The 72089-nt window shown below is 40.1% G+C and overlaps 1 non-coding gene across 1 annotated transcript; it reads left to right on the top strand.

The window, feature by feature from the left end:
* The first annotated feature begins 46696 nt into the window (after positions 1-46696).
* On the top strand, positions 46697-46800 carry LOC127690235 (U6 spliceosomal RNA). Its single transcript, XR_007978976.1, has one exon. It is a non-coding gene; the product is annotated as a U6 spliceosomal RNA (small nuclear RNA).
* The last annotated feature ends 25289 nt before the right edge of the window (positions 46801-72089 follow it).

The raw sequence follows: 72089 nt of genomic DNA on the forward strand, positions 1-72089 counted from the left end.
CCTTCTATTTCTTTAGGCTTTATGGGACTGTTTAGATGGTCTAGTTGGTCCTGATTTAATTTTGGTATTTGGTATCTGTCAAGGAAATTGTCCATTTCCTCCAGATTCTCCAGTTGTGTTGAGTACAGGCTCTTGTAGTAGGATCTGATGATTTTTTGGATTTCCTCAGTTTCCGTTGTTATGTCTCCCTTTTCATTTCTAAGTTTGTTAATTTGGATACTTTCTCTGTGCCCTTTGGTCAGTCTGGCTAAGGGTTTATCTATCTTGTTGATTTTCTCAAAGAACCAGCTCCTAGTTTTGTTGATTTTTTGTATGGTTCTCTTTGTTTCTACTTGATTGATTTCGGCCCTGAGTTTGATGATTTCCTGCCTTCTACTCCTCCTGGGTGAAATAGCTTCTTTTTGTTCTAGGGCTTTCAGGTGTGTCATTAAGTTGGTAATGTATGCTCTCTCCATTTTCTTTTTGGAGGCACTCAGGGCTATGAGTTTTCCTCTTAGCACTGCTTTCATTGTGTCCCATAGATTTGGGTATGTTGTGTTTTCATTTTCATTGTGTTCTAAAAAGTCTTTAATTTCTTTCTTTATTTCTTCCTTGACCAAGGTGTCATTGAGTAGAGTATTGTTCAATCTCCACGTGTTTGTGGGTTTTCTGTTGTTTCTGTTGTTATTGAAGACCACTTTTATTCCGTAGTGATCAGATAGGAGGCATGGGATTAGTTCTATCTTTTTATATTTGTTGAGGTCTGTCTTGTGACCAATTATATGGTCGATTTTGGAGAAGGTACCATGAGGTGCTGAAAAAAAGGTATATTCTTTTGTTTTAGGATAGAATGTTCTATATATATCAGTTAAATCTAATTGGTCCAAAGCTTCAATTAGTTTCATTGTGTCCTTGTTTAGTTTCTGTTTTCCTGATCGGTCCATTGAGGAAAGTGCAGTGTTGAAGTCACCAACAATTATTGTGTTAGGTGCAATGTGTGCTTTGAGTTTTAATAAAGTTTCTTTTATGAAAGAGGGTGCCCTTGCATTTGGAGCATAGATGTTCAGGATTGAGAGTTCTTCTTGTTGTATTTTTCCTTTGACCAGCAAGAAGTGTCCCTCAGAGTCTCTTTTGATGACTTTGGGTTGAAAGTCAATTTTATCTGATATTAAAATGGCTACTCCAGCTTGTTTCCTGAGACCATTTGCTTGTAAAATTGTCTTCCAGCCTTTTACTCTAAGGTAGTGTTTGTCTTTGACCCTTAGGTGTGTTTCCTGTAAGCAGCAAAATGTAGGGTCCTGTTTACGTATCCAGTCAGTTAGTCTGTGTCTTTTTATTGGGGCATTGAGTCCATTGATGTTAAGAGATATTAAGGAATAGTGATTGTTACTTCCTATCATTTTTGACGTTATTTTTTAAATTTGATTGCTTAACTTATTTGGGTTTGATGAAAGGTTACTATCTTGCTTTTTTCAGGGTGGAGTTTCCCTCCTTGTATTGGTGTTGTCCTCCTATTATCCTTTTTAGGGCTGGGTTTGTGGATAGATATTGGGTGAACTTGGTTTTGTCGTGAAATATCTTAGTTTCTCCATCTATGGTGATTGAGAGTTTTGCTGGATATAGTAGTTTTGGTTGGCATTTGTGTTCTCTTAGAGTCTGCATGAGATCTGCCCAGGACCTTCTAGCCTTCATAGTCTCAGGTGAAAAGTCTGCTGTGATTCTGATAGGTCTTCCTTTATATGTTACTTGGCCTTTTTCTCTTACTGCCTTTAGTATTCTTTCTTTGTTTAGAACATTTGGTGTTTTTATTATTATGTGACGGGAAGTATTTCTGTTCTGGTCCAGTCTGTTTGGAGTTCTGTAGGCTTCTTGTATATTCATGGGCATCTCTCTCTTTAGGTTAGGGAAGTTTTCTTCCATAATTTTATTGAAGATATTTGCTGGCCCTTTAAGTTGTAAATCTTCACTCTCATCTATGCCTATAATCCTTAGGTTTGGTCTTCTCATTGTGTCCTGGATTTCCTGGATATTTTGGGTTACAAGCTTTTTGCACTTTGCATTTTCTTTAACTGTTGAGTCCATGGTTTCTATGGAATCTTCAGCATCTGAGATTCTTTCTTCTATCTCTTGTATTCTGTTGTTGATATTTGCATCTCTGTCCCCTGATTTCTTCCCAAGGCTTTCTATCTCCAAAGTTGTCTCCCTTTGAGTTTTCTTAGTTGTTTCTACTTCTGATTTTAGATCCTGGATGGTTTTGCTTAGCTCCTTCCCTTGCATGTTTGTGTTTTCCTGTAATTCTTTAAGAGATTTTTGTGTTTCCTCTTTCATGAGCTCAGCCTGTTGACCAAAGTTCTCCTGTATTTCTTTAAGAGATTTTTGTGTTTCGTCTTTCATGACCTCAGCCTGTTGAGCAAAGTTCTCCTGTATTTCTTTAAGTGTTTTTTGCATTTCCTCCTTGTTGGCTTTTGTATTCTCCTGGATTTCTTTCAATGATTTTTGTGTTTCCCTTGCAAGGGCTTCTAACTTTTGATCCATTTTCTCCTCAATGACCTTCATGTGTTCCTGTACCAGCATCATGACCAGTGATTTTAAATCCAAATCTTGTTTTACTGGTGTGATGGGGTATCCAGGACTTGCTGGTAGAGGAGAATTTGGTTCAGATGTTGCCATATTGCCTTGATTTCTGTTAGTGACGTTTCTGCGTTTGCCTTTTGCCATCTAGCTCTCACTGGTGTTACTTGGTCTTGTCAGTGCTGGACTCACCGGTGCAAGCTGCCCCTTCCCCGTTGGCCTCTGGTGCACAGCTTACACTCTGCACTGCCTATAGACAGGGTGCTGTTTTCCAGGCTGTTCAGATCCCAAAGCAGGCACCTGAAGGCTCCCGCTGGGGCCCGCAGGATTTATCGGAGCACACCGACTTTTCCCAGCTGGCCGCCCGGAAGCCCCCACTAGCCTCTTGAGGGACCTGGAGATGTGGCGGCCACCCAGGCTGATCTGAAGCGGAGAGATTTGAGCTGGGGGCTTCTGCCTGAGGCCTTGCCCCAGATTGTGTCTGTGGACCAGGTGGAACCCGTGTGCACCCCCAGGGAGCTCCGAAGGTGAATGTTGCTGTGACCTCCCCTGTGCTCCGCTCACTCCGCTGGGCAGCCGATTTCCCCAACCGGGCTGGCGCACACTAGGTTAGCCTTGTCGCCTGGGCCCTGAGTCCAGGCAAACGCCTGGGAGGCCAAGGTCCGAGCAAAGTTCCCCTAGGGCTATGTCTGTTATTTGGGTCCGCCAGGTGACCCGGATGGCGGGCGTGCGCGTCCGCGCTCCGCGAAAGCACCGGGAGAGTCTGTTGTGCTAATAACCTCCTGGGCTGGTTGACACACAGATGGCCCACCAAGCCGCCCAGTTCTTGGGGTCAGTCCTGTGCCTTTTGGGGCCTAGACCCCCGTTTTGTTAGCCTCAGGCTACGCTTGTTAGCAGTCTCTGCCCTCCCGAGCACTCTGGCTCCTGTAGGCAAAATGGCGGCGCGTGCACCGGCCGGGGCAAAAAAAAAAAAAAAAAAAAACTCCTGGCTGGGTTGGCGCCCCGATGGCCACTCGAACAGCCCAGGGCCTGGGTGCAGGCCAACGCCCGTCTGGCTCAGACCCCTGCGGTGTTGGGCCTAGGATTATGTTTGTGTACCTCAGTCTGACCGATCTCTGGAGCCCGGGATCAAGATGGCGGTGAGTCTCTCCTGACTGGCGGGCAGCCGAGTTCTGAAGTGGCTTCCGTGCAGCGAAAGGCTCCGCAGAACCGCAGTTGCTTGCCGCCCGGCTGGTCAGCGAAGGTCAGTGGTCGTGGGCGCAGGGCCTAACTGGACCCTGTGTCGCCTTGGTTCCACTGCTGATGGCCCTTCAGCTGGAGCAGCCACTGCTACCGCCGCCGCCGCCGCCGCCGCCGCCTGTCTCCTATTGATTTTTTTTTAAGAAATGAAGTTGAGAGGAAAATGTATCAGAAGACACTAAGAAAAGCTGGATGGAGGTAGTAAGTATATCTGTGGCCAAACTATGGTGTATATGTGTATGACTTAAAGAGAGAGATGCCTATGAATATACAAGAAGCCTACAGAACTCCAAAAAGACTGGATCTGAGCAGAAATACCTCTTGCCACATAATAATTAAAACCCCAAATGCATTAAACAAAGAAAGAATATTAAAGGCAGTAAGAGAAAAAGGCCAAGTAACATATAAAGGAAGACCTATCAGAATCACACCAGACTTCTAACCAGAGACCATGAAAGCTAGAAGATCCTGGGCAGATCTCATGCAGACTCTAAGAGAACACAAATGTCAGCCAAGACTACTATACCCAGCAAAACTCTCAATCACAATAGATGGAGAAACCAAGACATTCCATGACAAAACCAAATTTACACAATATCTTTCCACAAACTCAGCTCTACAAAGAATAATAGGAGGAAAACTCCAATACAAGGAGGGAAACTACACCCTGGAAAAAGTAATATAGTAACCTTCCTTCATCAAACCCAAAAGAAGATAATCACTCAAATATAAAAATAACATCAAAAATGACAGGAAGTAATAATCTCTATTCCTTAATATCTCTTAACATCAATGGACTCAATTCCCCAATAAAAAGACATAGACTAACAGACTGAATAAGGAAACAAGACCCTATATTTCGCTGCATACAGGAAATACACCTAAATGTCAAAGACAAAAACTATACATACGTACCTACATGCAGGCCAAATAGTTGTATATATAAAATGAAATAATCAAAACATTTTAAGCATCATTATGGCAGGGGATAAAAAGAGTGGTCAGTTGCTCAGGCCTCACACTCAGTGTTCTTCCTCCAAGTTCATAAGTCACTGGATTTCTCCCTAACTTTACAGTGTGAAGAGTCTAAATTGATGTTATAAGTATATTTTACCTTATAGAATTTAAAATGAAGCAATTATATCCAAGCTTTCCCTGGAATCAGATGTGTAATTAATCCTGAAGTTGACTTTATAATAAGAAAGATTACCTTCCATAAGTCATAACTTATAGGTCATTTAAAGTCTGTTCTTCAGATACAAAGAGAAACAGATGGCTGAATACTATCTTTCACAACAAATAAATGTCAGGAACATTCTTCAGCTGTACTTGATACCTATGGGAATTTGGAGAGTACAGCGTGTAATGCACTCTTAATCCATATGCATGTGAGCCACCACCTTTGCCAAAGTCACTGCTATATTTACATTTGGTGAATTGCAACAAGGCACTATGTCACCCTGAAAGCTCCTAATGCTATGTTGAACCACAAAATAAAACACTGTCTGTGCTTTACAGAATGAAACTTAGCTTTATAAAAAAATATTCAAAGTAAAGGTATAATCTCAGAACAAAATCGAGTTACTCATTGCAAAGCATTGTGCATGTCTTGACTTCTTATCCAAACTACTCAGATAGACAGACAGATAGACAGAAAGATGGATAAACGGATAAATGGATGGATAGATAGATAGATAGATAGATAGATAGATAGATAGACAGGCAGATAGACAGATGGATAAATGAATAGATGGATAATAAATGGATGGATAGATAGATAGACAGACAGATAGACAGACAGATGGATAAATGAATGGATAGATAGATAGATAGATAGATAGATAGATAATAGACATGAATGGATAGATAGATGGCTTGATGATAGATAGATAGATAGATAGATAGATAGATAGATAGATAGATAGATAGATAGAAATTAGACAGATAGACAGCTATATACCTAGCTCTGGGACCCAGCATAGAAGTTAAGAAAGGAACAACCAACTAGGAAGTAGTCAGTTGAATTTAAAGTTTTAATGCCTAGGACCAACTAACTTAACTAGGGAGAAAAATGAAGAAGAGAAAGGGTCAAAGACTCAATGAACTTTCTCTGGTATCTGAAGATGACAAAATTGAGAAGGTTCCCACAAATGCAACTCAAGGAGAATAGCTAACAAGAGAAGATGGAGAGAAGCCTATGGTGGAAGGTTCTGCTATAGACTAAGGAAGCATTTCAAATCCCAAATATCCAGTTCTGTCACACTTCTAGTGACACGTGAAAAGGGCCCACTACATCAGATTCTGTGGAAATCACTCCCAACATTGAAGAAAAGTACTGGAGACAAAATAATCAGGATAAGTTCAAGAGAAAACTGTCTACATTAGCACTATGTCAAATTTTATCTACACTGGAGATTTATACTTAAACTAAGGTTGACGACTACTTCACCCTCTTTACCCAACCCTAATCTCTGTCTGCACTGCCTCAGTAATTTCCTAGGTGGTCACACCACACCCATTTTTATCCCCTTCTGGTTAAAAACTGGAACCACTTTTACCATCCTACTGCTTAGAATTTTTCTGTTTCTAGCAATTTGGGAATAAAGTTTATAATTCTTTTTTTTGGGGGGGGGGGTTGGCTGGTTGTATTATTTAGTTTTGTTTTATTGTTTTTGTTTTTGTTTTTTGAGACAGTGTTTCTCTGTGTAACCATAGCCATTCTAGTACTCACATAGTCGAGGCTGACCTCAAATTTAGAAATCTATCTGCCTCTGCCTCTGCTTCTGCCTCCTGAGTACTGGTATTAAAGTAGCACCACTACTACCCAGCATGCTTACAATTCTTAAATTAACTTCCTGTGGGGGACCTGTTCGATCTCTAGAATTTTTTTTCTAATATCCATGCCTAGTTCATATCGTCTGATCCTTACACAATTCTTTTCCCACAGGATTTTGAAGTTGGATAAGAAAACATAATCAGGGGCCAGGCGTGGTGGCGCACGCCTGTAATCCCAGCACTCTGGGAGGCAGAGGCAGGTGGATTTCTGAGTTCGAGGCCAGCCTGGTCTACAGAGTGAGTTCCAGGACAGCCAGGGTTATACAGAGAAACCCTGTCTCGAAAAAACCAAATAGAAAGAAAGAAAGAAAGAAAGAAAGAAAGAAAGAAAGAAAGAAAGAAAGAAAGAAAGAAAGAAAGAAAGAAAGAAAGAAAGAAAGAAAGAAAGAAAGAAAGAAAGAAAGAAAGAAAGAAGGGAGGGAGGGAGGGAGGGAGGGAGGGAGGGAGGGAGGGAGGGAGGGAGGGAGGGAAGGAAGGAAGGAAGGAAGGAGGAAGGAAGGAAGAAAGAAAGAAAGAAAGAAAGAAAGAAAGAAAGAAAGAAAGAAAGAAAGAAAGAAAGAAAGAAAGAAAGAAAGAAAAGAAAAGAAAAGAAAAGAAAGAAAACATAATCAGTCTACTCAATAAAAACAGCCCTAAACCAGAGGCAACCCTAATATTTACATGGCTTAGGGTAAAAAAATCATAAATGTCTACATTAGCACTATATTAAATCTTATCTACACTGGAGATTTATACATAAACTAAGATTGATGACTTCTTCAGCCTCTTCACCCAATCCCTAATCTCTGTCTGCACTGCCTCAGTAATTTCCTAGGTGGCCCCACCACACTCATTCTTGTCCCCTCCTGGTACATTAAAAAATGGCTTAGGGTAAAAACCATACAGCAAATGTCAAAATGTTGAGGAGTTACTTAAGCTTGCAACCCATTAAATAAAATATATTCTGTCCTTCATACTGAGATGAAGGTCAAGGCTAATCTTAGGTCTTGCATATTCCCTTTCCATATCCTGGCTCCATCTGACTCTGTAAGGACCCTGTAGGCATGTTGGCACACCCCCTTTACCTGATCACTACTCATTCACTGCTAAATAATGGAGCAAGTGCCTTCAGAGTATTAGAAAACAAACCTCCCTTCACCCTACATTGCTTATCCCCCCTGCTCCCAATCAGAAGCCCCTGAGATGGCTATTTCAGCTTCACCTGTGGTGAATGTTTTATTATTAGGAAATAAAAGAGAACTACCCAAATCCCTAAAGAACTTAAAGGGCTATTAGGGTAGGAGAGTCTGAATCCTCCAAGAACTCAAACACAGCTTATATCAAACCTTCTTAAAGTACAGTTCTGGCAGTCCAGTAACTGAATATGGACATCACAAGCAAGAAATATGACACTGAAAGACATCTGAGCCAGTCTCCATCTGCACCCTGGAGCTGGGGCTGTTGCTCATCCCTCTGTGCAGGGGTCCCACCAGGAGAGAGCTGGGTTCACAGGAGCTTTTTCTCTTCTGGGCTCAGAGGTGAGATCTCCACTTTCCCTCCAATAATTGTCTGGAGCAGACCAGCTAAGAGCACACAAGACCCAGGAACAGAAGAGCACCTGGGACAGGATCCTTCTGGTTGCCATCTGCACCCCGGAGCTGGGGCTGTTCCACAGCCTCTGTGCATGGGTCCTGCCAGGAGAGAGCTGGGCTCCAAGAAGTGCTGACCCAGGGTGACAAGCAAATAGGAAGGACAAGGTCCAGCTAGAGACAACAAGACCAACTATCACCAGAGATAACCAGATGGTAAAAGGCAAGTGCAATAATCATACCAACAGAAACCGATCCTAATTGGCATCATCAGAACCCAGTTCCCCCACCACAGCAAGTCCTGGATACCCCAACACACCAGAAAAGCAAGATTTGGACTTAAAATCACATCTTATTGATGCTGATAGAGAACTTTAAGAAGGACATAAATAACTCCTTTAAAGAAATACAGGAGAACACAGGTAAACAGGTAGAAGTCCTTAAAGAGGAAACACAAAAATCCCTAAAAGAATTACAGGAAAACACAACCAAACATGTGAAGGAATTGAACAAATTCATCTAGGTACTAAAAATGGAACTAGAAACAAAAAAGAAATCACAACGAGAGACAACCCTGGAGATGGAAAGCCTAGGAAAGAGATCAGGAGTCATAGATGCAAGCATCAACAACAGAATACTATAGATAGAAGAGAGAATCTCAAGTGCAGAAGATACCACAGAAAACATCAACACAACATGGAAAGAAAAGGCAAAAGGCAAAAAGCTCCTGACACAAATATCCAGGAAATCCTGGAAACAATGAGAAGACCAAACCTAAGGATAATAGGTATAGAAGAGAGTGAAGACTCTCAACTTAAAGAGCCAGTAAATATCTTCAACAAAATTATAGAAGAAAACTTCCCTAACCTAAAGAAAGAGATACCAATGAACATATGAGAAGCCTACAGAACTCCAAATAGACTGCACCAGAACAGGAATTCCTCATGTCACATAATAGCCAAAACACCAAATGCACAAAACAATGAAAGAATACTAAAAGCAGTAAGAGAAAAAGGTCAAGTAACATAAAAAGGAAGACCTATCAAAATTACACCAGACTTCTCGCCAGAGACTATAAAAGCCAGAAGATCCAGGGCAGATGTCATACAGGCACTAAGAGAACTCAAATGCCAGCCCAGGCTACTATATCCAGCAAAAATCTTAGATGGAGAAACCAAGATGTTCCATGGCAAAAATCAAACTTATATAATATCTTTCCACAAATCCAGCCCTTCAAAGGATAATAAATGAAAAACTCCAAAACTAGGAGGGAAACTACACCTTAGAAAAAGCAAGAAAATAATCGTCTATTAACAAACTAAAAAGAAGATAACCACATAAACATAATTTTACAATTACAAACAAAAAAGTGATAGTTGCTAACCAAAAAAACCAGGAAGCAACAATCACTTTTTCTTATTATCCCTAAATATCAATGGACTCAGTTCCCCAATAAAAAGACATAGACTAACAGACTGGATATGTAAACAGGACCCAATATTTTGCTGCATACCCAAAAACCACCTCAGTGACAAAGACAGACACTACCTCAAGTTAAAAATTTTCCAAGCAAATGGTCCCAATAAACAAGCTGGGATAGTCATTCTAAGATCAAATAAAATCAATGTTCAACCTAAAGTTATCAAAAAAGATAAGGAAGGATACTTCATAATCATCAAAGGAAAAATCTACAAAGAAAAACACTCAATTCTGAACATCTATGCTCCAAATGCAAGGGCACCCACATTCATAAAAGAAACTTTACTAAAGCCCAAAATACACATTTCACCTCACACAATAATAGTGGGAGACTTCAACACTCCACTCTCATTAATGAACAGATCATGGAAACAGAAACTAAACAGAGAAACAGTAAAACTAATAGAAGTTATAAACCAAATGAATTTAACAGATATCTATAGAACATTTTATCCTAAAATAAAAGAATATACCTTCTGCTCAGCACATCACAGTACCTTCTCCAAAACTGACCATATAATTGGACCAAAAAAAAAAAAAAAAAAAAAAAACAGGCCTCAACAGACACAAGAAGATTGAAATAATCCCATTCATCCTATCAGATCACCACGGATTAAGGATGATCATCAATAACAACAAAAACAATAGAAAGCTGACATACACCAAGAAGCTGAACAACACTCTATTCAATGATAACTTGGTCAAGGAAGAAATGAAGAAAGAAATTAAATGTGTTTTAGAATTTAATGAAAATGAAGCCACAACATACACAAACTTATGGAACACAATGAAAGCAGTCCTAGGAGGAAAACTCATAGGTGTGAGTGCCTCCAAAAAGAAACTGGAGAGAGCATACACTACCAGATTGGCACCACAACTGAAAGCTCTAGAACAAAAAGAAGCAAATAAATCCAAGAGGAGTAGACAGCAGGAAATGATCAAATTTCAGCAGGACTGAAATTAACCAAGTAGAAACATAAAGAACTATACAAAGAATCAGCCAAACCAGGAGCTAGCTCTTTGGGAAAGTTGACAAGATAGATAAATCCTTAGCCAAACTAACCAGAGGGCCCAGAGATAGTATCCAAATTAACAAAATCAGAAATGAAAAGGGAGATATAACAACAAAAACAGAAGAAATCCAAAAAATCATTAGATCCCACTACAAAAGCCATTACTCACAAAACTGGAAAATCTGGAAGAAATCTACAATATTATAGACAGATACCAGTACAAAAGTCAAATCAGGATCAGATAAATGATCTAAACAGTCCCATAACCCCCCCCCAAAAAAGAAGCAGTCATTAATAGTCTCCCAACCAAAAACAGCCAAGGACCAGATGGGTTTCATGCAGAGTTCTATCAGACCTTCAAAGAAGACCTAATACAAATACTCTTCAAACTATTCCACACAATAAAAACAGAAGGAACAATATCCAATTTATTCTATGAAGCCACAATTACTCTGATACCTAAACCACACAAAGACCCAACAAAAGAGAATTTCAGACCAATTTCCCTTATTAATGGTGATGCAAAATTTCTCAATAAAAATCTTGCAAACAGATTCCGGTGGCACAGAGCTTAGGCTTCAGTCCTGAGGCCTCTGGCGGTAACCCTCAGACCTCTCCGCTTTCGGAACCAGATCAGCCTGAGCAGCAGCACCGCATCTCCAGGTCCTGAAAGAGGCAAGTGGGGCTTCCGGGCAGCCAGCAGGAGAAGTCGGTGTGCTATGGTGAATCCAGCGGGCCCCAGCAGGAGCCTTCAGGTGCCTGCTTTGGGATCTGAACAGCCTGGAACACAGCACTCAGTCTCCAGGAAGTGGAGGAGACCTGGTATGCACCCAGAGGCAGTCTGGAAGCTCACAGCACAGCTCATTCCTGTGGCACAGAGCTTAGGCTTCAGTCCTGAGGCCTCTGGCAGTAGCCCTCAGACCTCTCCGCTTCCAGATCCAGATCAGCCTGAGCTGCAACACCACATCTCCAGGTCCTGAAGGAGGCAAGTGGGGCTTCCAGGCGGCCAGCAGGGAGAGGTCGGTGTGCTCCGGTGAATCCAGTGGGCCCCAGCAGGAGCCTTCAGGTGTCTGCTTCGGGGGTCTGAACAGCCTGGACAACAACACCCTGTCTCCAGGCAGTGCAGGAGGTAAGCTGTGCACCAGAGGCCACCTGGGAAGGGGCAGCTTGCACTGGTGAGTCCAGCATTGACAACACCAACTAACACCAGTGAGAACTAGATGGCAAAAGGCAGACTCAGGAACATCACTAACAGAAATCAAGGGACTTTCTGGGAGTGGGGGGGCTAGGAAAGGGGAAATCATTTGAAATGTAAATAAAAATATATCGAATAAAAAAAAAAGAAAAAAAATCTTGCAAACAGAATCCAAGAACACATCAAAATGATCATCCATCATGATCAAGTAGGCTTCATGCCAGGGATGCAGGGATGGTTCAATATGAGAAAATCCATCAATATAATCCACTATATAAACGAACTCAATGAAAAAAAAAAAACACATAATCACTTCATTGGATACCGAGAAAGCATTTGACAAAAATCCAATACCTCTTCATAATAAAAGTCTTGAAAAGATCAGGAATTCAAGGCCCATACCTAAACATAGTAAAAGCAATATACAGCAAACCAGTAGCCAATATCAAACTAAATAGAGAGAAACTTGAAGGAATCCCACTAAAGTCAGGGACTAGACAAAGATGCCCACTCTCTCCATACCTATTAAATATAGTACTTGAAGTCCTAACCAGAGCAATTAGACAACAAAATGAGGTCAAAGGGATATAAATTGGAAAGGAAGAAACTATCACAATTTGAAATGATATGAAAGTATACTTAAGTGACCCCACAAATTCTACCAGAGAACTCCTAAACCTGATAAACAACTTCAACAAAGTGACTGGATATAAAATTAACTCAAACAAATCAGTAGCCTTCCTATACTCAAAGGATAAAGAGGCCAAAAAATAAATTAGGGAAATGACACCCTTCACAATAGTCACAAATAATATTACATACCTTGGAGTGACTCCAACCAAACAAGTGAAAGATCTGTATAATAAGAACTTCAAATCTCTGAAGAAAGAAATCAAAGAAGATCTCAGAAGATGGAAATATCTCTCATGCTCATGGATTGACTGGATTAATATAATAAAAATGGCCATCTTGACTAAAGCAATCTACAGATTCAATGCAATCCCCATCAAAATTCCAACTCAATTCTTCATAGAGTTAGGAAGAGCAATTTCCAACTTTATCTAGAATAACAAAAAAAACCCAAGATATCAAAAAATATTCTAAAAAATAAAAGAACCTCTGGCAGAATCACCATCCATGACCTCAAGCTATACTGCAGAGAAATAGTGATAAAACTGCATGGTATTGGTACAGAGACAGGCAGGTAGATCAATGGAATAGAATTGAAGACCCAGAAATGAACCCTCACACCTATGGTCCCTTGATTTTGACAAAGGACATAAAGCCATCCAGTGCAAAAAAGACAGCATTTTCAACACATGGTGCTGGCTCAACTGGTGGTTAGCATGCAGAAGAATGTAAATTGATCTATTCTTATCTCCTTGTGCAAAACTCAAGTTCAAGTTGATCAAGGACCTCCACATAAAACCAGATGCACTGGAACTAATAGAAAAGAAAGTGTGGAAGACTTTTGAGCACAGGGGCACAGGGAAAATTTTCCTGAACAGAATACCAATAGCTTATGCTCTAAGATCAAGAATTGACAAATGGGACTTCATAAAATTGCAAAGCTTTCTTTAAGGCAAAGGATACGGTCAATTGGACAAAATGCAACCAACAGATCGAGAAAAGATCTTTACCAATCCTACATCCAATAGAAAACTAATATCCAATATATACAACAAATTCAAGAAGTTAGACTCCATAGAACCAAATGACCCTATTAAAAGCTGAGGTACAGAGCTAAACAAAGAATTCTCAACTGAGGAATACCGAATGGCTGAGAAGCACATAAAAAACTTTCAACATCCTTAGTCATCAGGGAAATACAAATCAAAATCACCTTGAGATTCAACCTCACATTAGTCAGAATGGCTAAGACCAAAACTCAGGTGACAGCAGATGCTGGCAAGGATGGGGAAGAAGAACAGTCCTCGATTGTTGGTGGGATTGCAAGCTGATAAAACCAGTCTGGAAATCAGTTTGGGGGTTCCTCAGAAAACTGGACATAGCACTAACTGAGGACCCAGCTATACCACTCCTGGGCATATACCCAGAAGATGCTCCAACATGTAATAAGGACACATGCTCCATTATGTTCATAGCAGCCTTATTTATAATAGCCAGAACCTAGAAAGAACCCAGATGTCCCTCAATGGAGAAATGGATACAGAAAATTTGGTATATTTACACAATGGAATACTACTCAGCAATTAAAAACAATGAATTCATGAAATTCATTGGCAAATGGTTGGAACTGGAAAATATCATACTAAGTGAGGTAACTCATTCACAAAAGAACACACATGGAATGCAATCACTGATAAGTGGATATTAGTCCAGAAGCTCAGATTACCCAAAACACAACCCACATATCAAATCATCCCCAAGAAGAAGAAAGGAGAGGCCTGGGTCCTGGAAAGGCTTGATGCAGCATTGTAGGGGATTGTCAGGACAGAGGAGTGGGAGGGGGTTGATTGGGGAACTGGCGAGGAAAAAGGACTTATGGGATTTAGAGGGAGGGGGGAACCAGGAAAGGGAAAATCATTTGGATTTTCCAAATGTAAACAAAGAATATAGAAAATTTTTAAAAATTGCATTTCTTTGCTGGCTAAGGATGCTGAACATTTTTTTAAATGTTTCGTGGGCATTTGAAATTCCTTTGTTGAGAAGACCCTGTTTAGATCTATACCCCATTTTTAAGTCAGATTAGTTTGTTGATATCTAACTTCTTGGGTTCCTTATATATTTTGGATATTAGCCCTCTGTCTGATGTGGAATTGGGATGATCTTTTCCCATTTTGTAGGCTGACAATTTGTCTTATTGATGGTATCCTTTGCCTTACAGACGATTTTCAGTTTCATGAGGTCCTGTTCATTAGCTGTTGATCCTAGTGCCTAGTGTTCTGTTCAAGAAATTGTCTTTCATGTCAGTGAATTCAAAACCATTCCTCACTGAGAAAGAATCTTTATTGCTAAGATAATGAACCAGACCAGTGTCAAGAGGGAGCTGCTGGGGTCAGGTTTAAAAGCTAGGTTCAGAGTTCAACTTCTAGGCGAAAGGCTTTACACGATATGAGGCAGAAAATGGATAGCCTGGTAAAGTTCCATCTGAGTGAACCAGTGGACAGTCAGGCAGTTGAATAGCCTGCACCAATAGCATTGGAGTGTGACCTGAGAGCTGTAAGCTAAAACAAGCCCTTTCCTCCCAAAGTTGTTTCTGCTCATGGTGTTTTATCATAGCAATAGAAACACTGAGAAAGACACCTCATTTTTATTGTTATTACACATATATGTATATATACATATACAAATATATATGTATACATGCACACATGTAGTTTTTGTCAGAAGTCTTACTTTTTTAAATAGATATTTTCTTTATTTACATTTCAAATGTTATCCCCTTTCCTGCTTTTCCCTCCGAAAACACCCTATTCTCACCTCCTCCCCTGCTCACTAGCCCACTCACTCCTGATTCTCTGTCCTGGCATTCCCCTATACTAGGGCAACAAACCTTTACAGGTCCAAGGGCCTCTCCTCTCATTGATGTCTGACAAGTCCATCCTCTGCTACACATGCTGCTGAAGTTATGGGTCTCTCCATGTGTATTCTTTGGTTAGTGATTAGGTCCCTGGGAGCTCTAGGGGTACTGGTTGGTTCATATTGTTGCTCCTCCTATGGGGCTGCAAACCCTGTCAGCTCCTTGGGTCCTTTCTCTACCTCCTCCATTGGGGACCCTGTGTTCAGTGCAATGGTTGGCTGAAAACATCCACCTCTGTATTTCTCAGGCACTGGCAGGGCCTCTCAGAAGACAGCCATATCAGGCTCCTGTCAGCTAGCACTTCTTGGCATCCACAATAGTGTCTGTGTTCAGTAACACTATATGGGATGGATCCCCAGGTGGGGCAGTATCTGGATGGTCTTTCCTTCAGTCTCTGCTCCACACTTTGTCTCTATATTTCCTCCCATGAGTATTTTGTACTACTTCTAAGAAGGACACTTTAAAGAATCCACAGTTTGGTCTTCCTTCTTCTTGAGCTTCATTTGGTCTGTGAATTATATCTTGGATATTCTGAGCTTCTAGACTAATATTCACTTATCAGTGAGTGCATGCCATATGTGTTCTTTTGTGATTGGGTTACCTCACTCAGGATGATATTTTCTAGCTCCATCCATTTGCCTAAGAATTTCATGAATTCATTGTTTTAAATAGCTGAGTAGTACTCCATTGTGCAAAGATACCACATTTTCTGTATCCATTCCTCTGTTGAGGGACATCTAGGTTTTTTCCAGCTTCTGGTTATTATAAATAAGGCTGCTATAAACATAGTGGAGCATGTGTCCTTATTGCATGCTGGGGAATCCTCTGGGTATATGCCCAGGAGTGGAATAGCAGGGTCCTCTGGAAGTGTCGTGCCCATTTTTCTGAGGAACCAACAAACTCTTTTCCATAGTGGCTGTACCAGCTTGCAATCCCACCAGCAGTGGAGGAGTGTTTCCCTTTCTCAACATCCTTGCCAACACCTGCTGTCTCCTGAGTTTTTAATCTTAGCCATTCTGACTGGTGTGAGGTGAAATCTCAGGGTTGTTTTGATTTACAGTGGCAGGCAGGTAGGTAGATCAATAGAATAAGATTGAAGACCCAGAAATGAACCCACACACCTATGGTCACTTGATCTTCAACAAAGGACCTGAAAACATCCAGTGGAAAAAAGATAGCCTTTTCAACAAATGGTGCTGGTTCAATTGGAGGTCAGCATACAGAAGAATGCAAATTGATCCATTCTTATCTCCTTGTACTAAGCTCAACTCCAAGTGGATCAAGGACCTCCACATAAAACCAGACACACTGAAACTAATAGAAAAGATCCTGGGAAAGACCCTTGAGGACATGGGCACAGGAGAAAAGTTCCTGAACAGAACACCAATAGCTTATGCTCTAATATCAAGAATTGACAAATGGGACCTCATAAAATTACAAAGTTTCTGTAAGGCAAAAGACACTGACAAAAGGACAAAACAACAACCAACAAACTGGGAAAAGATATTCACTAACCCTACATCTGACAGAGTTCTAATATCCAATATATATATATATATATATATAGAGAGAGAGAGAGAGAGAGAACTCAAGAAGTTAGACCCCAGAAAACCAAATAACCCTATTAAAAAATGGGGTACAGAGCTAAACAAAGAATTTTCACCTGAAGAACTTCAGATGGCTGAAAAGCACCTGAAGAGATGCACATCTAAACAACTTTAAAATTCTATCTCATACCTGTCAGAATGGCTAAGATAAAAAAAAAAAAATACAAGTGACAGCTCATGCTGTCGAGGATGTGGCAGAAGGGGAACATTCCTCCATTGCTGGCAGGAGTGCAAACTTATACAGCCGCTTTGGAAATCAATATGGAAGTTTCTCAGAAAATTGGAAGTTGATCTACCTCAAGACCCAACTATATCACTCCTGGTCATATACTAAAGGATGCTCCGTCATACCACAAGGACACTTGCTCAACTATGCTCATAGCAGCTCTATTCATAAAATCCAGAAAGTGGAAACAACCTAGGTGTCCTTCAACATAAGAATAGATTTTTTTTAAAGTGGTACATTTACACAATTGATTATTACTCAGTTCTTAAAAATAGTGACATCATGAAGTTTGCAGGCAAATGGCTGGAACTAGGAAAAACAATCATCCCAATTGAGATAAAGCAGACCCAAAAAGATAAACATGGTATGTACTCACTAATAAGTGGATATTAGCTATAAAGAAAAAAACAATCGTGCTATAGTCCACAGACCCAGAGAAGCTAAGCAACAAGGACGGCTTAAAAGAAAACACAAGATCTCCAAGAGAGGGGGAAATAGAATAGATTTCACAGGTGGACTGGGGGTCATGTGGGGGTAAAAATAGGATCAGATTGGGGTGGAGAGGGAAAAAAATATTGGGAGAAAGAACTGGAATTTCATGGGCAAGTTTCAAACCTAGTACAATGGAAACTCCATAAGTTCTACAAGAGTAACCCTAGCAAAGACCCCTAGTAATGGAAGAAATGGAATCTGAACTGACCATGTTCTGTAACCAGGCAAGTCCTCAAGTGAGGAGACTGGGACACCAACCCAGCCACAAAACCTTCAACCTATAGATTGTCCTGCCTATAGAGTGTGCAGAATCGTCATCAGAGAGACCAGTGAGACTACATCCAGCCATTGATGGGAGCAGATGGTGAGTCCCACAGCCAATATTAGGAGAAGCTTGAGGAGTCCTGTTGAGGAAGGGAGGAAAGATCAGAGGAACCAGAGGCATCAGGAACACACCAGAAGAACACGGCCCACGGAATCAACTGACTGGGACTCATGGGATCTTGCATGGCCTGATAAAGGAATACAAAGGCAAAGCCCAGGCCTATACTCCATCCTAGGACAGACCCTGATATTCCTGAGAAGTCTTCCTTCCCCATACAGCCTGTCTCTTTCCAGCACTAGCTGCCCAGCCACAGCTATGCTTAAAATTTCCTAGGTTCAAACTTCACAAACAAAAGGAATCTGTGACTCAAACATGCTCACCAAAACTGTCATATACTTCCATGGAGTTGCTTAGGTCATGAGTCTCAACTCTTTCTATCAAGCATAGTAAATTATATATGTATGTATATAGAGATAGATATTATAGATATATACAGACAGACATACATATATACATACATACAAATCTATATGTGTTTCAATGTAGGGTCTTTAAAGCATATTTAACTTGTGTTAACAAAGGATAATAAATTGGGGGGTCACAAAATACAGAAAATATGACTCACACATAGACACAATGCAAAATCTTACACTTAAACTGTCCCTTCTCCTGGAAAAATGTCTGAGAAACACATATATACATACTAAAGGAAATGTATGAAGAGAAGGAAATGACCACCAAGTAAACTCCTCATGATCTGGCTCTGTCCTGACTCTGAGCTGTGAGAGAGCAGTTGGGCCTCCTTAGATCTAAGTTGTGAAGGTCTGTGAAGTGTGGACTCAAAGAAACAAAGATGCTTTGCCCTCCTTCTGTTCATGTCCTCAACCCAACGTAAGCTGCTCTCACTCCCAAGCAAGAAGGACTCATGCAGAGCAGGCTATGATCAGCCTGGTATGGCATTTGCTCATACTCAGAGCAGTGAGAGCTGGGGCAACCGTTTGGGATCAGAACTGCTCTTGTGTAATGAGAGTCCCTGAGGAACTCCAGGACAGAGTCAAGCCTCACCCAGAACTGTGCAGACCTGTACAAAGGGCTGTGTGCTTCAGGGTCAGGATCAAGTGCCCTGTCCTGGATCATTCTTGATCAAAGAACAAGGAAGACAATCCAAACCTGCTCAAAGCCAAGTCCAAGTTTACTGGATGCACAGTATTTCCTTCAGATACCAGCTAGCTGGTAAAGTAGCCTTTTAAAATTTAGTTTTGGGAGACTACTATATTTTCAGTCTGATTAAATGTGCCACCTTCCATTTCAGAATTAATTTGAGTTAAACTAGTACTGGCTAATGGTGGCCAGAGTTCTGGAGGATGCCTGATTATTTGAGTCTGGTAATAACATTATTAGCATTGAGGAGCCAACTGACAAAGCGCATTAGATCAAATAGAATTTTGAGTCCCAAAAATAACATCTTTAAGTGATTTACCATACAAGATAGCCCTTTAATGCCCAGTCACAAACATTACCATGAAAAGAAAAGAAAAACAAAACACCCAAAACAGTGTCAAAAGGCCAAGCAGATGTTTCAAATGTTCTTTGGACTGTAATCCAAAATATTAATTACAAGACTTGTTTAGGTTCTGTGAATAGTGTTCGTTAGTGTTACTTATCTCTCTATTTTGTTGGCTCTCTTGTGAAGCAAATCTCCACAGTGATGAGACAGTTGTTTTGTTTAATCACTTCATATTTGGGAAAAGGCTATTGGTAATCAATAGATATTATCTTTGGACTGTGTGACTCCATTCTCTATGTTTTGGTTTTCAATTTGACTATATCTGGAATTAACTAAAATACAAAACAAGAGGGCATCCTGTGAGGGACTTTTGCTTAATTTTAACTAGGTAAATCCACTTTTAATCCAGAACTTTGAAGAAGGAAGACACATACCTTTAGTCTGGATCTTAAATAGGTGAAGACACATGTTGGGGTTGTGATTTGTGTTTACATGGGAATTCACACGTCTGCTGCAGATCCCTGCCAACAGTTGTTGGTTTTTTTTTTGTTTTGTTTTGCTTTGCTTTGCTTTTTGGTTTTTAGGGTTTTTTTGTTTTTGTTTTTGTTTTTGTTTTTGTTTTTGTTTTTGTTTTTGACTAATCAGTGAAGAGCCAACAGCCAGTGGCTGGGCAGTGGGATAGAGGCAGGACTTTGAGGATTCCTGAGAGAAAACACAGGACAGGAGAAGGGCAGAATTGCCATGATGGGGAAGCAGAGAGATCAAACTTAAAGGGCCACCATAAGAATCAGGGAACTAGGAGACCAAGGCAGGCGGATTTCTGAGTTCGAGGCCAGCCTGGTCTTCAGAGTGAGTTCCAGGACAGGCAGGGCTATACAGAGAAACCCTGTCTTGGAAAAAAATCAGGGAAAGTGGCCCCAGAGGCCTCTCCCCTGATTGCATCTTGGGTAGCAGAGAGGAAATATAGATTAATCAAATATAACTCAGGAATATTGGAGGGGGAAATGGGTTAGCCACATGGAGCTAGGGAGAAGCCCAGACATTGTGCTATTAAGGCATAATAAATATAAAGGTCGTATGTGCATGTGTCTTTCATTTGTGAATCCAGAGCTCTTGGGTGGGTGCACAGCCTCATGCACTAATGGGAGGATAGAGCAGCATTTACATATTTACTGCAACAGGCACACCTTTAATCTAGACCACACCTTCTGCTAGAAGCCTATATTAAGACATTTTTCTCAGATCACCACGGCCTAAAGCTGGTCTTAAGTTCAAACAAAAACAATGGAAAACACACATGCACGTAGACATTAAACAATGTTCTTCTCAATGATAGCTTGGTCAAGGAAGAAATAAAGAAAGAAATTAAATGTGTTTTAGAATTTAATGAAAATGAAGACACACCATATCAAAACTTATGGGACACAATGAAATCAGTGCTAAGAGGAAAGCTCATAGCTCTGAGTGCCTCCAAAAAGAAAATGGAGAGAGGTGGAAATTGACATTGCACCTGAAAACTCAAGAACAAAAAGAAGCAAATACCCCCAAGAGGAGTAGACTGCAGGAAATAATCAAACTCAGGGCCAAAATCAACCAAATAGAAACAAAAAGAACTATACAAAGAATCAACAAAACCAGGAGCTGGCTTGTTGAGAAAATCAACAAGACAGATAAACTATTAGCCAGACTAACCAGAGGTCACAGAAACAATACCCAAATTAACAAAATCAGAAATGAAAAGGGAGACATAACAACAAAAACTGTGGAAATTGAAAAAATCATCAGATCCTACTACAAGAGCTTATACTCAAAAAAAGTTAGAAAATCTGGATAAAATAGACAGCTTTCTAGATACATAGCAGGTGCCAACGTTAAAACAGGATCAGATAAACCACCTAAATAGTCCCATAAGTCCTGAGGAAATAGAAGCAGTTGTTAATAGTCTCCCATAAAAAAAAGAGAGAAAGAGAAAAAAAAAGAAAAAGAAAAAGAAAAAGAAAAAAAGCCCAGGACCAGATGGATTTAGTGGGGAATTCTATCAGATCTTCAAAGAAGAGCTAATACTGATATTCTTCAAACTATTCCATTAAATAGAAACTCAAGGAACACTTCCCAACTCATTCTATGAAGCCACAATAATGCATATACCTAAACAAACAAAGACCAAACAAGGAAGGAGAACTTCAGACCAATCTCCCTCATGAACATCGATGCAAAAATATTCAACAAAATTCTGGCCAAGCAAATCCTAGAACGCATCAAAACTATAATTCACCACTATCAGGTAGGCTTCATCCCAGGAATGCAGGGATGGATCAATATAAGGAAATCCATCAATGTGATCCACTACATAAACAAACTCACACACCTATGGTCACTTGATATTTGACAAAGGAGCTAAAAACATCCAGTGGAAAAAAAGATAGCATTTTTAACATTGGTGCTGGGCCAACTGGAGGTCAATATGCAGAAAAATGCAAATTGACCCACTCTAATCTCCTTGTATAAAGCTCAAGTCCAAGTGGATCAAGGACCTACACATAAAACCAGACACACTAAAGCTAATAGAGGAGAAAGTGGGGAAGAATCTTGAACACATGGGCACAGGGGAGATTTTCCTGAATAGAACACCAATGGCTTATGCTCTAAAGAATAAGAATCGACAAATGGAACCTCATAACACTGCAAAGCTTCTATAAGGCAAAGGACATGGTCAATAGGACAAAATGGCAACCAGAAAATTGGGAAAAGATCTTTACCAATCCTACATCTGATAGAGGGCTAATATCCAATGTATACAAAGAACTCAAGAAGTTAGACTCCAGAGAGTCAAATAACCCTATTAAAAATGGAGTAAAGAGCTAATCAGGGAATTTTCAAATGAGGAAACTCCAATGGTTCTGAAGCACCTAAAGAAATGTTCACCATCCTTAGTTATCAGGGAAATGCAAATCAAAACAACACTGAGATTCCACCTCACACCAGTCAGAATGGCTAAGATGAAAAACTCAGGGGAAGCAGATGCTGGAGAGGATGTAGGGAAAAGGAACACTTCTCTATTGTTGGTGTCATTGCAATCTGGTAAAACCACTCTGGAGATCAGTTTGGTGGTCCCTCTGAAAACTAGACATAGTACTACCTGAGGACCCAGCTATACCACTCCTGGGCATATAACCAGAAGATGCTCCAACTTGTAATAAGGACACATCCTCCATTATGTTTATAACAGCCTTATTTATAATAGCCAGAAGCTGGAAAGAACCCAGATGTCCTTCAACAGAGGAATGGATACAGAAATTGTAGTATATATACACAGTGGAGTACTATTCAGCTACTAAAACCAATGAATTCATGAAATTTTTAGGCAAATGGAAGGAACTAGAAAAATGCCATCCTGAGTGAAGTAACCCAATCACAAAAGAACACACATGGTATGCTCACTGATAAGTGGATGTTAGCCCAAAAGCTCAAAATAAACAAGTTACAATTCACAGACCACAGGAAGCTGGAAGAGGACTGAAGTGGGGGTGCTCTGGTTCCTCTGAGAAAAGGGAACAAAGAGAAATACTCACAGGAGCAATAAAGGAGACAAAGTGTGGAGCAGAGAATGAAAAAAAGGCCACACCCTACCTGAGGATTCATCCTATAAACAGTCACCAAACCCTGACACTATTATGGATGACAAGAAGTGCATACAAAAAGGAGCATGTCACGGTTGTCTCTGGAGGGGCTCTGTCAGAGCCTTACACATACAGAGATAGATGCTAGCAGCCAACCATTGGACTGGGTCCCCAGTGAAGGAATTGGAAAGCAGTCCAGAGGAGCTGAAGGGGTTTACAGCCCCATGGAAAGAACAAAGATGTTAGCCACCCAGATGCCCCAGGACTCCCAGGGACGAAACCACCAACCAAGAGGTACACATGGTTCCAGTCAAATATGTGGCAGAGGAATGCCTTGTTGGGCGTCCGTGGGAGGAGTGGTCCTTGGTCCGGTGAAGGCTCAATAGATGCCCCAACAAAGGGAAATTGAGGTGTGAGTGGGTCAGGTAGAGGGGCATATACTTAGAGGCAGGGAATGGGAGGAGGGGTTGGGGGTTTGGGGGGGACCAGGAAAGGTTTTAGCATTTGAAATGTAAATGAAGATTATATTCAATTTAAAAAAGACATTATTCTCTTTGCCTCACCCTTGCTAGCAAGTCCATCCCTTCACAGGATTAGAGCATACTTCTTCAGTATTCCAGCATATACTGAAGACCAACCTCATGAACAGACAAACTACTAGATTCTTGGACTTTCCTTCACAGCTAGCCATCAGTGTATTAGCTGGACACAGCCTATAGGTCATTCTAATAAATCTTGATAGATAGATGATAGATAGGTAGGTAAATAGAAAAAAAGATGGACAGACAGACAGACAGGTAGATAGATAGATAGATAGATAGATAGATAGATAGATAGATAGATAGATAGATAGATAGATAGGGATTCATTCTATAAAATCTGTAACTCTAGAGAACTCTGACTAATAAAACCTTTCAAAAACATTTGTCCTCACAACAAAATCAGAATTTTGCAGACAGATGTTTTACATATTTCTACCACTGGATCCTTTCATTCCTTAAGATGATGTATGAGATTTATTGGACTGAAACTTCTCTGAACAATAGTCATAAATAAGTAAATAACAACAGTGAGAATTCCTAGTCATTTATGTCAAGCTCATCTTCTGGAAGTTTTCCATTAATTACAATCAGCAGTTGCCCATAAATCCTGAGAACAGAGTATAATGGCTAGCAGAATGCCAGCGTCTAGGGCAGTGCAATGAGGTTTTCTTTATGCCTTTTGTTATTTAAAGGTGAGTTGTTTATAAGAGAAGAGACCCAGATTATAAGAGGCAACAACAAATGTCCTGCCAGGCTTTGTTTATCAATCACTGAATCTTTTGGAAAACATCTGAGAAAATCCTCTGGCACTGTGAATTTCATTCAGTTCTGCTTTGTCCTTAGCACCAAGAATGAGAATGTGAAAAAGGAAGACAATGTGCTCCTGACAGGTAACAGCACAGGTGCATCTTCACCTGAGGTGAGGCTGATATAACAAGAGCCTTCTTCACACTGGTTTGAAACCCCCATCAATTTTATACATCCACAGCTTATACTTGTAACGATGTTAAGTAACAGGAAACTAGTAACCATCACCTTTGCTCAAAACCCTGAACAAACTATAAATGATAACATAACACCTTACCTCTGAAATAAAATTTGCCATTGATTTTTTTTCACTGAACATTTTGTATCTCTCTATAGTGTGCCCTCGAGTTCTGGGGTTGATTAACGAATTTGCAAGTGAAACTGCAAATATATAATTTGGAATGATTATAAATTACTCTAATGTAATCCACAGAGAAACAATTTCTAAACCATTCATCCATTTGTCTCATTGGATATTCCCTGGGATCTGAAACCCTCTCCAGTACAGGGTATAGAGTAGAGCTCTCCCCAGAGATTGGTAGCAGCAAGAGATAGAACATCTGCTGGGTGACAGCCTTCTACTTATAGTAATATGACATTTTCTTCTTTCCTAGAGAAATTAGTCCTTACTTAACAGTAAAGCTCAATTTACTTTTGAAGGAATAAAGTCCTCCTTCTCGTGGTTAATGAGTGTATTTTCTAGATTTTGCACATCAGACTATCAAAAGATTCAGATCATATATAAGAGCTTCTTTGAATTATTTTAATGATCAATAAGCTTTGCTGACACTTTCTTAAACTACCTTATGTAATCCCTAGTATAAAACATTTGCTCAATAAAAAGTTTATAACAGCATGAAAAGAGAAAGAAGTGGAAAGAATACAGCCTCTAAAATAGCTTTTAATGACCTTCCCTGCTGTAATCTCATCTTATATAATCCCCCCCATGTACATGGGCTGGACACATTGGCTTATGTCCAGTAACTAGAAAAAGACAAAGTCTATGGTAGAGCTTTAAATACCACTGCACAAGTTGTGGCTTCCATTTTACTTGGCCATTTCTGTCTGACTCTTCCCATGTATTTGATCTCATGAAACAATCTGTCCTGTTATAAGCTGTCCTGTGGAAAACCCATAAAGCAAGGAACTAGAGGTGACTTCCAGCTAATAATGAGTATGAAACTGAGGTTCTCAAATTAGCATCCCTCAAGGAACTGATTTTTTCCAGCAGCATGAATGACTATGGAAGCAGATCTTTTACCAACAAATTCCTCAACAAGTCCACAGCTCCAAGCTGTCATGGAAAATTTATAGAGGCAATTTTAAGGGCCTGATTTAATTCCTCACCTACAGAAAATGAACTAATAAATGCATGTAGTTTGAAAAAACACCATGCTGAAGTGATTTGTTGCTCGGGGTATAGAACCATATTATTATGTCTAAGGAAGTGTATATAAATTTCTTGACTACAGGCTAGAGATAGCTTAGCCAAACTACTCAATTTTTGAGAAAGAAAAGCCACTTCTTTATTTTTTTTATTTTATTTATTTACATTTCAAATGCTATCCCCTTTCCTCTTTCCCCTCCAAAAACCCCCTATTCCCTTCCCCCTCCCCCTGCTCACTAACCCACCCACTCCCTCCTGCTTCCCTGTCCTGGCATTCCCCTAAACTGGGTCATCCTGCCTTCACAGGACCAAGGGCCTCTCCCCTCATTGATGTCCAACAAAGCTATCCTCTGCCACACACATGGCTGGAGCCATGGGTCCCTCCATGTGTACTCTTTGGTTGGCGGTTTAGTCTCTGGGAGCTCTAGGGGTACTGGTTGGTTCATATTGTTGTTCCTCCTATGGGGCTGCAAACTCCTTCAGTTCCTTGGGAACTTAGCTACTACATTGGGGACCCTGTGCTTAATCCAATGGATGGCTGTGAGCATCCACTTCTATATTTGTCAGGCACTGGCAGAGCCTCTCAGAAGACAGCTATATCAGGCTCCTGTCAGCAAGCACTTGTTGGCATTCACAATAGTGTCTGGGTTTGGTAACTATATATGGGATGGATCCCCAGGTGGGGCAGTCTTTGGACCCTGATGTCCCTCAACAGAGAAATGGATATAGAAAAAGTACAATTACACAATTGAGTACTACTCAGTTATTAAAAACAATGAATTCATGAAATTCTTAGGCAAATGGATGGAACTAGAAAATATCATCCTGAGATAACCCAATCACAAAAGAACACACATGGTATGCACTCACTAAGAAGTAGATAATAGCCCAGAAGCTCGGAATACCCAAGACACAATTCACATGCCACATGAAGCTCAAGAAGAAGGAAGTGTGGATACTTCGGTCCTTCTTAGAAGGGATCAAAATACCCATGGGAGGAGATACAGAGACAAAGTGTGGAGCAGACACTGAAAGAAAAGCCCCTTCTAAGAGAGACTTGATAAAAACCAAAGTGACGTAAATTACCAACTTGTTTTGCCTTTATTTGTTTTGTTTATGACACAGGGTCTTGTTATTCAACACAGTTTCATCTTGACTTCTGAATTTTCCTGTGTTAGCCTCTCAAACATGCATGACTATGCCCAGCCCCAACTTGTTTCACATTATTGTTAACAATAGACAATTTGCCTCATCACAATTTAATTTTTCAGCTTCAACATAAACATCAGAGTAATTGGAGAGACTAATTGAGGTTATATTTGTTAAAACCTTAATACAATGTCTACTTTATAGTTACAAATAAAGTTGTAATGGTTCAAATGGGAAATCCTGCCTTAATGTATAAGATAAAGAGTACCTGACTAAGGATGACACCTGATGTAAATCTCCAGCCCCTTACATTTGTTTACGCTTATACAAATAGACTCCCATAGACACTGTGTCATATGCATGCTTACATGCACACACACACACACACACACACACACACACACACGCACACGCACACGCACACACACACACACCACAATGTTTAAAAGAAGAGAAACTAAATTCTTATTAGAAATGTTATTTTAATTCAAGAACTATAAACTACATTATGCTTAGGAAACTATAACTAAACTAATATCACTTAAATATTGATTCAACTTGTAAGAAGTTATAATTCTCTATGGTATTCACACAATGGCAAAAATCATCCAAGAATACCTTTTTAGGAATATGTAGCTCAGTAATCTATGCAAATTTAGAAGCGTTGTAAGTTAGGAAGGTCTATCTTCATATCAAAAAACAAATAAACAAACAAACAAACAAACAGGCATGAGCCTGGCATGGCTGTCCTCTGAGAGGTTCTCCCAGTACCTGACTAAGACAGACACAGATGCTTACAGTCAACCATTGGACTGAGCCAGGGGACCCCAATAGAAGAGTCGGGGCAAGGACTGAAGGAATTGAAGGGGATTACAACCCCATAGAAAGAACGACAGTATCAACTAACCAGACCTCTCAGAGATCCCAGGAACTAAGCTACCAACCAAAGATCATACATAAGTAGCAGAGGAGTGCTTGTCTGGCCTTAGTGAGAAGGGATACATTTGGTCCTGTGGAGGTTTGATGCTCCAGAGAAGGGGAATGCTAGAGGGGTGGGTCAGAGAGAACCCTCTTAGAGGGAAAGGGGTAGGGGGAGGAGTGGGGAGTTCGTGGAGGGGGGACTGGGAAGGGAGACTACATTTGAAATGTAAATAAATAAAATAATTAATAAACTAGAAATTAATTTAAATATGTTAAACTACTGTAATTAAACACAGAGGAAAGGCTTTAGTGCATAATCTAACTATTTTTCTGGTTATATGACACCAAAAGCATGAGCAACAAAAGCAAAAACTGGAAAATGATATTCCCTCAAGTTCAAAGGTTTCTTCATATCATTTGTTAACAAACTGAAGCAGCCTAAGGAGCTTGAGAATTTTTTTTGAAAACTGTTCACCCAACAAGAAAATAATATACATAGTCCATAAAGAAACCAAAAAATCAACAGCAAAGAGACAATCAGTTATCTAAGTGGATATTTATTATAAGAAGGCATTCCAATGCAAGTGCTAAAGATGTTAGGTCAGTGGGAGAGCAGTGTCTAGCATATACAAGGCCCTGGGTTCCATCTCCAGCACTAGGCTGAGGGAAGACAACTAAAGGAACAACAATCCTATGTGGGGAAATGCGTACCATCACTCAATCAGGTAAAGGCAAATAAAAATCTAAATAAGAACAAATTTCATCCTCATTAGAACACTTACGACCAAAAAGGCAAAAAACAACAAATGCTGGCGCTGTTGTGGTACAAAGGGGCTATCAGACATTGTGAATGACAATGCAAATTAAGTATAGCCATTGTAGTGAACACCAAACAGGATCCCATAAATATTAAAAAATAAAAATATTATATGATACAATACTCTTCTCCAGGGTATACACCCAGAGCAGAGGAACCCAACATGTCAAACAGACATTTGCACAACTTACTGAAACACAATTCACAGTGTCCAAGATATGAAATCAACCTAAGTGTTCATCAATACATGAATGGGAAAAAAATGAATAGCATACCACAGGACTACTGTTCAGCCATTAAAGTATGGAAATCTTCTCACAAAAATGAATACATTGTAGGGCATTAAGAGAAATAAATTAAGCACAGATAAGCAAATTGCATATATTCTCAGTTATATCTGAAAGTTTTAAAAAGTTGAGCTCCTAGGATAAAGGAATAGTTGTTCATGAAAGTATGAAGTGACAGATGGAGTCAGGAATCCTGTGTTAACTTTTCTTGGAAAATATGAGCAGATAGGGCGCCAATGACAGACCAAAGTAAGGATTTCATCAAATTACAGTTTTGTAAACTGATGGCATGATGGGCACATGGATGACTTAAAGGAGTATGGGTGCCTACACACCTGTATCAGCACAGACCCACCTGATCATGGGTCATGACCTCAGAGTCCTTCTGGTTATCTTTCTACTTCCTGTATACTCTAGCATCTCCAGATATGCATACCTAAGAAGGCATGGTCAAGGAGTAGTGTTTAACCTGGTACAACAAGGTGGTGACAACCAAGTGTCCCCAGTGGCTTATAGATATCAGTCATCAAGGACTGCTCTCCTCCATGTTGTCTCCGAATATTCAACCTTTGTGTCAACCAGGGCTGAGTGGATACATTGCTCAGTTTTCAAGGATTTGCTTCACTCACAGTGGCCCCAACCACCACCATGTCCCACAGCCTCAAGGCAGAAAGTAAGGTCTGGAAAGGCCTCACACAAAGCTACAAGTTTAGAATTAGAAACAAAAATATACTGGCAAAGAGGAAGACTGGAAACTCCTCAGCCTTGCAACGTGTACCAGATGCCATGTGCTTGAGGAAGCCCGTGCTATGCAAATGACCCATAAAAGTTCCAATCCTCTGTGCCTGGGTACAATTATGCTTCTGAACGTCTCCGCTCCAGCAGGTTTACTCTCATGGAAGTAAAATTGTTTTAATAAACTCTCTTGTTTTGCTTTTTACTGTCCATGTGGCTCTCGCTACATAACCTCACTACCCACCAAGAATAGTTGGCATGCCAGAAAGCCAAGTGGTAAGATTTATTTTTCTAATCTCTTAAGCTTTCTCCTGATTCCAGACATGCCTGAGAGAAGCCTCTCCAAATAGCAGACATAGGTCAGTCTGTGTGCACTATAAAATCTCGCCACCCACATCCTATAGCAGTTCCCTGGTATGAACTAATATCCTCAAAGGATCCTGAACTGCTTTCCTTCTGTCTCCCACCCCCTAAAAGGCATGCACTCCATAGCCACTCTCTTCCTCTGAAATCCTACCCTTAAACATATGTTTTACCATACATTGCAGAGGCCATGAAACCTCTGTTTCAGCCACTAACACTCTGATTCCTTACATGTTACTCTACAGACCACAAAATTTGTTTTGTTTTGTTTTTTTACCAAAAATATTAGGTTTTATTTTTTTAAGATATTTTTTTAATTTACATTTTAAATGTTATCCCCTTTCCTACTTTCCCCTCCAAAAAACCCCTATGGCATCCTCCCCTCCTCCTCCTCACTAATCCACCCACTCCTGCTTCCCTGACCTGGCATTCCCCTACTCTGGGGCAATGAGCCTTCACAGGACCAATGGCCTCTTCTCTCATTGATGTCTGACAAGGCCATCCTCTGCTAGCCATGTGGCTGGAGCCATGGATTCCTCCATGTGTACTCTTTGGTTGGTGGTTAAGTCCCTGAGAGCTCTGTGGGTACTAGTTGGTTCATATTGTTGTTCCTCCTATGGGGCTGCAAACCCTGTCAGCTCCTTGGGTCCTTTCTCTACCTCCTCCATTGGGAACCCTGTGTTCAGTTCAATGGTTGGCTGAAAACATCCACCTCTGTATTTCTCAGGCACTGGCAGAGCCCTCTCAGAAGACAGCCATATCAGGCTCCTGACAGCTAGCACTTCTTGGCATCCACAATAGTGTCTGTGTTCAGTAACACTATATGGGATGGATCCCCAGGTGGGGCAGTATCTGGATGGTCTTTCCTTCAGTCTCTGCTCCACACTTTGTCTCTATATTTCCTCCCATGGGTATTTTGTACCACTTCTAAGAAGGACACTTTAAAGTATCCATAATTTGGTCTTCCTTCTTCTTGAGCTTCATGTGGTCTGTAAATTATATCTTGGATATTCTGAGCTTATGGACTAATATTCACTTATCAGTGAGTGCATGCCATATGTGTTCTTTTGTGATTGGGTTACCTCACTCAGGATGTTTTCTAGCTCCATCCATTTGCCTAAGAATTTCATGAATTCATTGTTTTAAATAGCTGAGTAGTACTCCATTGTGCAAATATACCACATTTTCTGTATCCATTCCTCTGTTGAGGGACATCTGGGTTCTTTCCAGCGTCTGGCTATTATAAATAAGGCTACTATGAACATAGTGGAGCATGTGTCCTTTTTGCATGCTGGGGAATCCTCTGGGTATATGCCCAGGAGTGGTATAGCTGGGTCCTCAGGTAGTGCTATGTCCAGTTTTCTGAGGAACCACCAAACTGATTTACAGACTGGTTTTATCAGCTAGCAATCCTGCCAGCAATAGAGGAGTGTTCCTCTTTCTCCACATGCTCCCAAGCATCTGCTGTCACCTGAGTTTTTGATCTTAGCCATTCTGACTAGTGCGATGTAGAATCTCAGGGTTGTTTGGATTTGCATTTTCCTGATGACTAAGGATGTTGAACATTTCTTTAGGTGTTTCTCAACCATGTAATATTCCCAGTTGAGAATTCTTTGTTTAGCTCTTTACCCCATTTTTAATAGGGTTATTTTATTCTCTGGAGTTGAACTTCTTGAGTTCTTTCTATATATTGGATATTAGTCCTCTATCAGAAGTAGGATTGGTAAAGATCTTTTTACAATCTGTTGGTTGCCATTTTGTCCTATTGACATTGTCCATTGCCTTACAGAAGCTTTGCAATTTTATGAGGTCCTATTTGTCTATTCTTGATCTTAGAGCATAAGCCATTGGTGTTCTGTTCAGGAAAATTTCCCCTGTTCCCATGTGTTCAAGAGTCTTTCCCACTTTCTCCTCTATAAGCTTCAGTGTGTCTGGTTTTATGTTGAGATCCTTGATGCACTTGGATTTGAGCTTTGTACAAGGACATAAGAATGGATCAATTTACATTCTTCTACATGCTAACCATCAGTTGAACCAGCACCATTTGTTGAAAATGTTGTCTTTTTTCCACTGGATGGTTTTAGCTCCTTTGTCAAAGATCAAGTTACCATAGGTATATGGGTTCATTTCTGGGTCTTCAATTCTATTCTATTGATCTTCCTGCCTGTCTCAGTACCAATACCATACAGTTTTTATGACTATTTCTCTTTAGTACAGCTTGAGGTCAAGGACGGTGATTCCCCAAGAAGTTCTTTTGTTGTTGTTGAGAATAATTTTTGATATCCTGGGTTTTTCGTTATTCCAAATGAATTTTAGAATTGTTCTTCCTAACTCTGTGAAGAATTGAGTTGGAATTTTGATGGGAATTGAATTGAATCTGTAGATTTCATTCCACAAGATGGCCATTTTTACTATATTAATCCTGCCAATCCATAGCACAGGAGATCTTTCCATCTTCTGAGATCTTCTTCAATTTCTTTCTTCAGAGACGTGTTCTTATCATACAGATCTTTTACTTGTTTGGTGTCTTAGTCAGGGTTTCTATTCCTGCACAAACATCATGACCAAGAAGCAAGTTGGGGAGGAAAGGGTTTATTCAGCTTACAGTTCTGCATTGCTGTTCATCACAAAAGGAAGTCAGAACTGGAACTCAAGCAGGTTAGGAAGCAGGAGCTGATGCAGAGGCCATGGAGGGATGTTTCTTAAAGGCTTGCTTCCCCTGGCTTGCTCAGCCTGCTCTCTTATAGAACCCAAGAATACCAGCCCAGGGATGGCACCACCCACAAGGGGCCCTCCCCCTTTGATCACTAATTGAGAAAATGCCCCACAGCTGGATCTCATGGAAGCACTTCCCCAACTGAAGCTCCTTTCTCTGTGATAACTCCAGTCTGTGTCAAGTTGACACACAAAATCAGCCACTACATTTAATTAGAGTCACACCAAGATAATTTATATTGTTTGTGACTAATTTCATTCTCAGCCTATTTATCCTTGAGTAGAGGAAAGCTACTGATTTGTTTAAGTTAATTTTATATCTGGCTACTTTGCTGAAGTTGTTTATCAGCTGTAGGAGTTCTCTGGTGGAGTTTTGGGGGTCACTTAAGTATGCTATTATATCATCTCAAATATTGATAGTTTGACTTCTTTCTTTCCAATTTGTATCTCTTTGACCTCCTTTTGTTGTCTAATTTCTCTAGCTAGAACCTCAAGTACTACATTGAATAGATAGGGAGATAGGGGGCAACCTTGTCTAGTCCCTGTTTTTAGTGGAATTGCTTCAAGTTTCTCTCCATTTAGTTTGATGTTGGCTACTGGTTTGCTGTATTTTGTTTTTACTATATTTAGGTATAGACCTTGAATTCCTGATCTTTCCAATACTTTTAACCTGAAGGGATGCTGAATTTTGTCAAATGCTTTCTCAGCATCTAATGAAATGATCATGTATTTTTTTCTTTGAGTTTGTTTATGTAGTGGATTATGTTGATGGATTTTTGTATATTGAACCATCCCTGCATCCATGGGAGGAAGCTTACTTGATCATGGTGAGTGATCATTTTGATGTGTTCTTGGATTCGGTTGGCAAGAATTTTATTGACTATTTTTGCATCAATGTTTATAAGGGAAATTTGTCTGAAGTTTTCTTTCTTTTTTGGCTTTTGTGTGATTTATATATAAGCAGAATTGTGGCTACATAGAATGAATTGGGCAGTGTTGCTTCTGTTTCTATTTTGTGGAATATCTTGAAAGAGTATTGGTATTTGGTCTTCGTTGAAGGTCTGATAGAATTCTCTACTAAACCCATCTAGTCCTGGGCTTTTTTTTTTTTTTTTTTTTTTTTTGGTTGGGAGACTATTAGTATCTGCTTCTATTTTTTTAGAGGTTATGGGATTAGTTAGATGGCTTATCTGATTTTGTTTTAACTTTGGCACCTGGTATATGTCTAGAAAATTGTCCATTTCATTCAAGTTTTTCAATTTTGTTCAGTATAAGCTTTTGTAGTAGGATCTGATAATTTTTTAATTTCCATGGTTTCTGTTGTTATGCCTCCCTTTTCATTTCTGATTTTATTAATTTGGATATTGTCTCTATGCCCTCTGGTTAGTCTGGCTAAGGGTTTATCTATCTTGTTGATTTTCTCAAAGAACCAGCTGCTGGTTTGGTTGATTCTCTGTATAGTTTTTTTTGTTTCTCCTCGGTTGATTTTAGCCCTGAATTTGATTATCTCCCACCATCTACTCCTCTTGGATGTATTTGCTTCTTTTTTGTTCTAGAGCTTTCAGATGTGCTGTCAGGCTGCTAGTGTATACTCTCTCCAGTTTCTTTTTGGAGGCACTCAGAGCTATGAGTTTTCCTCCTAGGACTGCTTTCATTGTGTCCCATAAGTTTGGATATGTTGTGGCTTCATTTTCATCAAATTCTAAAAAGTCTTTAAATTTTTTCTTTATTTCTGCCTTGACCAATTTATCATTGAGTAGAGTGTTGTTCAGATTGTATGTGGGCCATGATGTTAGTAAGGGTTCCACCATATTTTATTTGTGAATCTATTGGCTTATTTTCATCAGTGTGATGAAAGTTTTTATAGGAGTGTGAGTTTTAAAACAGCTGTATCACAACAAAGTCCCACTCCATCATGCATGCAATCTCATAGAACCTACATCATGGGACTCCTTCCCAGTTAACCTTTCACTCTCCCACAAACTCTAACATTCCCAAAACCACATGCAGCTGGGAATATGGAGGAGCAGAAAGGAGTATGTCTATAATCTCAGGTGAGGATTCTGTGATTCTACACTTGTACTAAAGAGTGTCAATATTTTTGTTATTGTTACCATAAACCTAACTCTCCCTGTATCAGTCTGATTGCTTCATCATTATGGCTTCTGGATAATGGTAATCTCCATTCCAAGATGGAAATAGCATAATCGTGCTATGTCCAGAAAAAAATAGCCACTCTACTACAAGGAAAGAGGTGATGAATAGAAGATGGTATGTGGGTACCAGAGAGGAATTGGGTGTGAAGAATAGCTTCAGCATTCTAAATCATACTACACTAACTATGGTGGACAACAATTAACCATGTGTTTCAAAATAACAACTGAAGAAATTTTTGAATAGTCTCAAGATGACAACATGAACATGTTAGAAATGATGATTACCAATTACCCTGATCTATGGCATAGCACCTGGGAGGCTGATTCAGGGAGAAGTGTAAATTCAATGCCAGTCTAGGCTATACGGTCCATTCCAGGCCAGGCTTAGCAATATAGTAAGACTGTCACAAAAATACAAAAGAAAATGAAAAAGAGAAAAGAAGATTACATTCTACCCTGTAATGTAAATGTGTTACAAATATCATATGCTAAATTAAATACAAGATTTTTTTTAAGTTTTTTTTAAAAAGATTTCTCTTTGGTGGAAGAATTTGGGATTGAAAGGCAGTAGTTTGAATATGCTTGGCCCCTGGGAAGTGATGCTATTAGAAGATGTGGCCGTGTTGGAGGAAATGTGTCACTGTGTAGGCAGGCTGTGAGGGCTCCTAGTCCTCAAGCTCCACCCAGTGAGGAGGAAAGTCCCCTCTTTGCTGCCTGTGGAAGACAGTCTCCTCCTGGCTGCCTTCAGATCAAGATGTAGAACTCTCAGCTCCTCCAGTAGTATGTCAGCCTGCATTGTTGCCACATTTCCTGACATGATGATAGTGAACTGAACCTTTGAAACAATAAACCAGCCCAAGTACATGTTTTCTTTTATAAGAGTTGCCTTGGTCATGGTGTCTTGTCACAGCAATGAAACCCTAACTAAGACAAGAGTGAATGCATGGAAATAAGCAAACATTTAGGAAGATATAAAAGTCATCTCATTAGGAAGGAGGGAGCTCTGCTTCCCACCAGTCAGGAGAGGTGCATCCATCTTGGTTCCGGATTCCAGGGATCGGACAGACTGAGGTACACAAACATAATCCAAGGCCAACACCGCGGTGGTCTGAGCCCGACAGGCGTTGGCCTGCACCCAGGCCCTGGGCTGGTCGGGGGGCCATCGGGGTGCCAACCCAGCCAGGAGGTTTTTTGCCCAGGCCTGCGCGCGAGCCGCCATTTTGCCTGAAGGACGACAGAGAGCTCTGGCGGGCAGACCTGTAACAGGTATAGCCTGAGGCTAACAAAGCGGGGGTCTAGGCCCCAAAAGGCACAGGACTGACCCCAAGAACTGGGCGGCTTGGTGGGCCATCTGTGAGTCAACCCGCCCAGGAGGTTGTTAGCACAGCAGACTCTCCCAGCGCTTTCAGGGAGCGCGGGCATGCACGCCCGCCATCCTAGTCACCTGGCGGACCCAATTAACAGTCATAGCCCTAGGGGAACTTTGCTCGGACCTTGGCCTCCCAGGCTTTTGCCTGGACTCAGGGACTGGGCGGCCAGGCTAACCTTGTGTGCGCCAGCCCAGTTGGCGGATCGGCTGCCCAGCGGAGTGAGGGGAACACAGGGGAGGTCACAGCAGCATACACCTTCAGCACTCCCTGGGGGTGCACACGGGCTCCATCTGGTCCACAGACACAATCTGGGGCAAGGCCTCAGGTGGAAGCCCTCAGCTCTACTCTCTCCACTTCCGGATCCAGATCCGCCTGGGCGGCAGCACCACATCTCCAAGTCCTGCAAGTGGCTAGCTGGGCTTCCGGGCGGCCAGCTGGGAGAAGTCAGTGTGCTCCAGTGAATCCAGTGGGCCCCAGCGGGAGCCTTCGGGTGCCTGCTTTGGGATCTGAACAGCCTGGGCAGCAGCACCTTGTCTACAAGCAGTGCAGGAGGTAAGCTGTGCACCAGAGGCCAGCTGAGAAGGGGCAGCTTGCACTGGTGAGCCCAGCACTGACAAGACAAACTAACAACAGTGAGAACTAGATATTCAATATATATAAAGAACTCAAGAAGTTAGACTCCAGAAAACCAAACAACCCTATTAAAAAATGGGGTACAGAGTTAAACAAAGAATTCTCACCTGAAGAACTTCGGATGGCAGAGAAGCATCTTAAAAAATGCTCAACTTCATTAGTCATTAGGGAAATGCAAATCAAAACAACCCTAAGATTTCATCTTACACCAGTCAGAATGGCTAAGATTAAAAATTCAGGAGACAGCAGGTGTTGGAGAGGGTGTGGAGAAAGAGGAACACTCCTCTACTGCTGGTGGGGTTGCAAATTGGTACAACCACTCTGGAAATCAGTCTGGCGGTTCCTCCGAAAACTGGGCACCTCACTTCCAGAAGATCCTGCTATACCACTCCTGGGCATATTCCCAGAAGACTCCCCACCATGTAATAAGGATACATGTTCTACTATGTTCATAGCAGCCCTATTTATAATTGCCAGATGCTGGAAAGAACCCAGGTATCCCTCAACAGAAGAGTGGATGCAAAAAATGTGGTATATCTACACAATGGAGTACTATTCAGCCATTAGGAACAATGAATTCATGAAATTCTTAGGCAAATGGATGGAGCTAGAGAATATCATACTAAGTGAGGTAACCCAGACTCAAAAGGTGAATCATGGTATGCACTCACTAATAAGTGGATATTAACCTAGATAACTGGAATACCCAAAACATAATCCACACATCAAATGAGGTACAAGAAGAAAGGAGGAGTGGCCCCTGGTTCTGGAAAGACTCAGTGAAACAGTATTCAGCAAAACCAGAACGGGGAAGTGGGAAGGGGTGGGTGGGAGGACAGGGGAAGAGAAGGGGGCTTACGGGACTTTCGGGGAGTGGGGGGGCTAGAAAAGGGAAATCATTTGAAATGTAAATAAATTATATCGAATAAAAAAACTGATCAGACAAAAAAAATAAAAATAAATAAAAATAAAAATAAATAAAAAAAAAAAAAAGGAAGGAGGGAAACTCAGTTGTGGTATGGTGCTAACTGTGATAGCAAAATACCTGTTTTGAACTACTTCTTATCCATATTAAACTTGAAACCTGACCAAAACATAGGAATTAAAATGACTTGTAACATATTGAGCTTATAGTGCACAGTTATGCTCACCATAAAACCATCAAACTTCAGAATTTCAAATACTGTTTCCACTGACTGTGCCCCACTTTTCAAACCATCATAAAACTAAAACATATCAATTCAAAAATCAACTGTCCAGAGGTGCAAGGGTGGACAAGATGTAGAACTCTCAGCTCCTCCACTAGTATGTCGGCCTGCATTGCTGCCACATTTCCTGACATGATGATAGTGAACTGAACCTTTGAAACAATAAACCAGGTGATGGATCAAAAGTCCTCCTGATACACATGTAATTCACAAGATGTTCATTAATATCTAAGTCAGACTATCAAGAAGTAGGCTATACTTGAAGACTAACTGGTATGGAAGGATTATACATCCATCAAGTGCTTCTGAGGTGTGGAAAAGTCAACTGACATCATGCACACCAGGAGTAGATGTTGAGAATGTGGCCTTACATTTGAAGGAATAAGAAGCCAAGTGTTTCTGTGCACATACTAGCATAGGTATTTAGGAAAGTTAATACAGCTGCAGGGTACAGGTTTAAGAGGGGTCAACACCATCCAGTGATGGAGAAGCCAACTAAGAGATAACTTAGGTCTTCTACAGTTAAAAGATTTAATTTATTTTCCATAGTACCAAGTCAGAGGGGAAAAAGAGAAAAACTATTGAAAATCACTTTTCTGACTTTGACCTTTCAAAGGCCATAAAGTTTAGGGTTCTTTTTCCCTCATAATTTTTGAGGCATATGCTACTATTTTTCATCAAGTAGGCTATAAACATGACAATTTGTACAGGCACAGCTGATTTACCCATCATGGCAATAAAAGTCCATATAAAACCATCCCAGTCTGTCAAACAACCCATTGTCTTCAATGTGTGTTGCCCAGTTTTTTACAACTGACCTAACTAGAGTGTAATTTCCATATGTCCCAGCCAGACCCATGTGAAAGAACAGAGAGAAGTCACTTCTCGTCCAAGGCTAGTGCAGAAACTCTTCCAACTATGTCTTCAATGTATACCCAAAAGTCCAGCATAGGTCCTGTTCTGCTGTCTATATACTCTGAATTTTTGCACCCTTCCCACCTTTTCCTTGCATCCCACACATCCTATTCTCTAGGTTTCTAATGTGAGAAGAACTAGAATACAGAAGATTCCTTCCTGGGTGAATTTATTCTTCCTGGGAGATCAAAAACAGATATTCTATCTGTAAGAAGATGCCTCACTGAGAGACTGCTGTTCTTGTAGATCCTACAAGCATTCACAACAGAAATATTCCCCCTAATCTGCTGTGATCCAATCCCAAGCCACAGCCACTAGAATGGCTGAAGAATTTTAAATAAAATAATTCATATATATGTATATATATATATATATATATATATATATATATATTCATATATATATATATGCTATCCATGTAAACAAAAGGCCATAGGATCAGAATGACACCAATCTCACTTACAAAATTATTATATTTACCACTCCTTTGTGAAGCTTTGTAAAGAAAAATCACTTAATTCTATGCCTTAATAATGAGGAAATACAAAAAAAAAAGGGTGCCACTGGAATATTAAAGGAAAACAGTGGATTTATCAAAATGTCCAAGAAGGTAAAGGCTTTTGTCAAACAAGAGTTGACATAAGTCTAACATGCAAGACCACATGAAAGTGGAAGGAAAGAAATGATTCTGCAAAGTTATCCACTGACCATCAAGAATGCACATGTGTGCACACAAACACACATACATACATACACACAAAATTTTTTTGAAAAATTAAGGAAAACAGTTCATTAAATATGCTTTCCTGAAAAGGTCCTGTGGGACCTGAAAAGGTCCTGTTAGTCCTAACTAACCTGCCTGAGAGTCATTCAGTTAAACAAGCAGAAGTCACACAAGACCCACTGTTAATGTGGGAAGAAGCTTCTGAATGACTCTCGCTGATGGTCGCCCCACCCCCTGCTTCTTGTGCAGGGGCTAGACCTATGGGTTCACATTAACAAACAAAATGTAATAAAGTAATCCTATCACTCAGAAGATCAGGTTGCAAAGACTCGGGCTTCTGTCCTGCTAATTTCTCTTGCTCTCCAACTTACTGACTCAAACAGAAGTGGCTGACATCTTGAAAATTACTGTTTGAAAAGCCAACTGCCAGCACAGAATGAGTCCTGTCATGAGCTGGACTAGGGTTAAGGTTAGGGTAAGGGTTAGGGGGTAGGGATAAGGGTAGGGATAGGGCTAAGGCTAGGACTAGGGCTAGGGGTAGGGCTAGGGGTAGGGGTAGGGGTAGGGGTTTGGTTAGGGGTAGGGTTAGGGTTAGGGTGAGTGGGCTGTAAAGCATTGGGTGACACAATCCCTGGCCTCACTGGAGCTGCAAACACTGCAAGGTCCAGACTGCTCTTCAGTTCTTGTTCCACAAACATAAAGTACAATATGTATTATGTGAACCAACCTACTGTGTGGTAATTTTCAGGGAGTTGTGGATAACTAATGTAACTGAGAGTGAACTGTGTGTATAGAAAGGGGAAAATAATGAAGGAGATTTTGATTCTTGCAAGTGATGGTTTATAGTTAACTATGTTCTCCAGGAGTCTTTGATTAAAGGTCTCTGCCTTGTAGAAAAACAAGGAAAAAATTTATGGAATGAAAGCAGATTATAGAACAGGCCACTCTACTTTTTAAAAAAGAAATGTATTAGCATCATCTTCTTTTATACATGATTATTCATAAATAATTCATAGATCTATAAGATCTCTTTTACTAAGGTAAAATCCTGATAGGTATATGATACATACCTTCAAAATTACCAAATGTCACCTATAAACCACAGCTAGTTATTTGATCTTCTCTTCATGGAATGTGTGGCATGCTTCTTTACTCAAAAATTGTGTGGAGTTTATGTTAACACAGAAAAATAACATTTTACTCTTTGTCATATATATCCAAACACAAATATTTTTTAAACAACTCGGAGGCTGGTGAGATGGCTCAGTGGTTAAGATCACTTGTTGCTATGGATCTAGGTTCAATTCCCAGCACTCACATACTGGTGTTCAACCATCAATAACTCTAGTTTCAGAGGATCCAACACCATCTTCTGAGCTCTGCAGGCACCAGACATACATGGGGTATAAAAACATACATGTGGGGAGGCAGCTGCAGCAGAGGGAGCCGAGGCAATCCGCCCTCCCTGCTCACACTCTCTCCCCTTTGCCTGAACACTTGCACCCAGCCAGGCCAGAGATGTCCGTGGAAAGCCTCCAGTACCCAGGCCTACAGATATCATATCTATAGTAAAGTATTGTCAGTACTTGACAATAAACAGGTAAATAAATTGTGTCAGATGGAGAGTCAATTGATGTCTAAGTCTGGAAATGGTGTTAAGTTATTTATAAATTGAGCGGCGGCAGCAGCAGCAGCGGTGGCGGCAGCTGGTCCAGCAGAAGGGCCATCAGCAGTGGAACCAAGAAGCCACATCAGAACTCTGCCTCCCGCCAGTCAATTACAAGAGTCTCTCTGACATCTTGGATCTCGGGCACCAGAGAGAGCAGACAGACTGAGGTACACAAATATAACCCAAGGCCAACATCGCGGGCGTCTAAGCCTGATGGGCATTGGCCTGCACCCAGGCCCTGGGCTGTTGGGGGGGGGGGGGGCATCGGTGTGCGAACCAGGCCAGGAGGTTGATTGCCCGGCCAGCGCACACTCCGCCATTTTGACTACAGGACGCCAGAGAGTCCTAGCAGGCAAAGTCAGCTAAGAGTCATAGCCCGAGGCAAACATAGCAAGGGGTCTAAGACGGACAGGCCTCGGACTGACCCCAGGCCCTGGGCTGCTCCGTGGGCCATCTGTATGCCAACCCAGCCATGAGGTTGTTAGCCCAGCAGACTCTCCCTGCGCTTTCAGGGAGCACACGCACACAGCCATCCTGGCCACCTGACAGAATCAATTAACACTCATAGCCCAAGGGGAACTTTGCTTGGGCCTTAGCCTGCCAGGCTTTTGCCTAGACTCAGGGACGCAGCAGATAGGCTAGCCTTGTGTGCACCAACCTAGTTGGGAGATAGGCTGCCCAGCAGATTGACCAGCACTCAGAAAAGGTTCCGCAGCAGCATAGACCATCAGCATTCACTGAAGGAGCAAACGGGCACCCCCAGGTTCACACAGACAACCTGGGGCAAGGCACACTAGGGCTGCAGGGACATCCAAGAGGAGGGCAGCGCATTAGCAATCTGTAACAGGGGAAACCCAGCCATCCAGTGTTGCAGAAATAGCCATATAGCCTCACAGGAGGCACAAATACCAGCCAGAGACAAGACCAACTAATACCAGAAATAACAAGATGGCAAAGGGCAAAAGCAGGAACGCTACTAACAGAAACCTAGGCAATATAGCAGCATCTGAACCAAACTCTCCAACATCAGCAAGCCCTGATTATGCAAAAACACCAGAAAAACAAGATTTGGATTTAAAATCACTGTTCATGATGCTGCTAGAAGAACACAAAAAGGACATAAATGAATCTCTTAAAGAAATACAGGGGAACATGAATAAGCTAGAAAGACGATTAATGGAAACACAAAAATCACTTAAAGAAATTCAGGAGAATAAGGCTCAAGAGATAGAAGCCAATAAAGAAGAAACACACACACACAAAAAAAAAACCTTAAAGAAATGCAGGAGAAAGTGAGTCAAACAGCAGAAGTCAAGAAAGAGGAAACACAAAAGTCTCTTAAAGAATTACAGGAAAACACAAACAAGCAAGTAAAGGAGCTAAGCAAAACCATCCAGGATCTAAAATCAGAAGTAGAAACAACTAAGAAATCACAAAGGGAGACAACTTTGGAGATAGAAAACCTTGAGAAGAAATCAGGGGCCATAGATGCAAATATCAACAACAGAATACAAGAGATGGAAGAAAGAATCTCAGATGCCGAAGATACCATAGAAACCATTGACTCAACAGTCAAAGAAAATGCAAAATGCAAAAAGTTTGTATCCCAGAACATCCAGGAAATCCAGGACACAATGAGAAGACCAAACCTAAGGATTATAGGTATAGATGAGAGTGAAGATTTACAACTGAAAGGGCCAGCAAATATCTTCAACAAAATTATGGAAGAAAACTTTCCCAACTTAAAGAGAGAGATGCCCATGAATATACAAGAAGCCTACAGAACTCCAAACAGACTGGACCTGAGCAGAAATACCTCTCGTCACATAATAATCAAAACCCCAAATGTACTAAACAAAGAAAGAATATTAAAGGCAGTAAGAGAGATAGGCCAAGTAACATATAAAGGAAGACCTATCAGAATCACACCAGACTTCTCACCAGAGACCATGAAAGCTAGAAGATCCTGGGCAGATCTCATGCAGACTCTAAGAGAACAAAAATGTCAGCCAAGACTACTATACCCAGCAAAACTCTCAATTTCAATAGATGGAGAAACCAAGATATTCCATGACAAAACCAAATTTACACAATATCTTTCTACAAACCCATCTCTACAAAGAATGATAGGAGGAAAACTCCAATCCAAGGAGGGAAACGACACCCTGGAAAAAGCAAGATAGTTACCTTCTTTCATCAAACCCAAAAGAAGATAATCACTCAAATATAATAATAACATCAAAAATGACAGGAAGTAATAATCACTACTCCTTAAAATCTCTTAACGTCAATGGACTCAACTCCCCAATAAAAAGACATAGACTAACAGACTGGATAAGGAAACAAGACCCTACATTTTGCTGCATACAGGAAACACACCTCATTGTCAAAGACAAAAACCACCTTAGAGTAAAAGGCTGGAAGACAATTTTACAAGCCAATGGTCTCAGGAAATGAGCCGGAGTAGCCATTCTAATATCAGATAAAATTGATTTTCAACCTAAAGTCATCAAAAGAGATACAGAAGGGCACTTCTTGCTGGTCAAAGGAAAAATCCACCAAGAAGAACTTTCAATTCTGAACATCTATGCACTAAATGCAAGGGCACCCTCATTCGTAAAAGAAACTTTATTAAAGCTCAAAACACACATTTCACCCAACACAATTATTGTGGGTGACTTCAACACTCCACTCTCCTAAATGGACCGATCAGGAAAACAGAAACTAAACAGGGACACAATAAAACTAATTGAATCTTTGGACCAATTGAACTTGACTGATATTTATAGAGCATTCCACCCTAAAACAAAAGAATATACCTTTTTCTCAGCACCTCATGGTACCTTCTCCAAAATCGACCATATAATTGGTCACAAGGCAATCCTCAACAAATATAAAAAGATCGAACTAATTCCATGCCTCCTATCAAATCACTATGGGGTAAGAGTGGTCTTCAATGGCAACAAAAAATGACAGAAGGCCCACATAGACATGGAGGTTGAACAATAATCTACTCAATGACACCTTGACCAAAGAAGAAATAAAGAAAGAAATCAGAGACTTTCTAGAATTTAATGAAAATGAAGGCACAACATACCCAAATCTTTGGGACACAATGAAAGCAGTGCTAAGAGGAAAACTCATAGCCCTGAGTGCCTCCAAAAAGAAAATGAAGAGTGCATAAGTTATCATCTTAAGGACACAACTGAAAGCCCTGGAACAAAAAGAAGCCAATTCACCCAGGAGGAGTAGAAGACAGGAAATCATCAAACTCAGGGCTGAAACCACTCAAGTAGAAACAAAGAGAACCATACAAAAAATCAATGAATCCAGAAGCTGGTTTTTTGAGAAAAATCAACAAGATAGATAGACCCTTAGCCAGACTGACCAAAGGGCAGAGAGAAAGTATCCAAATTAACAAAATTAGAAATGAAAAGGGGGATATAATAACAGAAACTGAGGAAATTTAAAAAATCATCAGATCCTACTACAAAAGCCTATACTCATCACAACTGGAGAATCTGGAAGAAATGGACAATTTCCTTGACAGATACCAAATACCAAAATTAAATCAGGACCAAATAGATCATCTAAACAGTCCCATAACCCCTAAACAAATAGAAGGGGTCATAGAAAGCCTTCCAACCAAAAAAGCCCAGGACCAGATGGCTTCAGTGCAGAATTCTATCAGACCTTCAAACTCTTCCACAAAACACCAATACTCTTCAAACTATTCCACAAAATAGAAACAGAAGGAAGCCTACCCAATTCCTTCTTTGAAGCCACAAAGCTGATACCAAAACCACACAAAGATCCAACAAAGAAAGAGAACTTCAGGCCAATTTCCCTTATGAACATCAATGGAAAATTACTCAATAAAATTCTTGCCAACCGAATCCAAGAACACATCAAAACGATCATCCACCATGATCAAGTAGGCTTTATCCCAGGGATGCAGGGTTGGTTCAATATACGGAAATCCATCAATGTAATCCACTACATAAACAAACTCAAAGAAAAAAACCACATGGTCATTTCATTGGATGCTGAAAAAACATTTGACAAAATTCAGCATCCTTTCATGCTTAAAGTCTTGGAAAGAACAGGAATTCAAGGCCCATACCTAAACATAGTAAAAGCAATATACAGCAAACCGGTAGCCAACATCAAACTAAATGGAGAGAAACTTGAAGCAATCCCACTAAAATCAGGGACTAGACAGGGCTGCCCCCTTTCTCCTTATCTTTTCAATATTGTGCTTGAGGTACTAGCTCGGGCGATTAGACAACATAAGGAGGTCGAAGGGATACAAATTGGAAAGGAAGAAGTCAAACTATCATTATTTGCAGATGATATGATAGTCTACCTAAGTGACTCAAAAAACTCCACTAGAGAACTCCTACAGCTGATAAACAACTTCAGCAAAGTGGCAGGTTATAAAATCAACTCAAGCAAATCAGTAGCCTTCCTATACTCAAAGGATAAGCAGGCTGAAAAAGAAATTAGGGAAAGGACACCCTTCACAATAGCCACAAACAGTACAAAGTACCTTGGGGTGACTCTTACCAAACATCTGAAAGATCTATATGACAAGAACTTCAAGACTCTGAAGAAAGAAATAGAGGAAGACCTCAAAAAATGGAAAAACCTCCCATTCTCATGAATCGGCAGGATTAATATAGTTAAAATGGCCATTTTTGCCAAAAGCAATATACAGATTCAACGCAATACCCATCAAAATCCCAACTCAATTCTTCATAGAGTTAGAAAGAGCAATCCTCAAATTCATCTGGAATAACAAAAAACCCAGGATAGCTAAAACTATTCTTCAACAACAAAAGAAATTCTGGAGGAATCAGTATCCCTGACCTCAAGCAATATTACGGAGCAATAGTGTTAAAAACTGCATGGTATTGGTACAGTGACAGGCAGGCAGATCAATGGAACAGGATTGAAGATCCAGAAATGAACCCACACACCTATGGCCACTTGATCCTCGACAAAGGAGCTGAAAACATCCAATGGAAAAAAAGATAGCCTTTTCAACAAATGGTGCTGGTTCAACTGGAGGTCAGCATGCAGAAGAATGTGAATTGATGTGCTCCCTTCAGCAGCACATATACTAAAATTGGAACGATACAGAGATTAGCATGGCCCCTGCGCAAGGATGACACGCAAATTTGTGAAGCGTTCCATATTTTTTAAGAGAACACAAATGCCAGCCAAAACTACTATATCCAGCAAAACTCTCAATCACCATAGATGGAGAAACTAAGATATTCCATGACAAAAACAAGTTTACCCAATATCTATCCACAAACCCAGTCCTACAAAGGATAATAGGAGGAAAACACCAATACAAGGAGGGAAACTTCACCCTGGAAAAAGCAAGATAGTAACCTTTCATCAAACCCAAAAGAAGTTAACCAATCAAATTTAAAAAATAACGTCAAAAATGACAGAAAGTAACAATCACTATTCCTTAATATCTCTTAACATCAATGGACTCAATGCCCCAATAAAAAGACATAGACTAACTGACTGGATACATAAACAGGACCCTACATTTTGCTGCTTACAGGAAACACACCTAAGGGTCAAAGACAAACACTACCTTAGAGTAAAAGGCTAGAAGACAATTTTACAAGCAAATGGTCTCAAGAAACAAGCTGGAGTAGCCATTTTAATATCAGATAAAATTGACTTTCAACCCAAAGTCATCAAAAGAGACCCTGAGGGACACTTCTTGCTGGTCAAAGGAAAAATACAACAAGAAGAACTCTCAATCCTGAACATCTATGCTCCAAATGCAAGGGCACCCTCATTCATAAAAGAAACTTTATTAAAGCTCAAAGCACACATTGCACCTAACACAATAATTGTGGGTGACGTCAACACTGCACTTTCCTCAATGGACTGATCAGGAAAACAGAAACTAAACAGGGACATAATGAAATTAATTGAAGCTTTGAACCAATTAGATTTAACAGATATATATAGAATATTCTATCCTAAAGCAAAAGAATATACCTTTTTCTCAGCACCTCATGGTACCTTCTCCAAAATCGACCATATAATTGGTCACAAGACAGACCTCAACAAATATAAGAAGATCGAACTAATCCCATGTCTCCTATCAGATCATTATGGAGTAAAAGTGGTCTTCAATAGCAACGAAAACAACAGAAAACCCACATACACGTGGAAATTGAACAATATTCTACTCAATGATACATTGGTCAAGGAAGAAATAAAGAAAGAAATTAAAGACTTTTTAGAACACAATGAAAATGAAGACACAACATACCCAAATCTATGGGACACAATGAAAGCAGTGCTAAGAGGAAAACTCATAGCCCTGAGTGCCTCCAAAAAGAAAATGGAGAGAGCATACATTACCAGCTTAATGACACACCTGAAAGCCCTGGAACAAAAAGAAGCTATTTCACCCAGGAGGAGTAGAAGGCAGGAAATCATCAAACTCAGGGCTGAAATCAATCAAGTAGAAACAAAGAGAACCATACAAAGAATCAACAAAACCAGGAGCTGGTTCTTTGAGAAAATCAACAAGATAGATAAACCCTTAACCAGACTGACCAAAGGGCACAGAGAAAGTATCCAAATTAACAAACTTAGAAATGAAAAGGGAGATATAACAACAGAAACTGAGGAAATCCAAAAAATCATCAGATACTACTACAAGAGCCTGTACTCAACACAACTGGAGAACCTGGAGGAAATGGACAATTTCCTTGACAGATACCAAATACCAAAATTAAATCAGGAACAAAGAGATCATCTAAACAGTCCCATAATGCCTAAAGAAATTGAAGGAGTCATAGAAAGTCTTCCAACCAAAAAAAGCACAGGACCAGATGGTTTCAGTGCAGAATTCTATCAGACCTTCAAAGAAGAGTTAACACCAATACTCTTCAAATTATTCCACAAAATAGAAACAGAAGGAACACTACCCAATTCCTTCTATGAAGCCACAATTACACTGATACCAAAACCACACAAAGATCCAACAAAGAAAGAGAACTTCAGACCAATTTCCCTTATGAACATCGATGCAAAAATACTCAATAAAATTCTTGCCAACCGAATCCAAGAACACATCAAAACGATCATCCTCCATGATCAAGTAGGATTTATCCCAGGAATGCAGGGTTGGTTCAATATATGGAAATCCATCAATGCAATCCACTACATAAACAAACTCAAAGAACAAAACCACATGGTCATTTCATTGGATGCTGAAAAAGCATTTGACAAAATTCAGCATCCTTTCATGCTTAAAGTCTTGGAAAGAACAGGAATTCAAGGCCCATACCTAAACATAGTAAAAACAATATACAGCAAACCGGTAGCCAGCATCAAACTAAATGGAGAGAAACTTGAAGCAATCCCACTAAAATCAGGGACTAGACAGGGCTGCCCCCTTTCTCCTTATCTTTTCAATATTGTACTTGAGGTACTAGCTCAGGCAATTCGACAACATAAGGAGGTCAAAGGGATACAAATTGGAAAGGAAGAAGTCAAACTATCATTATTTGCAGATGACATGATAGTCTACCTAAGTGACCCAAAAAACTCCACTAGAGAACTCCTACAGCTGATAAACAACTTCAGCAAAGTGGCAGGTTATAAAATCAACTCAAGCAAATCACTGGCCTTCCTATACTCAAAGGATAAGCAGGCTGAGAAAGAAATTAGGGAAATGACCCCCTTCACAATAGCCACAAATAATATAAAGTATCTTGGGGTGACTCTTACCAAACATGTGAAAGATCTGTATGACAAGAACTTCAAGACTCTGAAGAAGGAAATGGAAGAAGACCTCAAAAAATGGGAAAACCTCCCATGCTCATGGATCGGTAGAATCAATATAGTTAAAATGGCCATTTTGCCAAAAGTAATCTACAGATTCAATGCAATACCCATCAAAATCCCAACTCAATTCTTCACAGAGTTAGAAAGAGCAATTATCAAATTCATCTGGAATAACAAAAAACCCAGGATAGCTAAAACTATTCTCAGCAACAAAAGAAATTCTGGGGGAATCAGTATTCCCTGACCTCAAGCAATACTACAGAGCAATAGTGTTAAAAACTGCATGGTATTGGTACAGTGACAGGCAGGAGGATCAATGGAACAGGATTGAAGATCCAGAAATGAACCCACACACCTACCTCGACAAAGAGGCTGAAAACATCCAATGGAAAAAAGATAGCCTTTTCAACAAGTTCAACTGGAGGTCAGCATGCAGAAGAATGCAAATTGATCCATCCTTGTCTCCTTGTACTAAGCTCAAATCCAAATGGATCAAGGACCTCCACATAAAGCCAGACACTCTGAAGTTAATAGAAAAGAAACTGGGGAAGACCCTTGAGGACATCGGTACAGGGAGAAAGTTTCTGAACAGAACACCAATAGCATTTGCTCTAAGAGCAAGAATTGACAAATGGGACCTCATAAAATTACAAAGTTTCTGTAAGGCAAAGGACACCATCAAGAGGACAAATCAGCAACCAACAAATTGGGAAAAGATCTTCACCAATCCTACATCAGATAGAGGCCTAATATCCAATATACATAAAGAACTCAAGAAGTTAGATTCCAGAAAACCAAACAACCCTATTAAAAAATGGGGTACAGAGTTAAACAAAGAACTCTCACCTGAAGAACTTCGGATGGCGGAGAAGCATCTTAAAAAATGCTCAACTTCATTAGTCATTAGGGAAATGCAAATCAAAACAACCCTGAGATTTCACCTTACACCAGTCAGAATGGCTAAGATTAAAAATTCAGGAGATAGCAGGTGTTGGAGAGGATGTGGAGAAAGAGGAACACTCCTCCACTGCTGGTGGGGTTGCAAATTGGTACAACCACTCTGGAAATCAGTCTGGCGGTTCCTCAGAAAACTGGGCACCTCACTTCCAGAAGATCCTGCTATACCACTCCTGGGCATATACCCAGAGGATTCCCCACCATGTAATAAGGATACATGCTCTACTATGCTCATAGCAGCCCTATTTATAATTGCCAGGTGCTGGAAAGAACCCAGGTATCCCTCAACAGAAGAGTGGATGCAAAAAATGTGGTATATCTACACAATGGAGTACTATTCAGCCATTAGAAACAACGAATTCATGAAATTCTTAGGCAAATGGATGGAGCTAGAGAACATCATACTAAGTGAGGTAACCCAGTCTCAAAAGGTGAATCATGGTATGCACTCACTAATAAGTGGATATTAACCTAGAAACCTGGATTACCCAAAACATAATCTACACATCAAATGAGGTACAAGAAGAAAGGAAGAGTGGCCCCTTGTTCTGGAAAGACTCAATGAAGCAGTATTCAGCAAAACCAGAACGGGGAAGTGGGAAGGGGTGGGTGGGAGGACAGGGGGAGAGAAAGGGGCTTACTGGACTTTTTGGGAGTGAGGGGGCTAGGAAAGGGGAAATCATTTGAAATGTAAATTAAAAATATATCGAATAAAAAAAAAGATTCAAAAAAAAAAGAATGTGAATTGATCCATCCTTGTCTCCTCATACTAAGCTCAACTCCAAATGGATCAAGGACCTCCATATAAAGCCAGACACACTGAAGCTAATAGAAAAGAAACTGGGGAAGACCCTTGAGGACATCGGTACAGGGGGAAAGTTCCTAAACAGAACACCAATAGCTTATGCTCTAAGATCAAGAATTCACAAATGGGATCTCATAAAATTACAAAGTTTCTGTAAAGCAAAGGATACCATCAAAAGGACAAATCGGCAACCAACAAATTGGGAAAAGATCTTCACCAACCCTACATCAGATAGAGGGCTAATATCCAATATATACAAAGAACTCAAGAAGTTAGACCCCAGAAAACCAAATAATCCTATTAAAAATGGGGTACACAGTTAAACAAAGAATTCTCACCTTAAGAACTTCGGATGGTGGAGAAACATCTTAAAAAATGCTCAACTTCACTAGTCATCAGGGAAATGCAAATCAAAACAACCCTTCCACCAGTCAGAATGGCTAAGATTAAATCTCAGGAGACAGCAGATGTTGGCAAGGATGTGGAGAAAGAGGAACACTCCTCTACTGCTGGTGGGGTTGCAAATTGGTACAACCACTCTGGAAATCAGTCTGGCAGTCCCTCAGAAAACTGGACATGTCACTTCCGAAAGATCCTGCTATACCACTCCTGGGCATATACCCAGAGGATTCCCCACCATGTAATAAGGATACATGTTCCACTATGTTCATAGCAGCCCTATTTATAATAGCCAGAAGCTGGAAAGAACACAGGTATCCCTCAACAGAAGAATGGATGCCAAAAATGTGGTATATCTACACATTGGAGTACTATTCAGCCATTAGAAACAATGAATTCATGAAATTCTTAGGCAAATGGATGGAGCTGGAGAATATCATACTAAGTGAGGTAACCCAGTCTCAAAAGATCAATCATGGTATGCACTCACTAATAAGTGGATATTAGCTTGGAAAATGGGAATATGCAAAACATAATCCACACTTCAAATGAGGTACAAGAAGAACAGAGGAGTGGCCCCTAGTTCTGGAAAGACCCAGTGTTGCAGTATAAGACAAAACCAGAACAGGGAAGTGGGAAGGGATGGGTGGGAAAACAGAGGGAGGGAAGGGGGCTTATGTGGCTTTCGGGGAGTGGGGAACCAGAAAAGGGGAAATAATTTGAAATGTAAATAAAAAATATATCGAATAAAAAAACTGAAAAAAAACATACATGTGACCAAACCATTCTTACATATAAAATTAGAAATAAATCTTAAAACATTTTAAATTATTAGAAAATAAATTTAACCTATCCCATCAGTTTTACTACAAAAGCACAAACTTTATTTTGCCTCCTGTTTTCTGAAAATTAGACTATAGTTTGCAGAAATATTTTTAAATAAATTATATTTCCTCTTTAGTATATAACAGTTAATGTTAGCTTTTTGCTTCCCACTTGTAAGGCACGGAACTCACTAGACATAAATCTCAAGTTCAAAAGCACAGCTGAATAATTAAAAGCAAAAGCACCGTCCATGCTGTGCTTATGTTTGGAACTTAAATCCAGCTGCATACCAGTGCCAGCCTCCCAGACTACAGTTACCTAGGAACTAGGCAGCATCCAAGGATGTATGTGGAAACCAAAGCAATGTAGGATTCAGAAATGAACACTACTGAGCATGAAGATAGAGAATCTCCAAACACTGATCCGCTGAACCAAAGCTGCTGGGTTTCTACGTCATTTCCAAGCTGTCTTAAGTTCTGGTATTTTTCTAGACAGCATGTAACATGTATTCCCATGTTACAGAGTGGTGGTCCTTGTGAGTGAGTGTTAATGAGACTCTAGATGAAATGTAAATGCATACCAAATAGGCCTTGCTCCCCTGCTGCTTTCTCCACCACACCTTACTTCCTACTCTCCAGCATGCAATTCCTGTTTCAGTTTTATAAATATGTTTTGTTTGAGGCACATCTGTGAAGAAAGATATAGGTGAAAAGTTCTAAGAACATAAGTGACCATGGTTAATTCCCTTCTTCATTGCCACGAGCAAAAACTATGGTTGTCCCAGTCTATTAGAAATGGCTTGTGTCCTATGTTTGGTAAATGAGTGTCTACATTCCAAATACTACTGAAAGCTGAAAATATTTATTCTATACCATTGAACTGACAGCTTTTATCTGCTTCTGAGGTCAACGTGTGATCCCACAAAGGTTATCAAATAGTACAGAAGGTCTCCTACTAAATTTATTATTTGCCTTAAGAGACTTGAAGACTGCTGTCACTTTGAGCAACATACTGATATAGGTGTTGATAAGGTTACATGCAGCATGGTCAGATCATCAGGATGTCATAACCCGCTGAGAAAAAACTACGTTCAACACACAGTACTAGAGGTTCCTAGGGTTATATCCATTTCCTAGAGTTACAGTAATAACAAAGTACCACAGACTAAGTAAGTGGCTGAGACAGCAAAGACATAATGTCTCACAATTACAGAGGCTACAATTTCAAGATCAAGGTATCAATTGAGCTGCATTCCTTTGGAATGTGAAATATCTGTCCCAGCTCTCCTTTAGTAGTTTCTTGGTTTGTAATATCATAACTATAGCTTTCACGTGGCATTCCACCAGTTACACATCTATATGCAAAGTCCTTTTTCATAATACCCTTCATATTGAGTCTGGATCCAAATCTATTCTGGTTCAACCTTAACTGTCACATTTATAATGACCTGATTTGCAAATGAGGCCACACTAGAAACTACACATTCAACATTTAGGGCATGCCACAATTCAACCCATGAAAGGAGTTAATAAGCCATGATTAAGAATTCTTGGTTTTGATGTCTGGGCCGGTGCCCTGAGGAGACCTTGAATGCTAACTCCACAGCCAGTCCCACAACACCCAGAAAAAGCTCCACTCCCAGGCATTCTAACATGCCCAGGATCACAGGATCACAGGATCCCAGAATCACAACATCACAGAGGCAGCATAATTTTGAGGAGTTCTGACACAACCAGGATCACAGGAAGGACAGGCTCCAGTCAGATATATTGAGGGCAGATAGCACTAGAGATAACCAGATGGCAGGAGGCAAGCGTAAGAACATAAGCAACAGAAGCCAAGGTTACTTGGCATCATCAGAACCCAATTCTTCTATCAAAGCAAGTCCTGGATACATCATAACACTGGAAAAGCAAGATTTGGATCTAAAATCACTTCTCATGATGATGATAGAGGACTTTAAGGACATAAATAGCTTCCTTAAAGAAATATAGGAGATTCCAAACATAATCCACACATCAAATGAGGTACAAGAAGAAAGGAGGAGTGGCCCCTGGTTCTGGAAAGACTCAGTGAAACAGTATTCAGCAAAACCAGAACGGGGAAGTGGGAAGGGGTGGATGGGAGGACAGGGGAAGAGAAGGGGGCTTACGGGACTTTCGGGTAGTGGGGGGCTAGAAAAGGGGAAATCATTTGAAATGTAAATAAATTATATCGAATAAAAAAAATTAAAAAAAAAAAAAAGAAATATAGGAGAACACGGGTAAAGAGCTTGAAGCCCTTAAAGAGGAAACACAATAGTCCCTTAAGGAATTACAGGAAAACACAATTAAACAGGTGAAGAAAATGATCAAAACCATCCAGGGTCTAAAAATGGAGCTAGAAACAAAGAAATCACAAAGTGAGACAACTCTGGAGCTAGAAAATCTAGGAAAGAGATCAGGAGTCACAGATGCAAGGATCACGGATCACCAACAGAATACAAGAGATAGAAGAGAGAATCTCAGGTGATGAAGATACAATAGAAAACATTGACACAGCAGGCAATGAAAACACAAAAAGCAAAAAGCTCATAACTGAAAACATCCAGGAAATACAGGACAAAATGAGAAGACCAAACCTAAGGATAATAGGTATAGAAGAGATTAAAGATTTTCAACTTAAAGGGCCAGGAAAAAATGTCTTCAGCAAAATTATTGAAGAAAACTTCCCTAACCTAAAGAATAAGATGCCCAATCAAAACAACCCTGAGATTTCACCTTACACCAGTCAGAAGGGCCAAGATCAAAAACTCAGGAGAAAACAGGTGCTGGAAAGGATGTGAAGAAAGAGGAACACTCCTCCACTGCTGGTGGGGTTGCAAACTGGTACAACCACTCTGGAAATCAGTCTGGCGGTTCCTCAGAAAACTGGGCATGTCACTTCCAGAGGACCCTGCTATAACCACTCCTGGGCATATACCCAGAGGATTCCCCAGCATGTAATAAGGATACATGCTCCACTATGTTCATAGCAGCCCTATTTATAATAGCCAGAAGCTGGAAAGATCCCAGGTGTCCCTCAACAGAGGAATGGATACAAAAAATGTGGTATATATACACAATAGAATACTATTCAGCCATTAGAAACAATGAATTCATGAAATTCTTAGACAAATGGATGGAGCTGGAGAACATCATACTAAGTGAGGTAACTCAGTCTCAAAAGATCAATCATGGTATGCACTCACAGATAAGCAGATATTAGCCTAGAATCTTGGATTACCCAAGTCATAATCCACATATCAAATGATGTCCAAGAAAAACGGAGGAGCGGCCCCTGGTTCTGGAAAGGCTCAGTGCAACAGTATAGGGCAATACCAGAACAGGGAAGTGGGAAGGGGTGGATGGGGGAACAGAAGGAGGAAAGAGGGTTTATGGGACTTTGGGGAGTGGAGAGCCAGGAAAGGGGAAATCACTTGAAATGTAAATAAAAATATATCGAATAAAAAATAAAAAAATAAAAAGACTGGACCAGAACAGAAATTCCTCCTGTCATGTAATAATCAAAACCCCAAATGCACTAAACAAAGAAAGAACATTAAAAGCAAGTAAGGGGGAAAGGTCAAGTAACATACAAAGGCAGGCCTATTAGAATTATACCAGACTTCTCACCAGAGACTATGAAAGCTAGAAAATCTTGGGCAGATGTCATACAGACCCATAAATGCCAGCCCAAGCTACTATACCCAGCAAAACTCTCAATTATCATAGATAGAAAAAATAAGATATTCCATGACAAAATCAAACTCACACAATATCTTTCCACAAATCCATCCCTAAGAAGGAAAGGATAATAGATGAAAAACACCAACACGAGGAGAGAAACTACACCCTAGAAAAAGCAAGAAAGTAATCTTTCAACAAACCCACACAAACATAATTCCATCTCTAACAACAAAAATAACAGGAAGTAATCACTTTTCCTTAATATCTCTTAATATGAAAAAGAATATTACCAACATATCCTAATCAATTGAAATTCAAAAATAAGAGGAATTAGAAATTTTTTGGCTCTCACCCAGTGGTCTCTCTAATTTGGTAATTGGAGAAATATGACCACTATTGTACAATCCATATACACTTTCTGGTTTTTTGTATGTGACAGTGTCTTCCTGTGTACCACATAATGGTCTTGAAATCATGCTTCTCCTATCTCAGCCTCTTTATTAGTAGGATTGTTTATTTGATGTTTTTATACTATATTATGGTTTTCAGAGCAGCTTACATATTTCAAAGTTATTAATTCAGCCAAAACGAAGCATAATTTATACAGCCAAAAAAAAGCATTAACTTGGGAGGTAGCTTATACGAAAACAACAAAGAGTGAGACTGAATGTTTTGCTTGATATTTATAATTATTCTATCAATTTTGAAGAAGATGACCTTATAAGTTAACTCTTTTCTGATGTGAATGCTTTTCAAAATCATCACAGCCAATGAACCAGAATCTTACCCTCACCTGGGTAAGGTGTCTGTGCCACCCTCCAAGCAGAACCATTGTTCATTGAAACAGTTGATGAATGACTTCGTGGATAGACCATCTTAGTCCACACACCACTTCTTAAATGAGTGTAACCTGTTACCTGTGGGCTGAGAATGATGACAATCACTCAAGTCAAATAGCTTTGACCATAGCAGGAAGTCCATATCCAAATAATTGTGCCTACAATTCATTCCTTGGTGCAGCAGAACTAGCAACTCTTAACTTAGCTACTATGGAGGTAAAATCCTTTGGTGATGTGAGGGACATTGAAGTACAGCCTAATTACAATGAATGCCAGCGTCTAAAAACTGTTCTTATTTTGAGTTTGTACCACAGTAAGAGCCAAGATTTTAAGCTCTACTAAAAACAAAACACACAAACAAACAAAAAGACTTTATGTTCATTTAATAAAATGTCCATCATGTTTATGATTGGTGTAAAAATATATTGTGCTGAATATAATAAAAAAATAAAAATAAAAATGAAATGTAAATTTTATAAAAGAATTATTGGTCTTTTTCACACACTGCATATTGGCCAGAAGGACTGCCTTGGAAGGGTAATGCTATCAGAAAGCCATTGTAGAGTAGAGGCTTGAATGGGTAGCCAGTGTAGACATCAGAAATGCATCTATGGAGAGAGTGTCTTACTATATCACTTTAAATGCCAGTAGTAAACAAGCCTGTGGCAAACACTTAGCATGAAACTGAGTATCAATAAGACTTAGGAAGATGGGGCAGAGAAACTAATTTTCTGAGTCATTTAAGAGATGATATCATAGAACTACTTAATTTCTCCATTGAAGTTAGAAACCTAAGGGTATGCAGTTCCTCAGCTGCGGAGATTGAGAACCCGGATGTGCTGATAACCCATCTAGCATCCTTTCTCTACACCACAAAGATTAAAATTCCAAAATGAGTTCCAGATATCCAGGCTCAAAATGTCAGCACTTTATACATTACTTATCCCTGAATGCAGAAATCTAAGAGACATGGATATCCAATACAACACATTTACCCTGCTTACCCTGCCGCTGGTTCTTAACAACTGTAAGTTAACACTGCCCTCTAGAGGTCTCCTGCTTAGTCTCCAACTCCCTTTCATCCCTCCTGAGCAGCCTTTCCTATATGAAGTGAGTCCAGTCAACTGCTCTCAGCCTCACAATCTGTACATGAATGAAATGGATGGGCACAGCCAGACACCAACCAGAAGACGAAGACATGCTTCCTTAGCGTGCGCCATAGTTATCTCTTGTCTCACAGAATTTCTGTATAATTCATTTGGATTCATTTATATGGCTTCATCTCCACAAAGTGGCATATCTAAATCCAAAGGCAACATCCATCTCTAACTATGTATAACATCTAAAGGGGCCCAAACATTAAATTAGGAATACAGAGAATAAGATTCTGCTCACCCGAGTCAGAGGAGGAGGATGCACTGGAAGGAGTTGAATGAAATTCTGCTTTTGTGTTCTGTCTCTCAGCTCTGTCACCAGAAGCCCTAGGCCGGCAGCAGTGTGCTCACGAGGCTGTCTTTTTCTCATTTGGTTCTAAGCCTTTCCCGCAGATGCTCCGAAGTCAAACTGAGTCTCTGGAACCTTAAATGCTGTGACCACTTCTGCTAAAAAGATGTGTGACCCTGACTGACTCCTCCAACCTCCTGCATTTCAATTCTGTCTACTTTAAAATGGGGATCTGTGCTTAATTATCTCAGAGGACCCTTTTAACCTTCATCCTTTGTAACTCTCTGCAATCACTTCTACTGAGTGCTAAATCTGGGGTCCAGAAAACCCATATTCCGGAAGAGTCCTATTTACCATCACTAAGAGTCTATATTAGAAATAAAGTTGCTTTGGCAATGGGTCAAAGAGCCAGGGCAATCTTAATAACCATATGGCTATCTCAAATATCAAATTATTCACTGAATATATGCTACTAGGAACAATAAAATAAAAACTTCCCCCAAGAACTTTCAAACACTCAAATACATTCTGATTTTTGACTACACCTTTTAGTATGGGAGCTAAGCTGTTAAGAAACATTGTTTCAATAATGACAAACTTCAATGAAGCAACATAGTACAAAACCAGCAACACCAGCATTTGGAAAGCCAAGGGAGGAAGATCATTCAGTCAACCTTGGATGCATAGTGAGACATTGTCTCAAAATGTAAACAGAGGTCTGAAAATGTAATTTAGTTGGTAGAAGACTTGGCTCCTTATACACAAAGCCCTGGGTTTGATCCCTGGCTCTATCTGAATTGAGTATACCAGCATACACTGCTATAGTCTCAGAATTCAGGAAGTAGAAGTAAGAGGATCAAAAGTTCAAGATTATCTCCAGCTACATATTACAGTTCAAGGCAAACCTGAGATAAATGAAACTCTGTCTTTAAAAGTGTGTGTGTGTGTGTGTGTGTGTGTGTGTGTGTGTGTGTTTGTCAGATTTGCCTACATACAAAGAGTAGTTGTGTCTACTAATAAAAATCAAAAGCTTTTGGAGTCAAAATCAAATATTCGTCTCCTAAAACAATTGCGCACGTGAAATGTAATCTAAAACCTTAATTTCCATTCAACTCTACAAAATTTTTCCTGGTTTGCTAATTTAATAATTAATTAACTAACAAAGTAATATCAATCCCTACAATCGTACCGAAAATCTACAAAATTGTAAGGAGTAAATCTAGTATATAACTCATTTGATGGGATATTTTTGGGCAAACTAATTGAAAATACTCAGAAACAATTCCATATCTTTCAAACAGGCAACCAATCCCTCCATAGCTCTGATAAGGCAATTTTCTATGCAATTATTACCTATTAGTATATTATATTATACTAATTATATATAATAATATATTAGTGTATTATTAGTAAGAACCCTGTAAGCATCTCATTACTGTGATTGACTTCAGTTCTAAGAAATTTCACTTGTTAAATTCTCGTATTTACAGGGAAAATAGACACCACACATCTAAAATCCTTGAAAGACCTCTCTACCTGACGTAAAATTGTCAGTGCCCTGAGAAGACATTTTCCTGTTTGCCAACTTCTGTATGGTTCCTTAGAAGAAATTCAAAGACTTAAATCCTCATTAGCAAGAAGAGCTGCACTGAAGGATGTGGCTATGGGCTGAGTTATGGGACAAGGGAGATCTCAAGTCTGAACTTCAGAGGATGTGCAAGGCCTGTGCCCAAACAAGACTGTCCAGATTCCAGAGGTCAACACAATGGGAAGACGCCAGCAGCAGACGTCCAGAGGAGCACATTCTGTACTTCTAGTGTGGTAGGTGAAAGTACTGCACATCCACAGAAACACACTTCCACTGGAGTCAAATGGCAAGGTGACACCTGTCACACTGAGAAGAGCATGGTGAGTGGCACTTTCAGTGTGCCACCACATCCAGTCAATCTGCTAAGGCTTTTCAAGACTTCTTGCATATACATTTTGTCACAGAGATTGGCATTTATAGACACTGGTGAAAGAAAGTGAAGAAAACACAAATACTTGTCAACCATTCTGTTCCACAGGTTCTGCTAAGGTACCTTGGACTCAGCCAACTGAATACCAAAATTACCAGGTGGTGACGATGCATTACATACATACACACATATATACATATACACATATATACATACATGCATGCATGAATACATACATATACATACATACATATATACATATACGCCATACATGCATGCATACATACACACATATATGCATGTATACATACACACATATATGCATGTATACATACACACACATACATAGATACATATACACATGTATATATACATACACATACATACATATATACATATACACATATACATACATACATACATTCATACATACAGGGTTTCATTTTGTGTCACTATTTCTCTGAAGAGTATAATACAATGGCTATATACATGGTATTTATAATATATTATGTACTAGAAGTAACTCAGAGATTATGTGAGGAAAGCAGCAATATATGTACAGGTTATATATAAATATGTGATTTTATATAAACAGTGTAAGTATCCAATTTAAATCTAGGGCCCTGGAACCAATCACTCCTGTATACTACAGACTAATTATATAGAGAAAGATATCCTATGTTCCCTCACTGGAGTGGTAAATATTGGGAAATGTTCTACCATTGGCAATGTAAATGAAGAAGATACTCAATAAAATAAATAAATAAATAACAGTCTATACAATCCAAAGCAATCTCTACTCAACATAGTGTCAAAAGGCATTTTTCACAGAAACAGAACAACTTCCTACAATTCAGATGGAGTCACTGAACCCCCCCCCCCAGTAGACAAAGTCATCTCGAGCAAAAAGAACAAAGCTGGAATTGTGTTTCTTGACTTCAAATTTACTATGAAGCTTTAGTAATCAAAGCAGCAGGTTAGTGCAAGATGAAAGCTCGAAGCGTTCTTCTCGGTCAGTGAATCAGTCTGGCAATCGGCGAGATCGCTCCGCTAGTCCAAGTGCTGACTACAAAGGCCTGACAAGAGCTTCTTCAGCTTCGAAATCTACCCAACAGTAAAGGAGAGGACCTGTTCTGCAAAGTTGAAATCTGGCTTCCATACACACTGCGACACATGTGTGAGCCTCCCACACACACACTAAGAATAGTAACAGTAATTGTGGTGACTTTAAAATGGTAGGTATATGAGGCAGATCATATGCTAACATGCTTGATTTGACCATTCCACAAGTACCACAGCAGATCATGTTGTAAATAATATAACTGTCCATTTTAAAATTTTATGTTTGGGGGGCTGATATTAGGATGTAATGTAAGTTAATTAATTAATTAATGAAAGATTATATTTTTACACTTCAACTTCTGCAGAAATAAATAAGGAATGGATATATTTGAATCTGATATGCTTATAGTGCCACCCCCTCCTATTATCCCCAAATAGCACAAAGTCAGCGGAAGAATCCCAGAACTGTGTCAGAACTGACATATTGCCAGACACTCTTAAGAGCTTGAAGGGCCCCATCTAAGAAACTCTCATCCAGATGCAGTTTCCTGAAATCTGACAAACATACTTGTTCCTAGGGAAACCTAACATTATGGGAATTCCCAAATGAAATGCTAAGACTTAGCAAAAACCACACACACAGGTGGCACGCTGGGACAGATCTGGCAAGCTCAGGCCTAACAAGAGGTCAGATGAGAGTAGAGTAAGTTTCCAGAGAAGCACCCAGCTTTGCAAATGAAAGGCCCTACCCTAGACAGGATACAGTGGTGCTGTATAGACAGGGGTGGAAAAAACTGTCTGCCTCTCTTTCCCCTGCCAGGTCAATCTGACTGTGTCAGGGCACCCCGTGCGAGCTCTCCCGAATCATCTGCTGCCTCTCAGGCATTCTCAGAGTGCATCAACTGCCTGCCCAGGGCAGGACTTGAGCGCTTGCTATGCAATGTGTACATGCTGCACCAATGAAATGTTCCTGAAAGGGAAACAATACCGAGTCTACTGCTGGGTTTATTATAGTTCATGTGTTCTCCAATAATTATGCTTGGAATATTAAATATGACTTGGTATATTAAGAATACTTGAGAGTAAATGTTAGGTTGAAGTCCTGACAGAGGAGTAGGAGCCACTGCTGCTTCAGTTTCAAGGGAATATATCCCCCCTGAGAAACCTGGGTGCCTCATTTGTAGGCGAGAGTTGGAGGAGAGACAATATGAAAAGGGTGTTTCATGCCTTGGCTGGGCATTGCTGAATCCTGAGAAGTGAATTCTTTTTGATCTCTGCTTTCTGAAACATAAGGCACCTGTAAGGCAGATTCAGCCACAAATAAAAGGCATGTAAATGTGAGGCAAATGTGGAAAGAGTTAGCACTCACAATTTGTAACATATGTTGGTCGGGTGGGGGCCTCTCCTCCCCTCATGGCCAGGACTAGAATCCACAACACTTTAAGGAGCACCCTGCCCCTGTCCTCTTACAGGCTGTCGTCTGGGTTTCAGGGAGTTTTCTTCTTTCCCTGTCTTCTTTCTTGGCTGGAACTGCAATGAGGGTGGGAGACATTTCACTTATTCACTGGTTCAGAGATTGTAATCTGCCTCCTTGAACTTCACTCATTCCTGCCAAATCTATTGGCAATGGAAAAACGGCTCTCAAGCGTGCAGTGACTTGCTGGAAGAGTTGGAGTTCATCCGCTTCTATTTAATGTTCTTCCTATTATCAATGTACGTGGAGGTTAAATGCAGTCAACTCTCCCTGAGTTGTTTCTAAAATGGAAATTAGACTTCTAAAACAAAATTATTGAACTACAGAGCATAGAAGATACCCATGAAGGATCTGCAAAGATCTAGGTCCCGCATCCAGGGTTCCAATCTTGCGGGTCTGGAATGGAGCACGAGAATGTTCATTGAACCAAACCCCCAGACCAGCTTGACAAGATGGGTCTAGAGACCATATGCTGATATCTGCCATTTTAAAACCTCTTGCTCTATTTCCCTGGCGTGCAAACCAATTCAGAGGAGCTTATATGGGGATACTGGATTGTATGCAATGATTGATGTCAAACTCGTTTTATGCAAATTGTAGCTATGTCCTCGGGGATGTTACAATTTCCCATGCATTGCCTAAATTTGAACAGGGTTTATCTCCTATGTCTGCATACTGGCATTGCATAACTAAGTATGCTGTGACTCACTTATGAGCTGGCACTCCAGACTTCAGAGGAAAGCTAGACAAGCCAGGTGTCCTGTACTAGCAATCTGGAGTTCGACTGTGGATCTACCCTCATACCAAGAACCTAATCCAAGAGGAAAAGAAAAAACTCAAGGAAAAGTTAAACAAAGAAAAGACAACTTTCAAGGAACCTGATACTTGCCCCTAACACTGGGCAGGATACCCAAACTACGTATGTTCCAAATACTGAGAAAACAGGACAAAACTTTCCATATGTCAAGGAATTTGGGGAACCTAACTGGGAGAAGAGTACAGTTACAGACATGAGATAAGGAACACGACAATGCAAGACACAATCCAGTGCTTGCTTTTATAGCCTCGACACGTCCCCCTGACTGTTCCTGTCTCTGGACTACCATTGGACGCTGTATTAGAAAGAAGTCTAAGCTTCTCATCTTTAAAGCACAAATAGAGGAAAACAGAGTTTTAAGAAAAAAAGACATGCAATGAAAAGCTAGGACACACAGGAAAGTAAAAACACTGACGTTTTCCATTGGCAAAATCTCTATCAATTTCTTTACTTGGTCTTTGGAGGGGTTGGTCTGTTGGTGTACAGACAGTCCGCTTACTTAATGCTCCAAGGCTTTGCTGCCATTGTTCCAGATCACAGGCTTCTGGATTCTGGTGGGGACAGGGGGTTGTAGAGACTGAACACGGCGTTTTGAACATATTAGGCAAATATCCCACCACTGGGCTATATCCCCAACTCAGGATCTTTATGCAAGAAAGAGCTCTTTTTATTGGCATAAATCTTAATATGTCAGTAAATGTTTAACAGCCACTTGTTATAAAGACTAAATATAATACAGAGAGCTATATGTTCCCCTACACACAAAGAGCTTTAAGTTAGGTGTTACATATAGAGAATTGAATGAATAAACAAATACATGATCAGGTAAAGTTTTATGGATCCAATTCAATACAAAATGATGTCTGAAGTAAAAATTAGGAGAGAAATAGAACTACTCAGACACATTTAAAAAAAACATTGTTAAGCAATGGTAAGACATGACAAATCATATCACATATGTCACTAAAAGCTAGTGCTTAGTAAATAGGTTTTGACAAAACACGGTAATAAGAAAACACTCCAATAAAAGGACAAACATTGAGCAATCACTTTGCCTAATTCTACATAGCCAACAATTAAGGAGACTCAAAAATGGTTATCGTTAATTGTAAGGGAAATGCAAATTAAAACTACAAATTAAAATAATTTCAGCTCTTTTACAATGTCTAGAAGTTTTAGAAAGCCTAACTGTATCCAGTGTTGACCTCCAGTATCAGAATGAGAGGTACATATGTGAGCAATAGGAGTGCAAACACTCGAACCAGCTTGGAAAACAGTTCCGTAGTTTCCCAAGTTAAATATAAACTGGCCGTACAAGGCATCAGTTCTACCCATAGGGACTTACCTAAGGAAATGAGAACATTTTTTCCATGAAAGAGCACATATGTGAATGCCCAGAGCTGACTTCTGAAACCAAAAGCTGGAAACAATGCAGTGATGGGTCTAGATGGGTAAACTGAAATATCTACATAATGGAATGGTAAACAACTGAACTGTCCACATGGTGGACTGGTGCTACATACCATGAAGGAACTGAACTGATGATACAACCAATAAAGGGGGCCCTAATGAATCACACACATATCCCAAATAATAATATACCACATGATTTTATGCACAGTTTTGGGAAACACAAACCAATTTACCAGGCAACAACAGGGTGAATGCCTTCAAGATTAAAAAAAAAAAAGTCCTAAAAAATTAGTAATAGAAAAGATATACCTCAAGATAATCAAGGTTATACACAACAAACCTATGTCCAACATTATCAAACAGACAACCTAAACAATGGGAGAAAATCTTTGCCAGCCATATGGCAAACAGGTGGTTTATAACGATTCTATATGAAGAACTGAAAATTTAAACACCAAAATCGATCCTTTCATTTGTCAAATGGTCCTAATGAAATAGAGACAGCTCTCCAAAGAAGAAAGACAAATGTCATATAAGTACCTTAGAACTGTTCAGCATTCTTAGTCATTAAGGAAATGCTTTATGGCTCCGTCTCACCCCAGTCAGAATGCCTAGATTCAAGAAACAACAAATGCTAGCCAGGATGTTGGGAAAGAGGCACACTTATTCATTGCTGATGGAAGTATAAATTGGCACAACCACTACAGAATACAGTAAGGAAGTGTCTCATAAAGTTAAAAATAGAATTTCCACATGACCCAGCTATTCCACTCTGGGATATATATCCAAAGGACTCTATCTTTCCACAGAATACCTGCACATCCATGTTTATTGATGCATTATTCCCAACAGCAAAGAAATGGAGCAAGCCCAGATGTCCATCCCAAATGAATAATGAAAGTGGTGTGTGTGTGTGTGTGTGTGTGTGTGTGTGTAAATTTCATTCATATATAAAGAAAATAGAATTTTCAGGAACAAAAAGGGAAATCTGGAAACTATTACATTAAGTGAGGTGATGCAGACTCAAACAAAAATCACATGTTCTCTCCCATATGCATGTTCTTGCTTATAATGCTTATCTCCATATACTGCTGGGGTGAGTGTGAATATAGACTAGAGAGCTAAAAGGTGACCATTGGAGTGATGCTGAGGAATAAAAGATAGGCAGACACTACACATGAGGCATAAAAGCTGGAAAGAAGTTGTTGTTGGGTAGAAGAGGAGGACAGAGAATCAACAAAAACTTTGTTGTTCAAAAATTACTATAATGAAACCTAGTACCATGTGTGCTAATTTTTAAATGTTTAAATAAAAGTCGGGGGGAACACATTGCAGTTGCTTCAGTCTATGAGAAGAACATATTTGGGAGACTCATGGTCTTAAATCTCTCTCTCTCTCTCTCTCTCTCTCTCTCTCTCTCTCTCTCTCTCTCTCTCTCACTGTATGTGTGTATGAGAGAGAGACAGAGACAGAGGAGGAAGGAAGAGGGAGGAAGGAAGGGAGAGGGAGGGGCACACTTTAAACTTATACAATGTTCCATGTCAATTATACTTTAATAAGATGATTTATAAATGGAGAGAAATCAGCTACCTTCATGCTAAGAACTCCCAATGAGATAGCAAGAATCCATCTGTAAGAGATCATTTGCCCATCTTTAAACTGACTATCTAAATTGACTTATCCTCAAATGAAGAGAAACTGTAGAAAACAAACATTGGCTAGGAGTGAGTAATTATGTAGGACACTCTTACATCCACTTGTCCAGGATGGTTCCAATTGATAACCGTTGCCTGGCATACTTATTAAATGTCCATTCATTCTCAAAAGTGTCCTAACTTGGAAATAACTCATTATGTGCTCATGCTCACTGTAGGCTTAGCCAACCTAGGATGATGTGGTTTCTTCCCCTTAGTAACTGCAGAAAAAAAAAAAAAACAACAAACAAACAAACTGAAAATCACCAAAGTTATGATAACAAACATCCAGGGAGGCACATCAGCCAAGATGGGTCAGCTTTCAAACTAAGAGCACAACAAAGAAGCAAAATGCACCTGACTTTTCCACTGAAAACTCCAAGTCCGAGCAACTTCCATATCAAAGGCAATAGCTCTCATACTCAGTGTCTGCAAGGGGTAGTTCTGACTGCTGGGAGCACAGCTCCAAGAGCAGCAAGAACAGACACACTGTTGTGAGGCAGAGCGCTGTGACAAGGCCTGGGGCAGGGCTAGCTCCCTCTGATGACGCTATTTCTCTAGTGTCAAAAAAGTCTTCAGGACAGAGAACATAAATTTAGTCCAAGAACTGTAAGTGTCCTGCTTTCTATTTTCTTTAACGTTCTGATAAATTACATATTTATGTGTGGGTGGGTGACATTGGGGGTTGCAATATTAGACACAATGCAAATATTTGTTAAATAACAAATGAATTCATTGTCATCCAATTATCCTAATTTCTCCTTGTACAAAAATAACAGTGTTGGCCATAGATTATTGCTATTAGAATGTCTGTTGCTCCTGGGATGAGACCTCTTTACTGGGTTTCTATTGAAATGTAGTGAGAGATGGAGTTAGCCATCTGTTTTATACTAGAGACCATTGATTTTGAAGGAAATTGTTAGTAAGAGAGTTAAATTGAGTTCTAAATGCATGCACACACACACACACACACACACACAAGCCAGTGTTTTTAATATGGAATGGGAGTCATAGGAAATGTAATTCCAAGACCCCGTGCTTTCATCTCTAAATAGTCATTCAAAATCCTTAACGGCTGAGGGACGGAAGGGCCAGGCTCTGCCCTTTAATAAGGAGCTCCTTTGACCTTCATTTGTTTTCACTTTGCTATCATTTATTGCTCAACGGCCAGAAAGGAACCTCGGGCCACAGGTGTGTGGTGCATGTGCTGTTAATCTACCCTGCTGAATTTCAAAATTTGTCTGGCAAAAAGACTTAAGTGGTCTTTTCTGTCTATTTTTGTTAACTAAAAGTCCATGGTCCCTCCTTCGAGCTTCATTTTCGCATTTATTTAATTTAACTAAATTAAATAGAGATGCCAGTGTCAAAGGCAGCGGATGCGAAGCTCATAATTGGCCCGTGTGTAATAGCTTCCGCTTTCTATAGAATAGACATACATGCTAAGGGATACGCTTAAGTGCCATAAATTAATTGGGTGGCCTTCTCTCTCAAGTGTTATTCATAGCAATGATAAAACACGGAACTCTAAATACGACAGATCAACCAACGCAGCTCCCTTATGTAGTTTCTTTCACTTAATTTAGGCAAATGAGTAAGCACTTGCTTTAATATTATTATTGGCATCTCTATAAGACAGAACACATATGAACTATGTAGCAAAGAAAGAAAATATAATAGAGGAAGCCCCACCCACAAAAACACAAGCCACGCCCATAAAGAGCGCAAGCCACACTCTATCTTTCTATTCTTGGGGTAATTGCACAGAAATGGAGATTTCTTAGACATGGTTTCAATCTCAAACATCCACTAGACATGTCAAGAGCAAACACAGATAATGTGAGCCAATACTACATTCACTTAGAGTCCTGATGCACTACTGAGCAGAACTGCCTTTGCGCCCTATTGTTTCCAAGTAACCATTCCTAGACACATTTAAACTCCAGTGCTCACAGAAATAAGAAATTGTGTGTTCTCCATTGACTAAAATAACGCATTTTTTCCATTGTTCTATTTCGATTTCCATGTTAGATCAGTACAATATTTATGGTCTAAGAAAATTAGGGTGAATAAAAGTTCAGCATACGGTCAGATGTGGTGGTGGAAAATATTCTGGCAGGTACTGTTCGTGGAGTGTGTTGCAATCGCTTTTTAAAACTCTGGAAAACTAATGCTGAAAAACTTTATAGAAATTAAAGCACTTATTAGCAAGGCCTGTTGACAGAGACAACTGGGTGGAAATAAACCAATCCCCTAAAATACCGTGGGTTCTCCTCCTCCAGCAGTCGCCTGCCATCTAGTGGATATATTACAATCTAGCCAGGAGTTGCTTTATTTAAAATCAACCACACTGGCTGAATATTCCAATGTTGTCTTTTTAATAAGAACAGAGGCATGTGTTCTAGTTGGTGTACCCCCCCCCCAAATGAAGCCTATCTTGTTTACAAGGAGCCTTGGACAGTCTGTCGTCCTCACTTCTTTCTGTTACTGTGACAAAACTCTGACCAAAATCAACATCAAAGAAGGAATGATTACTTTCATCTTACAGCTACCAGGTCACAACCCGTTGCTGAGTGAAGTCAGAAGGAGCTCAAACCCAGCAGCAGGGACTGAAGCAGAGACTGTGGAGGAACACTGCTTTCAGACTTGCTTCCTGAATAACTCAAGACTACCTGTCCAGGGCGGCACCACCTACAGTGAATGAGGCCCTCTTCCATCAGTTAGAAATCAAACAAATAAAATAAAATAAAAAATAAAATCCCCACACACACGCTCATACACCAATCTGTTGGAGGCAATTCCTCAAATGAGATTTCCTCTTCCCAGGTGTCTCTCATCTGTCACATCTACAAAAACTAACCAGCCCAGTCCTAACAGAGACTTTTGAGAAAACATCATTTTTGTACTTAAATTCACTAAAAACCAAGTCTTATTTTAAATATGAGTCAAAGTAAGTAAAAATAAAATTCATTCTGTTTGTGTTTCTTCCGTACCAATTCAATAAACTCTTTTACATATCATACTTTAATTGGAATATTTATGCCAAAAAAAATCATTGAATAGACAATTATCTATTAACCAACTTTCAAGACAGATGTTAAAGGAATACAAAATGTAAGAGACACACTCTTAGATTTTTTATAATCTAGTCAGAGAGGGGAAAACCCGAATGAAGAGGGGCCTCCATGGCCCAAAGGAAAGATCTCTGCCCCGGGAATTGTCAGCATTTACGAGTGACACTTTGCTGTGTTTGATGATAATGAAACCCCCAGCCCTGAAAACAATGAACGATTTTTTTTTAGAGGTGGGATAGTTAATATCTCAATATGAAAGGGAGGGATAGATGAACGTACGATGAGAAGACTCACTGGAGTGGCATCCCAAGTAAACCTGGACCATGGTGTGGGCTGACGGGGTTAGCTGAGCGGGATCTGCAACACCAGGAAGGTCTTTGTGAAGGTGTTCCCGTTACCTCGGCAATTCCGTCTCAGCGCAAGCTCACCTTATCTGCCCCGTGTTGAGCAACCATTGGCAGACTGTGGATGGAAATAAATGCTGCTTGTAACTGAACTCCACGAGCACGCCTGTAAGCTTTGCTCAAAAGTGAGGGAGTTAATGAGTCCCACTCTTCCCACCAGGTAGTCCACTTGCTGAAGGGCGGGACCAAGCAGCTCTTTGGAGACTGAGTCTTCCCTCTAGAGAACCAGTGTACGCCCTCCACTCTAATCAAAGGCTCACATAGTCCCTTACTTTCCACAAGCAGCTTTTTGTTACCTTAAAAATTGAACAATTTTTATCTCACCCTAGCAAAAATTTTAATGTACTTTAAGACAATTCTTCCTACAGTCATTTTTTCCTGTTTCTATCTGCCTGTCCATTGTTGACTTTCAGACACATCTTTGATAATAATTAATAATTAAAATCAGCATTTGTTTTGCATGTACATATATAATGTGTGTGTGTGTGTGTTGTTTGTTTCTATCGGGTAATCTTAAAGCCCTGTAAGACTCTTGTCATCTCATAGCTTCAGTCAAAAAGTTGCTGTTGAGAGCAAGTGTACAATTGCCTTACAAAATAGCAATAAGAATGAGTGTACGCCATTCTTATTTCAAACAGAGTTAAACAAAGAATTCTCACCTGAAGAACTTCGGATGGCGGAGAAGCATCTTAAAAAATGTTCAACTTCATTAGTCATTAGGGAAATGCAAATCAAAACAACCCTAAGATTTCATCTTACACCAGTCAGAATGGCTAAGATTAAAAATTCAGGAGACAGCAGGTGTTGGAGAGGGTGTGGAGAAAGAGGAACACTCCTCCACTGCTGGTGGGGTTGCAAATTGGTACAACCACTCTGGAAATCAGTCTGGCGGTTCCTCTGAAAACTGGGTACCTCACTTCCAAAAGATCCTGCTATACCACTCCTGGGCATATACCCAGAGGATTCCCCACCAAGTAATAAGGATACATGCTCTACTATGTTCATAGCAGCCCTATTTATAATTGCCAGATGCTGGAAAGAACCCAGGTATCCCTCAACAGAAGAGTGGATGCAAAAAATGTGGTATATCTACACAATGGAGTACTATTCAGCCATTAGAAACAATGAATTCGTGAAATTCTTAGGCAAATGGATGGAGCTAGAGAACATCATACTAAGTGAGGTAACCCAGACTCAAAAGGTGAATCATGGTATGCACTCACTAATAAGTGGATATTAACCTAAAAAACTGGAATACCCAAAACATAATCCACACATCAAATGAGGTACAAGAAGAAAGGAGGAGTGGCCCCTGGTTCTCGAAAGACTCAGTGAAGCAGTATTCGGCAAAACCAGAACGGGAAAGTGGGAAGGGGTAGGTGGGAGGACAGGGGAAGAGAAGGGGGCTTATGGGACTTTCGGGGAGTGGGGGGCTAGAAAGGGGGAAATCATTTGAAATGTAAATAAATTATATTGAATAAAAAATTTAAAAAAATAAATAAATTAAAAAAAAAAGAATGAGTGTACGCCATTCTTATTTCAAATCTTGTATAGTACATACCCTGTGGTTTGTTTTCTTTGGACTCGACTGCCTTCTACTAATACGTATTTGCCTCTTACTGAAATAGCGGATATCAAATTTGGAAAGTGACAATCTGTCCCCAAGTCACATCCAGCCACCCATAAACCAATTAAAAGCAGAAAGCAGAAAGCGGAGATTTGTACAATGCGGCCACACTAGGAAGAGTAACAAAGAGATCCAGTAATTCCCTCAAGTTGGGCTTTGGTCT

Source organism: Apodemus sylvaticus, chromosome 7, assembly GCF_947179515.1.
Source record: "Apodemus sylvaticus chromosome 7, mApoSyl1.1, whole genome shotgun sequence".
Taxonomy (NCBI): Eukaryota; Metazoa; Chordata; class Mammalia; order Rodentia; family Muridae; genus Apodemus; species Apodemus sylvaticus.